The sequence below is a fragment of the Bubalus kerabau genome, chromosome 1 (assembly GCF_029407905.1).
Source record: "Bubalus kerabau isolate K-KA32 ecotype Philippines breed swamp buffalo chromosome 1, PCC_UOA_SB_1v2, whole genome shotgun sequence".
Classification (NCBI taxonomy): Eukaryota; Metazoa; Chordata; class Mammalia; order Artiodactyla; family Bovidae; genus Bubalus; species Bubalus kerabau.
In genome coordinates, this window is record NC_073624.1 from 1,257,705 (window position 1) to 1,323,052 (window position 65,348).

General features: G+C 52.3%; 3 long non-coding RNA genes across 6 annotated transcripts; 2 read left to right on the plus strand and 1 right to left on the minus strand.

Moving 5' to 3' along the window:
• The first annotated feature begins 44,475 nt into the window (after positions 1–44,475).
• On the plus strand, positions 44,476–55,975 carry LOC129637326 (uncharacterized). Its single transcript, XR_008707439.1, has 6 exons — positions 44,476–45,406; positions 46,777–48,464; positions 51,376–51,511; positions 51,647–52,353; positions 55,033–55,126; positions 55,787–55,975. It is a non-coding gene; the product is annotated as an uncharacterized LOC129637326 (long non-coding RNA).
• LOC129637234 (uncharacterized) lies at positions 46,754–51,511 on the minus strand. Of its 4 annotated transcripts, XR_008707428.1 has the most exons (5): positions 50,737–51,159; positions 50,050–50,179; positions 48,452–48,692; positions 48,256–48,355; positions 46,754–48,109 (listed from the first exon to the last, which is right to left on the minus strand). It is a non-coding gene; the product is annotated as an uncharacterized LOC129637234 (long non-coding RNA). The 4 variants fall into 4 exon arrangements; XR_008707413.1 differs by lacking the exon at positions 50,737–51,159 and adding an exon at positions 51,170–51,511 and having other exon boundaries at positions 46,754–48,355; XR_008707420.1 differs by having other exon boundaries at positions 46,754–48,355; positions 48,608–48,692; positions 50,737–51,158.
• A 6,302-nt stretch (positions 55,976–62,277) lies between the features above and the next one.
• LOC129641281 (uncharacterized) lies at positions 62,278–64,255 on the plus strand. Its single transcript, XR_008709286.1, has 2 exons — positions 62,278–62,646; positions 63,774–64,255. It is a non-coding gene; the product is annotated as an uncharacterized LOC129641281 (long non-coding RNA).
• The last annotated feature ends 1,093 nt before the right edge of the window (positions 64,256–65,348 follow it).

Below are 65,348 nucleotides of genomic sequence, written 5' to 3' on the forward strand. Positions count from 1 at the left end.
CCCAGGTGGGTGCTCTTATTGGCCACACAGCTGCTCGATTGGGAGGCTCATGGGCCCCCAGGTTCAGTACAAACCCGACTGCATTTCTTCGTTTCAAAGGTTGCCTCTTGTCATGTACAGCCAGCATGAGAGTACACTGGAGACAAGGCAGACACAGTCCCTGAGCTCATGAACTTACAGCCCAAGGAGAAGCAGTCACCTTCCCATGAAATCAGCAGCTCTTTCTGTCCCCCATTCCTGCTGAGGGCCCACGTCCTCTGTTCTTCCAAGTTCAGTGCCAGGGCCCTCCAGCATCCACTCACCTGGGCTCTGATGGGTCTCTGCACACCTCCCCCCCCCCCCCCCAATGCTGCCACCTGCTGCCAGACACCACCTCCTCTCCCAGACTTATTAACCCCTCGTCCCAGCAAACTCACTTCAGCACCTTGGAGAGCTCCGCAGCAGGGGCAGGAGTCGGGGAACCAGGCAGGGGCAGCAGAATGGCCTTTCTTCGTCCCCAAACCTTAGGTGGGGGCCCCCCAATGTGAGGTCTAGAGAAAATCAGGAGATCTGTAGCATCCCAAACCACAAGGTCCTTGGATTGCTGGAGGCTGACAGTGAGGACGCCTCAGGGCGGGAGGGAGAGAGGGAGGAAGAGAGGATTGGGTGTGTGTGTGTATGTGTGCATGGGTGGGTGGATGGATGGATGGATGGATGGGTGGATGGGTGGATGAATGGATGGATGGATGGGTGGATGGATGGGTGGGTGAATGGATGGATTTATGGGTGGATGGATGGGTGGATGGATGGTAGATGGATGGGTGGGTGGATGGATGGGTGGATGGGTGGATGGATGGATGGGTGGATGGGTGGGTGGATGGATGGGTGGATGATTGGATGGATGGATGGGTGGTTGATTGGATGGATGGGTGGATGGATGGGTGAATGGGTGGATGGATGGATGGATGGGTGGGTGAATGGATGGGTGGATGGGTGGATGAATGGATGGGTGGATGGGTGGATGAATGGATGGATTTATGGGTGGATGGATGGGTGGATGGATGGATGGGTGGATGGATGGATGGGTGGATGGGTGGATGGATGGATGGGTGGATGGGTGGGTGGATGGATGGGTGGATGGATGGGGGATGATTGGATGGATGGATGGGTGGTTGATTGGATGGATGGATGGGTGGATGGATGAGTGGATGGATGGATGGATGGATGGGTGGGTGAATGGATGGGTGGATGGTTGGGTGGATGGATGGGTGGATGGATGGGGGATGATTGGATGGATGGATGGGTGGTTGATTGGATGGATGGATGGGTGGATGGATGAGTGGATGGATGGATGGATGGATGGGTGGGTGAATGGATGGGTGGATGGGTGGATGAATGGATGGGTGGATGGGTGGATGAATGGATGGATTTATGGGTGGATGGATGGGTGGATGGATGGGTGGGTGGATGGATGGATGGGTGGATGGATGGGTGAATGGGTGGGTGGATGGATGGATGGATGGATGGGTGAATGGATGGGTGGATGGGTGGGTGAATGGATGGGTGCATGGGTGGATGAATGGATGGATTTATGGGTGGATGGATGGGTGGATGGATGGGTAGATGGATGGGTGGGTGGATGGATGGGTGGATGGGTGGATGGATGGATGGGTGGATGGGTGGGTGGATGGATGGGTGGATGATTGGATGGATGGATGGGTGGTTGATTGGATGGATGGGTGGATGGATGGATGGGTGGGTGGATGGATGGGTAGATGGATGGAGGGACAGATGGACAGATAGATGAACAGGTAGATGGATGGATGAGCTAACAATAAAATTGGGGGGATGGATGAAGGCCACCCGCACAGCCCGCCTTTCCTATACTGACCTTCCACACCTTGGTATGTTTTGCCATGATCCAAGTTAAATGGGTTTCAATCAATCTCTCCTACTCTTTTGAACTTGGAAACAGCAGTTGATAAAAACATCTCAGTAAACAGATTCTTTTCCTTGGCTTTTCCTGGAACTTTTGATTCTGTGAATGGGCAGAGGTCTTGGGCACCCGGCACTGAGCCTGCCTGCCTTCTGGATCCTGAGGGTGAGGACCCAAGCACACTTTGCTTTCTTCACTGCCTGCAAAGCACTTCATGTTGGGGCTCCTCTCCTGGTGCCACTGGGTGACTCTGAAGACCTGAGGGTGTGTCTCATTTGGGAAGAAGCAGCTTGTCCAGGCCATGGGCACAGTGGGGGCAGCTGGAGCCTCAGGCTTCACTGAGACCCAAATGATGAGGGGCTGGCTTCAAGGGATGGGGGGGGGACACTGGCCAGCCGTGAGCCAGCTCCCCAGCCAGCCGCCTCCTCCTCAGCTTGCGCTCATTTACTCGAAAACTACCCACAATGAAAACGGGAACTTTAAGTCAGAGCCGAAGCAGGTAGCTGGGTTTGGACGCAGGCCAGAGCTCTAGGCAGCAGCTGGGAACAAAGGGCTGGGTGTGAGACGCCACCACAGCCGCCCCGGCAGGGACTCAGCGGGAGACGCGTGCTGATGGCAGGGAGAATTAGTTGTTTACGGCCATTTAGGCTGGGAATGATTCTTTAAAAAATCTGCCCTTGTTTCGTTTGTCTGTGAATAGACGTGGGTGAGACGGTGGACAACTTTCTCCAGGTGCACCAAACGAATCCTTTTATTGGAAAGGGCCTGCGGGAGATGGAGATGATTAATGGTTGGCAAACACAAACTTGGAAGGGTTAGGACTGGGACCTGCTTAGCATGGAGCTAACAGGACGGAGAAATAAATTAATGTCCTCAATTACAAAGGGGCTTGTGATATAGAAAACTTGTCAACAGACCTCCCTGGAGGAGGAGGACGACGGAGCTTTACAAAGTCATCCATCACTCCAAGGGCATCCTGGACATGGGGAAGGGCTGTGGGTGACCTCGGCCTCAGAGCTGAGGCTGTGGAGGGTGTGGGCACACGCCCGGCCAAGTGGAAAGGGCAGCAGGGTGCCCCCCTTCAGAGCTGCTCTTGACCCCCTTGCAGGGCATCATGGCTGAGAACCTTGGAGGCAGGGGCCTCCCCGGAGGGGCCTGGACATCCCCACTGCCATGCTGGTTCTCCCCTGGGGTTTGGACAGGAGGCCAGTCATGGCCAGAGAGAGGGTGGCCGTGTGGACCCCACACCTGCCTGGCTCTGCTCCTGTGGCGTACCTGCCCTGGGACCCCCTAGACTACCCTTCATGCCCCTCGGGGCTTCAAGAACCTCAGTTGGTGGAGAGTTGGAGCCCTATTAGCCTGCGCCTCCCCCTACCCACTCCCATTCCTCTGGAATCAGAGATTGGATTTCTTAATGACAGAAGAATTAAGTAATAGGCCTGAGCAGGGCTGTGGGCAGCCGTGTGAAGCCATGTGCAAAATTGATATTTCAACAAGCCTGATAACGTATTAGGGCACTGGCCGGCCCGCGCTGCAGCGTCCCACGATAAATCTCCCGTCAAACGCCCGCGGTGCACGTCAGCCACGCTCACACGTGCGCTGGCCTTTGGAGCAGGCTGTCGGTCTGTCCCCGACGTGTCTTGGGAGCTAGACATCGGTGTGCAGAGGGCTCAGTCGCCCCAAGGGCCCCGCTGCCCCACCGGGCCGCACAGACCATGGTGGCGTCGCCGGATGCGGCTTCTCGAGGGGACCCTGCTGACGACCTGGGGAGCGGCCGCCCCAGGCTCCGGACACAAGGTCATCGGCAGCCCGTCTCCCTCTTTGATTTGCAGCCTCCGGTGAAGTGCGGGGCCCAAGACAAGATGCTCGGCGACAATTTTATGAAGATCAATGTTATTAGGGACTGAATTCTTGTCCGAAATAATTTGTATAAAATATAGTCACATTAGATGAGAATCTGCGCTGAATTATCGGCTAATGGGGGTGTTGAGTTGAGAGGCGCCTCTGGCCTCGTTTCACGGGATAATTGAGGATGACGTCTTCTGCCTTGGCCTGCGAGGCTCCGAGTACAGGGGGTGTCTCAGGCTCTGTCCAGGGCGTCCGAGAGGCAGGGGGTCCCACTCTGCCCCCCATGAGTGCTCAGGACCCCACCAAGGTCATGAGCCCCCCACCTCCATTGACCCTCCCCTGCCAGAAAGCACCTGAGCCTCCTGCTTCCAGAGGCTGCCAAGACCCCCAGCAGTGACCCGGCCCCTCGCTGGAGCTTCCCACCAGCTAAATTGCGGTGACAATGTCCCTTTAGTCCTGAGCTGCTCCCCTTTCCACGGCAGACACCTCCTGAGAAGTGAGCCCCTTTGGGAGGTGCCCCCTTGGTGGCACAGCCCTCTGGTTCTGCAAAGGGCAGAGAAGCGGGAGGGGCAGAAGGCCAAGGATGGTGAGCTTGCTGTGGCCCCTCCTGCCTTTCTGGGGGGCTCGGGCTCCTGCCCCCTGGGGTCCTCCTGGGCCACAGGGTCCCCCGGGGGCAGTAAACAGGCAGGGTCAGTGGGGGTGGTGTCCACCTGAGTGTTCCCTGAGATCCCGACCCCAATGCTGAGCCCACCCCCTTCCTGGCATCCAGGGAAGGGGGTCCCTGGGATCCACCCAGCCAGCGGGGACGGGGCACCTAGAAGCCCAGTGAGTGGACACGGGCAGTCCTGGGGGCCAGGCCATGCCTTGGCCGTGTCCCCTTTGCAGGCAGGCTCCTCCTGAATGCTGGGGGCCCTGCTCTGGGCCTGGCTCCCTGCTCACAGCTGCTGTCCCAGCACCCAGAATCTGAGGCTGGGGGTCAGGGTGGGGCCGGGGGCAGAGGACGCCACCTCCACGCCGTCTGGGCAGCCCCTGACCCCGGGCTCCTGGCTTGTGCCTGGGCTCACCCTGGGGCAGCTGAGCTGAGCTCGCTTGGGGCTAAAGTTTCAGGATGAGCAGCACCTCCCACCCCGCAAACGCCCCCTATTCCCAGGAGCTTGGCCATCATCCTGTCAAGGCCGAGGGCTGCATGTAGGTCCAGGGTTCAGGGGTGAGGCCCTGTAGGTGGAGCTGAGGCCATTGGCCGGCTGACTTGAGGCTTGTGGGCAGTGGGTGGCCCTTCCCCAGTGGAGGCCTTGAGGGCTGAGTCTCCCCGATGGAACCCAGGGAGAGAAACTGGCCAGGCCCTGGGACGTAAGGTCACGGGGATACAAAACCACCCGTAGCTGAGGGCAGAGCTGCCCAGGGTGGGGGTGGGCGTGCAGACACAATCCCCTCCCCTGGAGCCCACAGTGGGGGCTGAGGGGCTTGGTGCCGGCTCCCTGGTCAGCACCTGTCAAGACCCCCTCCTGCCCAACAGGAGGGCCCAGCCAGGGGGCTCCTGAGGCCGAAGGGCCCTGTGTCTGCACCCCAGACCCTTGACTTAACAGCAGTTGCTCTGAAAGCAGTCAGCGGAGGAGAAACAAGGCTGTGAATAAAGCTTTATTGACAAAGAGCCCCAACAGAGGCGTGGGGCCACTCACGAGATGTAAACCGTGAGCAGCACTCGGCCCGGGGCAGGGGCGGCTGAGTTACACGGAGCCCTGTCTGCTGTTCGCTGCTTGGCCTCACGCGTACACGACTTTGATGCATCTCTTATTATGAGAAAGAACCCAGGACACGGCGCTCGCGCTCTGCTCCGAGGCGCCCAGTTTGCGGGCACTGAGTCCCCTATGGTACTGACCACCCTTCCCACCATCGTCTCCGGAGCTCCTTCCTCGAGTCACACAGAACCTCGGATCAATTTTAAAGGAGAAATGAGAGTTGCCATGAAAGAGAAGAGCAGCCCTTGGCCCCTGAAACCGGCAGGCGTTGGCACTCCCAGGAGACGCAGGGGCCCCGTGGACCGAAGGGCTCCTCTGGGCCCCCTTCACGCTCAGCCAGGCGGCTTCGGCGGGAGCACCTCACCCCGGTGTTTGCTTACACACGGGCTCGTGACCCGAGGCGGCTGGTGAGGCCGTGGTCCCTGCAGGCGGCCTCCCCCTCCCTACATGAGCTTGACTTTAGGGGGAGCCCGCCTGTCTGGGCTTGGCGACTGAGTCTCAGGCTGGCTTGGCCTGTGTGTGGTGCTCTTCCATAGGACAGTCAGCATGCAGACAGCAGGCCTCAGGGGCCAGGGGTGAGCTTCCTGGGGCTGCCAGTAAATTACTGTGGGCTGTAAAGGAGATCAGTCTTGAGTGTTTGTTGGAAGGACAGATGCTGAAGCTGAAGCTCTAATACTTTGACCACCTGATGCGAAGAACTGACTCATTGGAAAGACCCTGATGCTGGGAAAGATTGAAGGTGGGAGGAGAAGGGGACGACAGAGGATGAGACAGTTGGATGGTGTCACCGATTCAATGGACATGGGTTTGGGTGAACTCCAGGAATTGGTCATGGACAGGGAGGCCTGGTATGCTGTAGTCCATGGGGTCTCAAAGAGTTGGACACGACTGACCAATGAACTGAACTGAACTGGGGGCTTAGGACGGCAGACACTCATCCTCTCACTGACAGGAGCCTGGAAGCCTGAAGCTGGGGCAGAGGGGAAGGCACTCCCGGTGGGCCCTGGCTCCTGGGCTCCTGGTGCCCCTGGGCTCCTGGTCTCGAGGCCGTGTCACCCGTCTCTGCCCTGCCTCCTCTGGGCCACCCCCTCTGAGCCTGAGTCTCCCCTCTGTCCCTAGCCCGGCCCCATGCGGCCTCCATCCACAGCTCTGTCCTGGCAGTAGCTGGGGGAGGAGATGACCGCTGAGCCCGAGACTCTGCCCCTCTGCCCATGGTCCAGGGCAGCCTCTCTGCTGGGACCTGCCTGTCCCTTCTGGGTGGAGCCTGGGCCCGGGGAACATCCAGGAGGCAGCGGTCCCTCGGTGCCCAGGGGCCGGGCAGCTGGATGCAGGTGAGGCAGGTGTTTCTGGGGGCAGAAGCCCACAGCTCAGAAGGTCCGGTGGTACCAGGCTCTGCAGCGGCCTGTGGCCACCCCCTGCAATGACCTTTCTAGTCTTCCGGCCTCCGCTGCCGCCACCCCTGATTAATGAAGCCGTAGATCACCCTGCTCCCCACATAATGGGATGTGAGCACTGTCTAATTTCCAAATTAAAACTCAGACGGATGGCTCTGCCCCTGACGACATGAGTGGGTGGGGGTGTGCTGACCCGCGGAGGGCTCAGTCGAGGAGCTCAGCCTGGGGTCAGCCTCGCGGGGCCTATGACCCTTCCTTCCTCCAGGCTTTGACCACAGTTTCCAGATATGTGAGAGCGGATGCCGAGGGCAGGAGGCGGAGGCCGCCCCCACGAGCCACGGACCCAGTGCCTGTGTCCCTGGCCTGGTCCCCCCTCCATGCTCCAGAGTGTGCTGGGCTCTGCACTTGGGAACCGGTCCTCCTGGGGTCAGGGCAGGGCCCAGCCGCCCACTCCCGAGCACCCTGAACCCCAATGGCCTCCCCCACTACCTGACCCTCCCTGAGAGAGGAGGGGTCGGGGGGCCGGCAGCACATGGTCAGCTTCACCCGGACAGCAGCGCACACGTGAGCAGGGCCTTCGGGGGGGTGAGGCCACGGAACGCCGGCGCAGCCTCTGGGGCCGGAGGCCCCTGGGGTGACGAGCTGGAGCTGGACCGGGAGGAGGTGTGTGCCCAGAGCGGGAGTCCAGGGAGCCCGGTGGCCCCTGGGGCGATGAGCCAGAGCTGGACCAGGGAGGAGAGTCCAGGGAGCCCGCGTCCCGCCCAGCCCCCAGCTGCCCACGCTGGATGTGTGTGGAGAGCTGCGGAGGAAGCTGGCCGCGTTGCGTTGCCCTGGTCATTCCCTGCTGCTCTCCGCCCCGTGTCCCCTCTGGTGGCCGACGGTCAGGCAGCAGGGCTGAGCCGGGCAGATGGGCCCTCTGTCCCCCAGGGCACGGGGTCCAGGCCGTGCCGCACCAGTGGGCTTCGTGTCAGGCCCTAGCGTTCTTCAGGACCCCAGGGTCCTCCTCCTCCAGGCCGCCTTCCGCCCTCTGCTTTCTGGACTCTCCCCCAGCCCCGGGGCCCTTCAGGCCTGCTCCCCACACCCCCCGGCTCCCCTAGTTCCACACCAAAGCCTCTTCTGCCAGAGGCCGTGATGACACTCCATGAGGCACCCACGGTCCCGTCTGACGGGCGCCGCTCGGCCAGGTCCCCACCGCCCACCCGTTCCCTGAGTGCCCCACACCTGGCTCCCTGGAGACCCACAGGAAGGGCTGGTCTCATGCTTCAGGGTTGACAGGGCACAGTCACTTCAGCCGTGTCTGAGTCTGTGACCCCATGGATTGCTTCCCGTCAGGCTCCTCTGTCCACAGGAGAGGCTGCCATTTCCTCCTCCAGGGGATCCTCCTGACCCAGGGATCAAACCTGTATCTCTTATGTCTCCTGCCTTGGCAGGTGGATTCTTTAAACCTAGTGCCACCTGGGAAGCCCAGGGTTAAAGGTCTCTGTGTATTGATCTGTGGCTGTGTATTGATCCTGGACGGTGACAAGCAGCTGCTGCTGACCCGCTGTGTGCAGGCACGGGGCCAGCGGAAGGACGGGGGACCGGCGGCCCCCATCGTCACCATGGCTACATCCCAGTCGAGGCCTCTCTGCTCTGCGTTTCTGCTTCCAGCCTCACAATCCGGGAGGGTCAGAGAAGGACGGCCAGATGGAGGCGGCACAGGCTGTGTGCTCCCTGAGCCCCGGGCCGGACCCGGCTGCTGACGGTGCTGGGGAGCCAGGCCCCCGAGGGCCCAGGACTGCGGGCCGCTGCTCCGGACTCCCAGGCTCAGCGGGAGGACGTGCCAGGCCCCCTGCAGTGTGGTGTCCCTGGTGGGGCTCTGCAGGCCCAATCCATCATCTCCAGGCCGAGTTTGTAACAGGAAATAAAGCTGTAAATTGTGCTGAGCTACTGATGTCAGCAGGGGCCCGCGCCCGGAATGCTAAGGAATGCTAACGGGTCCTGCAGGCTCTCACACCCCCGCAGAGGGCGGGGCCAGGGGAAGTGCCGGGCTCCAGGGCTCCATGGTGGGACGAGACCTCAGGGGCTGGAGGTGAGATTGTGGGTCCCTCGGGTGGCACAGCGGGACCGCCTGTGGGTGAAGCAGTGTCTGCACCCGGCAGGCCATGGGCAGGGTTCTGTGTGCCCCCAGGGGAAGCGGGTTCAGGGGCTGGAGGTAGAGGGGGACACACGCAAGGCCCCCGAGACCAAGAGGTCACAGCGACGCCCCGGACATCCGCACCCGACACCAGGAGCCTGGGTGGGAGCCAGCGAGGGGGAGCCTGGGGGGAAAGGGCCTAATCACAGCCAGCCCTGGGGCGTGCGGGGCTCCCCGCGGTGCAGGTGGGGGTCCTGACTCCCCGCCTCGGGAGGCTCAGGGGACAGTTCTCCGTGCACTTTCTCCCCGGCCAGCCAGGCGGCTCCTCGGCAGGAGGGGCCCTCTGGGATCCTCTCTCCACGTCCCAGCTGGAGGCTCAGCAGTGCGCGTGGGAGACTTTCACATCTGTGTCCAGCATCACATGGCTGGACGGAGAGCGGGGATGGGCTGGAGGGGGTCTTCCCAGAGGCATGGTCCTCTTCATTCAGCACTCAGAGCATAACACTGTGGGGGGTCTCCCCCCACGTCAGTAAAGGGGCTCGGCTTCTCCCCTGGACAGAGCTGGGCCCTGGGAGACTCCGGGGGGGCCTGGACACCGATGGTTTATTGTGTACCGAGTGGCTTCCCTCAGTGCTGCACGGCCGTCTGAGGTTAAACAGGATTCGTCACAGCCTCCTCCTTAAAACGGTCCCCATGGCCACACACATGGGGAGATGGATGCAATTATCCACCTGCCCTCTGTCTGCTCGCCCCGAGGCACCAGGCGGTGGGGAGGCAGGGAGGCAGGTGCGACTCTGCATGCCAAGCACGTACCCCTCCGCCCCGCACCCAAATCACTGTTGGTGTAAACAAAAAATGTGGGGATTTATTAAATCCATCATTTCTCAATTTGCTCCTGCACGTTGCCTGTAATTAGCTGCATGCTGCCTGACATCTGCATTTGCTGCCAGGAGCATCCCTGCCGCCTGCCGCGGTCCCCGGCGAGCTGGAAGAGCGCTCGGGTGGGGCAGGACAGGGCCGTGGGCACCTTGCCATCCAGGCACCTCAGGGAGGTCGGTCCTGCCCCTGAAGCTAAAGGACAAGCCAGGAAGAGCTGGGCTGGAGAAAGATGGCCCTCGGGCTGGACGTGGCTTTCTCCACCTGCCGTGGGAAAGTGACCTGGCCCCGCCGACGCCAGCCTGGGAGGCGACCCTGTCCCCCATGTCGGCCGCCCGATTCTGCACAGATTGCTGTAAGAACTGCCCAGGGGCCTGGAGTTTTGAACTTTAATGATGGGGTGGCCAGGCCAGAGCCAGCCCAGCAGAGGCGGACCCGCCTCTCCAGCTGCGGTCGTTCTCAGGAGAGCTGGGGGAAGCGCTCTGCTGCTCCCACTCCTGACCTCCCTCCTCCCCGGAGGGACGCTGCATCCTGAAATCATGTCACGTGGTCATGTGCCCCCCGGGGCCAGGCGCCTCTGTCCTCCTGCGCCCAGGCCTCAGGCTCTGCCCCTCCTGCTGGGACTTGGACCTGGCCCAGCCTGGGCACAGGGTGCCTGTGGGAGTCACTCCAGCAGCCCCACTCGACCCCCAGCCCCATGGCGGGGCTGGATCTACGAGGGGGGCTCAGCCTGTGCCTCCCTGGGGAGGATTGTCCAGGGCCCGTGTGGGCACAGGGTCTCCCACTCCCTCTCCTGCTGCTGGTGGGGTGGGGGTGGCACGGCCCTGGCCTTGGGATGGTTTCCCATCTTCAGCTGCGACCTCCTGGTAGAGACACGGTGTCTGTCACCAAGACCTGGACATCCGGGGGCTCACTGCCAGAGCGCATCTCAGATGCTCTGACTCACGGGAGGACCTGGGGCGCCCTGACACCCGAGTCCTGTTTGAGCCCCAAAGCTACCAGCTCTCCTCCGATTTCCTTTTCTTCTTTTTAAAATGCTTATTTTTTTGCATATGTGTTTGAAGGGCCCGTCTTTTGTACTATGCCTCTCTGGCCAGCACTTATTTGGGTGTGTTCTTAGGCCTTGAATCTGGGTCTCCTGCATTGCAGGCAGGCGCTTTACCATCTGAGCCACCAGGGAAACTCCGGCTCTATAGCTTAGGCCTCTGCGTCTGGGCCACAAAGTGTGTGTACGTGTCAGGGTAGCAGAGAAGCCTGAGAGTCGCCCCAAGTGCTGGCTCTGGTTCCTGCCCACCCAGCAGAGTGGAGAGACCCCGCGCCCCCACACCCTGCGCCCCCACACCCCGCACCCGGACCCTGCTTCCCGGTGGGCACATGAGGCCCTGGGCCTGGCCAATGAGCTCTCTCCCCGAGGTGCCAGCTCCGCCCGCCCCGCGGTCTGGGTGCCGCGTCTGCCGCGCACGCCCTGGCTGACCCCACCTCACCTTCAGATGCCGTCCCTGACCCTTCCAGGAGGGCCCCCGGCTCGACCCTGAGGTCACTGTTCACAGAGCTGACTGCCCCCCTGCCTGGAAGCTGGTTTTTCCTTGGGGCCTGGGGCCCTGGGCGCCCGTGCTGTGGCTGGTGGATGGTTTTGCAACCTGATCAGAGTGTGGATCTCCCTGTAAAAAGGAGCTTCCCTCTGGTCCCCCGGGGGCTTTGGGACGCCCGACCCCTGACGTGACCCTTGCATGACCGGGAGGGACACGGAGCAGTTCTCATGCAGGGGTCCGTGGGGAGGAGGATCCCCGGCACCTGCCCCCAAGTCAGGGATGTGGACGGGGTTCACCTGCTGGGCCAAAGGGGCCGGCATGGCGGGGGCAGAGCTAGATGCCCGCGCAGCCTAGGAGGGGCCTGGCAGAGGGACTCGGATGGGCTGGACTGTTACAGGCTGGCCTGGGGGGACGTGCTCAGAGGATGCTCAGAGCCACCCTGCCCCATCCAGCCAGACAGGGGTGGGTGAAAACCGTCGGCAGAAGCTCTGGGGTCTTGGGAGATAAGACGCAGACTGCAGGTAATTGCCTCCAGCCTCGGACTCTCCTCGTGGCCCCCCTCCCTCTGCCCCCATCTTTGTTACTATGGCAGCAGGAAGGGCTCATTTTCTCCCGCTTCTTGAGGTCTGCTTTCCATTTCTAAATCAAGTCCCCGTCTCGCCGTGAGCTCCTGTCCATGAGGACGTGCTTCTGACCTGCTTGGGTTCCTGGACATCCAGGCACGGTCAGGATGACCCCCTACAGCCAGCCCCCCAGCCTTGTTCCCCCTGAGGCCCTCCCCTCCTCAGGCTTCAGCTTCTGGGGGCTGAAGGGACAAGGTGGGTCAGGAACGGGGACTTCTCCAGCTCCCCAGGCTAGGACCTGGGCCAGAGACACCAGGCCCGCCCCGTGTCCCCAGCTCTGGGGTCCGTCCGGGATCCTGTTTGCCGAGCATGTGGTGTCTGAGCTTCACGATGCTGAGGATACACCCGGCCCCTCACTCACCTTTCCCTGGACGGGGCTCAGCGTGTCCTGCTCAGACGCCCCTCACCCCCCAGCCATGCTTGTGTCCCCAGAAGGCCTGCTCTATGGTTCCCCTCTGCCAGGGGCCACCTCTGCCCCCAGGCCCTCATCCCAGGGGACCTGCCCAAACCACAGACATCAGCCCCTGCCCTCCCCACCTCTGTATCCCTCACCTGCTCTCCACCAGGACTCTTGGGAGCCCAGACCTGGGTCCAGCATCCTTCCTATGGGCGACCTCTCCCTGCTTGAATGGGAGGCAGCTGCCCTCAGGCACCCAGTGTGGACCCCAGGCCAGCTCCTGGGGGGACTAGGATGACGATGGTTAAGTCAGCAGACGGACAAGGTCCCTAGAGTTCTGAGCCTGTTGTACAAGGATCACAGCAGAGACTGTCAGCTGTGACTACCCGAGACCCTGGTTTCTGAAGCAGGTGTTTTGCAGAAGCTTTGATACTTTGCAAGTGTGTAGGTGGGAAAGCAGCAGATCTTAGCATAATGGCTACTCCAGGCAAAGTTCCAGATGAGGCCCAAGGTCCCGTCCCTGCCAGTGTACAGCGTTTGAATCAGCTCTTCCGTGTGTGTGTGTGTGTGTGTGTGAGTGTGTGTGTGTGAGTGTGTGTGTGTGTGTGTGTGAGTGTGTGTGTGTGTGTGAGTGTGTGAGGGGAGGGCCGCAATACCATGGGAGCCCCCCCCAGTGATTGGCTTCTGACAAGCTGACTTGAATTGATCAAAGGGAGGTGACCTGGGTTGGCCTGATCAGGTGGCCCCTTAAAAGACAGTGAAACCGCAGATGCTCAGCAGGCCCGTGAAGGAAGGGAGGCGTACGGCCAGGCCCTGAGCAAACCTGGGCCCACAGCCAGCAACAGAGAAGGGACCGAGCTCTATATTCACAAGGAACTGAGCTCTGCAGTCCCTGATGGGACCTGGAAGCAGATCCCAGGATCCAGGTGGACCACAGCTGGCTGACACGTCGCCTTCAGCCTCTTGAGACCCCAGCAGAGACCCCGGCCTTGTGACCTAGGAAGTCGTGGGTAGTAAGTGTGCTAATAAAGTCACTGTGTTTGTGGAGGTTCCTTATACAGCATACAGTCTGTTTAACAAGCTGACCTGCTTTGAAAATACATGTTTAGGAGACACGTGCACACCCGAATCACACTTATCTTCACTGAATTTGATTTTTCAAAACATAAATATAAAAATAGTTCTTGACTACAAGATATCAACTCATATAAACATATGCATATCTATATATACCCACTGGTATGCAGGTCAAGAAGCAACAGTTAGAACTGGACATGGAACAACAGACTGGTTCCAAATAGGAAAAGGAGGACGTCAAGGCTGTATATTGTCACCCTGCTTATTTAACTTATATGCAGAGTACATTATGAGAAATGCTGGGCTGGATGAAGCACAAGCTGGAATCAAGATTGCCGGGAGAAATATCAATAACCTCAGATATGCAGATGACACCACCCTTATGGCAGAAAGTGAAGAAGAACTAAAGAGCCTCTTGATGAAAGTGAAAGAGCAGAGGGAAAAAGTTGGCTTAAAGCTCAACATTCAGAAAATGAAGATCACGGCATCTGGTCCCATCACTTCATGGCAAATGGATGAGGAAATAATGGAAACAGTGACAGACTTTATTTTCTTGGGCTCCAAAATCACTGAAGATGGTGGCTGCAGCCATGAAATTAAAAGACACTTACTCCTTGGAAGAAAAGCTATGACCGACCTAGACAGCATATTTAAAAGCAGAGACATTACTTTGCAAACAAAGGTCCATCTAGTCAAAGCTATGGTTTTTTCCAGTAGTCATGTATGGATGTGAAAGTTGGACTATAAAGAAAGCTGAGCACCAAAGAATTGACATTTTTGAACTGTGGTGTTGGCGAAGACTCTTGAGAGTCCCTTGGACTGCAAGGAGATCCAACCAGTCCATCCTAAAGGAAATCAGTAATGAATGTTCATTGGAAGGATTGATGCTGAAGCTGAAACTCCAATACTTCGGCCACCTGATGTGAAGAACTGACCCATTTGAAAAGATCCTGATGCTGGGAAAGATTGAAGGTGGGAGGAGAAAGGGACGATAGAGGATGAGATGGTTGGATAGCATTACCGACTGGATGGACATGAGTTTGAGTAAATTCTGGGAGTTGTTGATGGACAGGGAGGCCTGGCGTGCTGCAGTCCATGGAATTGCAAAGAGTTGGACACAACTGAGGGACTGAACTGAACTCTTTTTTCTTAATTTCAAAAGTTAAGGGGATTTTTTGAAAGGCAGGGGAGTTTTCACTGCAAACTGAAATCATGAAAGGAAAATTGGGAAAAAAAAGAAAATTGGAAGATAGAGATAAATAGAAAGAAGACAACATTTCCCTAATTCAACTAATGTTACAATTAACATTTGAGCCATGTTTGACATTTACCTTCTGCATAAAGAAAACAACAATACTTTGGTCCAATTACAGCCTACTATCTCTTTTTAAAATAGAAGTATGTTTTTGCACCACATGTTCTTTGCAGCACTATTTACAATATCCAGGACATGGAAGCAATGCAAATGTCCATCAACAGATGAATGGATACAGAAGATGTGGTGCATATGTGCAATGGAATATTACTCAGCCATGAAAAAGAACAAAATAATGCCGTTTGCAGTGACGTGGATGGATCTGAAGACTGTCACATGGCATCTGATAGCAGCTGCACCCCCGTTTGAGCAGGGAAGTAAGTTAAAGACATACTGCCTGGGAAATCTGAAAAATGAACTTGTTTACAAAGCAGAAATAGACCCACAGACATAGAAAACAAATGCATGATTACCAAAAGGGAAAGGGGAGGAGGGATCCCAGCTCTCCCACAACTTTGTGAGCACTTGGTATTCCCTGTCCTTGTTGTCGAGCCATTCTCGTGAGTGACTCATGATTTTAAGCTTCAGATAGAACAGATCAGCTGCTCAGTCATGTCCGACTCTTTGCGACCCCATGAATCACAGCACTCCAGGCCTCCCTGTCCATCACCAACTCCCGGAGTTCACTCAGACTCACGTCCATCGAGTCAGTGATGCCATCCAGCCATGTCATCCTCTGTTGTCCACTTCTCCTCTTGCCCCCAGTCCCTCCCAGCATCAGAGTCTTTTCCAATGAGTCCACTCTTCTAATGAGGTGGCCAAAGTACTGGAGTTTCAGCTTCAGCATCATTCCTTCCAAAGAAATCCCAGGGCTGATCTCCTTCAGAATGGACTGGTTGGATCTCCTTGCAGTCCAAGGGACTCTCAAGAGTCTTCTCCAACACCACAGTTCAAAAGCATCAATTCTTCAGCGCTCAGCCTTCTTCACAGTTCAACTCTCACATCCATGCATGACCACAGGAAAAACCATAGCCTTGACTAGACGGACCTTTGTTGGCAAAGTAATGTCTCTACTTTTGAATATGCTATCTAGGTTAGTCATAACTTTCCTTCCAATGAGTAAGCATCTTTTAATTTCATGGCTACAATCACCATCTGCAGTGATTTTGGAGCCCCCAAAAATAAAGTCTGACACTGTTTCCACTGTTTCCCCATCTATTTCCCATGAAGTGATGGGACCGGATGGCATGATCTTCGTTTTCTGAATGTTGAGCTTTAAGCCAACTTTTTCACTCTCCACTTTCAATTTCATCAAGAGGCTTTTGAGTTCCTCTTCACTTCCTGCCATAAGGGTGGTGTCATCTGCATATCTGAGGTTATTGATATTTCTCCTGGCAATCTTGACTCCAGCCTGTGTTTCTTCCAGTCCAGCGTTTCTCATCATGTACTCTGCATATAAGTTAAATAAACAGGGTGACAATATACAGCCTTGACGAACTCCTTTTCCTATTTGGAACCAGTCTGTTGTTCCATGTTCAGTTCTAACTGTTGCTTCCTGACCTGCATATAGGTTTCTCAAGAGGCAAGTCAGGTGGTCTGGTATTCTCATCTCTTTCAGAATTTTCCACAGTTTATTGTGATCCACACAGTCAAAGGCAATAAAGCAGAAATAGATGTTTTTCTGGAACTCTCTTGCTTTTTCCATGATCCAGTGGATGTTGGCAATTTGATCTCTGGTTACTCTGCCTTTTCTAAAACCAGCTTGAACATCAGGAAGTTCACGGTTCACGTATTGCTGAAGCCTGGCTTGGAGAATTTTGAGCATTACTTTACTAGCATGTGAGATGAGTGCAATTGTGCGGTAATTTGAGCATTCTTTGGCATTGCCTTTCTTTGGGATTGGAATGAAAACTGACCTTTTGCAGTCCTGTGGCCACTGCTGAGTTTTCCAAATTTGCTGGCATATTGAGTGCAGCACTTTCACAGCATCATCTTTCAGGACTTGGAATAGCTCAACTGGAATTCCATCACCTCCACTAGCTTTGTTCGTAGTGATGCTTTCTAAGGCCTACTTGACTTCACATTCCAGGATGTCTGGCTGTAGATGAGTGATCACACCTTCGTGATTATCTGGGTCATGAAGACCTTTTTTGTACAGTTCTTCTGTGTATTCTTGCCACCTCTTCTTAATATCTTCTGCTCCTGTTAGGTCCATACCATTTCTGTCCTTTATTGAGCCCATCTTTGCATGAAATGTTCCTTTGGCATCTCTGATTTTCTTGAAGAGATCTCTAGTCTTTCCCATTCTGTTGTTTTCCTCTATTTTTTTGCATTGATCACTGAAGAAGGCTTTCTTATCTCTCCTTGCTATTCTTTGGAACTCCGCATTCAGATGTTTATGTTTTTCCTTTTCTCCTTTGCTTTTTGCTTCTCTTCTTTTCACAGCTATTTGTAAGGCCTCCTCAGACAGCCATTTTGCTTTTTTGCATTTCTTTTCCATGGGGATGGTCTTGATCCCTGTCTCCTGTACAATGTCATGAACCTCATTCCATAGCTCATCAGGCACTCTATCTATCAGATCTAGGCCCTTAAATCTATTTCTCACTTCCACTGTATAATCATAAGGGATTTGATTTAGGTCATGCCTGAATGGTCTAGTGGTTTTCCCTACTTTCTTCAATTTCAGCCTGAATTTGGCAATAAGGAGTTCATGGTCTGAGCCACAGTCAGCTCCCAGTCTTGTTTTTGCTGACTGTATAGAGCTCCTCCATCTTTGGCTGCAAAGAATATAACCAATCTGATTTTGGTGTTGACCATCTGGTGATGTCCATGTGTAGAGTCTTCTCTTGTGTTGTTGGAAGAGGGTGTTTGTTATGACCAGTGCCTTTTCTTGGCAAAACTCTATTAGTCTTTGCCCTGCTTCATTCCATATTCCAAGGCCAAATTTGCCTGTTACTCCAGGTGTTTCTTGACTTCGTACTTTTGCTTTCCAGTCCCCTATAATGAAAGGGACATCTTTTTCAGGTGTTAGTTCTAAAAGGTCTTGTAGGTCTTCATAGAACCATTCAACTTCAGCTTCTTCAGCATTACTGGTTGGGGCATAGACTTGGATTACTGTGATATTGAATGGTTTGCCTTGGAAACGAACAGAGATCATTCTGTCATTTTTGAGATTGCTTCCAAGTACTGCATTTCAGAATCTTTTGTTGACCATGATGGCTACTCCATTTCTTCTGAGGGATTCCTGCCCACAGTAGTAGATATAATGGTCATCTGTGTTAAATTCCCCCATTCCAGTCCATTTGAGTTCGCTGATTCCTAGAATGTCAACATTCACTCTTGCCATCTCCTGTTTGACCACTTCCAATTTGCCTTGATTCATGGACCTGACATTCCAGGTTCCTATGCAATATTGGTGTTTACAGCATCAGACCTTGCTTCTATCACCAGTCACATCCACAGCTGGGTATTGTTTTTGCTTTGGCTCCATCCCTTCATCCTTTCTGGAGTTATTTCTCCACTGATCTCCAGTAGCATATTGGGCACCTATCAACCTGGGGAGTTCCTCTTTCAGTATCCTATCATTTTGCCTTTTCATACTGTTCATGGGGTTCTCAAGGCAAGAATACTGAAGTGGTTTGCCATTCCCTTCTCCAGTGGACCACATTCTGTCAGATCTCTCCACCATCACCTGCCCATCTTGGGTTGCCCCACAGGCATGGCTTAGTTTCATTGAGTTAGACATGGCTGTGGTCCTAGTGTGATTAGATTGACTAGTTTTCTGTGATTATGGTTTCAGTGTGTTTGCCCTCTGATGCCTTCTTGCAACACCTACCGTCTTACTTGGGTTTCTCTTACCTTGGGCGTGGGGTATCTCTTCACGGCTGCTCCAGCAAAGCGCAGCCATTGCTCCTTACCTTGGACGAGGGGTATCTCCTCACCACCTCCCTTCCTGACCTTCAATGTGGGATTGCTCCTAATTTTTCTAATTGGTATTAATTCTGAGCACCCAGCTGTATGCTCCTCAACTATGTGGGTATCTTCCTTTGTGAAGAGCTTGTAGGGCCTTGTCTGTAATTTCAAATGGACTGTCTTTTCCCAGAGATGTGCAGGCTTCCTTCGCATGGTGAGAGTGTGTTCCCTTCATCCAGAGTAGACTGAAAATCTGTCCAGAGCTTGTGGGAGATGGCTCACATTTTTAATGAGAGGAACAGAGTTCTTTAAAAAAAATAATAAAGTCCAATATATCAACTACAAAGAAACTTGCATGATCACGTTACCTACAAATAAGGATATTTTCACTTCCTTAATTTCAATTTCTATGTATCTTTTTCTTTTCTTTCTCTGTTGAGGATTTCCAGGACACAGGATTTTAGTGTTCTGCTTAATAAACTGTTGCCTACCCAAGTTCATAACAATATCCTGTAAGTTTTCTTTGGAAAGATGGATAGATTTTGCTTTTATGTTTAGGAAATCGGTCCTTTACCTTAACGCTGTGAGGTAGAAACAAGACTCGTCGTCTTCAAAGGGATCAAATGCTATAAAACAAGGGCGTTCGCCCTCCGTGGTGCCCCTGCTGTCCGTCAGTGTCGGGCGGCCCGCCTCAGTCCCCTCGTTGGCCACATTGCCAGGAGCCCAGGACACAGCCGTTTCACAAAAAGTCCTAGAGTCTGGGGGTCTGCCCCTCAGAGGTGGTCTTTGCAGCTCTGTATTCTTTGATCTTCTCTATCAATTTTAACAACAGTTTGTATATTTTGATAAGAAATGACAATAGAAGGTGAGATGGACTTGGGATGAATCTATGGTTCAATGCGAGGGGACCTGGCAATACTGAGTCTTCACTTCTGGAGTGCAATTCATCCCCGTGTTTACAATAGACCCTCTTTAATTCTTCTCAGCCACGTGTCGTGGTTTTCAGCTCAGATGTCACGTACATCTGTCATTAAGTATTCAATTTGCTGGTGCAGTTATAAATGGTATTTTAAAAATTCACTGTTTAATTGTTACTAGCTTATGGAAATATTATATGCACTTTGCTAAATTCACTAGTTAACTCTACAGATTTGTTTGTGGATTCCTTTAGTTTCTTTTTGTTCGCAATCATGTTCTTGACAAAGATGTTTACATTTCCTTACTTTCAGTTTCTATGTATTTTTTCTCTTACTTGCACTGTTGAGGATCTCCAGGACAATGTTTATGATTATTATGATGTTATTTTAGATTTATTTTATTGAAGTATAGTTGATTTGCAATGTTGTGCTAATCTCTACTATAAAGCAATGACTTGTAGAAACTTATGACTCAGTTATACGTAAACACACATTCTTTTTCATATGCTTTTCCATTATGCTTTATCACAGGACGTTGAATATATTAATAGTGCTCTGTGCTCCACAGCAGCACCTAATCCTTTATCTAGCCTGTACACGACAGGGCAGCATCTACGTATAAGTGGTGATGGTGGGACATTGACTCTCATGCCTGATTTTAGGGGGAAATCGTTCAGGTTTGACCAGTAAGTGGCCTTCCCTGGTGGCTCAGTTGGTAAAGAATCCTCCTGCAATGCAGGAGACCTGGCTTCGATCTCTAGGTTGAGAAGATTCCCCTGGAGAAGGGAACGAGCGGCTGAGAGGAGCTACTGCATGCCCGAGGTCAGGGGCAGCAGCCAAGATGAGCTACCTGACACCCAAGGTCAGGGGCGGACGCTGAGAGGAGCTACCCCATGCCCAAGGAGCAGTGGCTGCGCAGGCGCAGGAGGGCCTAGAGGAGCTATTCATGTTCAAGGTAAGGAGGGGCGGCAGTGAGGAGATACCCCTCGTCCAAGGTAAGGAGCAGCGGCTGCGCTTTGCTGGAGCAGCTGTGAAGAGATACCCCACGCCCAAGGTAAGAGAAACCCAAGTAAGACGGTAGGTGTTGCAAGATAGCATCAGAGGACAGACACACTGAAACCATACCCACAGAAAACTAGCCAATCTAATCACACTAGGACCACAGCCATGTCTAACTCAATGAAACTAAGCCATGCCTGTGGGCAACCCAAGATGAGCGGGTCATGGTGGAGAGATCTGACAGAATGTGGTCCACTGGAGAAGGGAATGGCAAACCACTTCAGTATTCTTGCCTTGAGAACCCCAGGAACAGTATGAAAAGACAAAATGATAGGATACTGAAAGAGGAACTCCCCAGGTTGATAGGTGCCCAATATGCTACTGGAGATCAGTGGAGAAATAACTCCAGAAAGAATGAAGGGATGGAGCCAAAGCAAAAACAATACCCAGCTGTGGATGTGACTGGTGATAGAAGCAAGGTCTGATGCTGTAAACACCAATATTGCATAGGAACCTGGAATGTCAGGTCCATGAATCAAGGCAAATTGGAAGTGGTCAAACAGGAGATGGCAAGAGTGAATGTTGACATTCTAGGAATCAGCAAACTCAAATGGACTGGAATGGGGGAATTTAACGCAGATGACCATTATATCTACTACTGTGGGCAGGAATCCCTCAGAAGAAATGGAGTAGCCATCATGGTCAACAAAAGATTCTGAAATGCAGTACTTGGAAGCAATCTCAAAAATGACAGAATGATCTCTGTTCGTTTCCAAGGCAAACCATTCAATATCACAGTAATCCAAGTCTATGCCCCAACCAGTAATGCTGAAGAAGCTGAAGTTGAATGGTTCTATGAAGACCTACAAGACCTTTTAGAACTAACACCTGAAAAAGATGTCCCTTTCATTATAGGGGACTGGAATGCAAAAGTAGGAAGTCAAGAAACACCTGGAGTAACAGGCAAATTTGGCCTTGGAATATGGAATGAAGCAGGGCAAAGGCTAATAGAGTTTTGCCAAGAGAACGCACTGGTCATAGCAAACACCCTCTTCCAACAACACAGGAGAAGACTGTACACATGGACATCACTAGATGGTCAACACCAAAATCAGATTGATTATATTCTTTGCAGCCAAAGATGGAGAAGCTCTATACAGTCAACAAAAACAAGACTGGGAGCTGACTGTGGCTCAGACCATGAACTCCTTATTGCCAAATTCAGACTGAAATTGAAGAAAGTAGGCAAAGCCGCTAGACCATTCAGGTATGACCTAAATCAAATCCCTTATGATTATACAGTGGAAGTGAGAAATAGATTTAAGGGCCTAGATCTGATAGACAGAGTGCCTGATGAACTATGGATGGAGGTTCGTGACATTGTACAGGAGACAGGGATCAAGACCATCCCCATGGAAAAGAAATGCAAAAAAGCAAAATGGCTGTCTGAGGAGGCCTTACAAATAGCTGTGAAAAAAGAGAAGTGAAAAGCAAAGGAGAAAAGGAAAGATATAAGCATCTGAATGCAGAGTTCCAAAGAATAGCAAGGAGAGATAAGAAAGCCTTCCTCAGCGATCAGTGAAAAGAAATAGAGGAAAACAACAGAATGGGAAAGACTAGAGATCTCTTCAAGAAAATTAGAGATTCCAAGGGAACATTTCATGCAAAGATGGGCTCTATAAAGGACAGAAATGGTATGGACCTAAAATAGAAGCAGAAGATATTATGAAGAGATGGCAAGAATACACAGAAGAACTGTACAAAAAAGATCTTCATGACCCAGATAATCACAATGGTGTGATCACTCATCTACAGCCAGACATCCTGGAATGTGAAGTCAAGTGGGCCTTAGAAAGCATCACTATGGACAAAGCTAGTGGAGGTGATGGAATTCCAGTTGAGCTATTTCAAATCCTGAAAGATGATGCTGTGAAAGTGCTGCACTCAATATGCCAGCAAATTTGGAAAACTCAGCAGTGGCCACAGGACTGGAAAAGGTCAGTTTTCATTCCAATCCCAAAGAAAGGCAATGCCAAAAATGCTCAAACTACCGCACAATTGCACTCATTTCACATGCTAGTAAAGAAATGCTCAAAATTCTCCAGGCCAGGCTTCAGCAATATGTGAACTCTGAACTTCCTGATGTTCAAGCTGGTTTTAGAAAAGGTAGAGGAGCCAGAGATCAAATTGCCAACATCCACTGGATCATGGAAAAAGCAAGAGAGTTCCAGAAAAACATCTATTTCTGCTTTATTGACTATGCCAAAGCCTTTGACTGTTCAGATCACAACAAACTGTGAAAAATTCTGAAAGAGATGGGAATACCAGACCACCTGACCTGCCTCTTGACAAACCTGTATGCAGGTCAGGAAGCAACAGTTAGAACTGGACATGGAACAACAGACTGGTTCCAAATAGGAAAAGGAGTTCGTCAAGGCTGTATACTGTCACCCTGCTTATTTAACTTCTATGCAGAGTACATCATGAGAAATGCTGGGCTGGAAGAAGCACAAGCTGGAATCAAGATTGCAGGGAGAAACATCAATAACCTCAGATATGCAGATGACACCACCCTTATGGCAGAAAGTGAAGAGGAACTAAAAAGCCTCTTGATGAAAGTGAAAGTGGAGAGTGAACAAGTTGGCTTAAAGCTCCACATTCAGAAAACGAAGATCATGGCATTTGGTCCCATCACTTCATGGGAAATAGATGGGGAAACAGTGGAAACAGTGTCAGACTTTATTTTTCTGGGCTCCAAAATCACTGCAGATGGTGACTGCAGCCATGAAATTAAAAGACGCTTACTCCTTGGAAGGAAAGTTATGACCAACCTAGATAGCATATTCAAAAGCAGAGACATTACTTTGCCAACAAAGGTCCGTCTAGTCAAGGCTATGGTTTTTCCTGTGGTCATGTACGGATGTGAGAGTTGGACTGTGAAGAAGGCTGAGCACCGAAGAATTGATGCTTTTGAACTGTGGTGTTGGAGAAGACTCTTGAGAGTCCCTTGGACTGCAAGGAGATCCAACCAGTCCATTCTGAAGCAGATCAGCCCTGGGTGTTCATTGGAAGGAATGATTCTAAAGCTGAAACTCTAGTACTTTGGCCACCTCATGTGAAGAATTGACTCATTGGAAAAGACTCTGATGCTGGGAGGGATTGGGGGCAGGAGGAGAAGGGGACGACAGAGGATGAGATGGCTGGATGGCATCCCTGACTCGATGGACGAGAGTCTGGGTGAACTCCGGGAGTTGGTGATGGACAGGGAGGCCTGGCGTGCTGCGATTCATGGGGTCACAGAGTTGGACACGACTGAGTGACTGAACTGAACTGAACTGAACCACTCCAGTATTTTGGCCTGAAGGATTCCATGGACTGTATAATCCATGAGGTCACAAAGAGTCGGGCACGACTGAGTGACTTTCACTTTCACTTTCATCATCTCTGCAGTTGATTTTTAGTAGCTGCCATGTGTGATATTAAGGAGGCTCTATTTCTAGTTTGTTCCTACTTTTTGTCATATATAGACTGAATTTTATTGAGCAAGTTTTTATGAAATACTAGTACAATCATTGGTTTTCTTTTTTATTCTGTTAAGGTGGTGAATTACATGGGTCGATTTTTTGAAATATTAAACCAATCTTTCATTCCTGGGATAAACTTAACTTGGTTGAAATATATGATCCTTTCAACATGTCCCTGATCTTGAGAACTTTGTCTCTCTCTGCACTGCTCTCCACAGGCGTGAGCCACAGCCTTGTCCAGCTGCAAGGATGGGCAATGGGGTTCTCCCTTCTGCACGATGCAGGGAAGAGGAGGACTTTGTCCCACCAAGAACCACAGGAGAGAATCCCATGAGAGTTACAGATATTGGAAGCAAAAGTCAAATAAAAGATAAGTGTCCTCTCCCTGAGAAATAGAGTCAAGTGTTTACACAAGTTCACCTTTTTATATTTTGTGGATATTTAGGTTATTTCAATTTTTGTACTTTAATAGAGCTTTGAATAAAGATTAAGCTGGCCCTAGAGTTATAACCTCAGTATTTATTATTGGGGTAAAATGACTCAGGCAAATGGTATACATGTTGTAGAACCTCACCCCAAAGCCTCCCCACCAGGCATGATGTGAAGATGGCCAGCTGACTGTCATCAGACGTGCACGGGGTGTTCATGCACGTGAACACCTGCGCCCACAGGCCTCACGCAAAGAAGGAGAGCCCCCTCTCTGCCCTGAGGCCATGTTTCCTGTCCAAGTGACCACTGCCACAAGCGGGTTGACGCGTTGCCTTTTTTCTGGACGATGCTCTCATCCACATGTGATTATTAACCCCTGTCCAGATTCTCCATGGATGAAATACTTGGCTTATCTTTTGGTTTTTACTGGCGATCTTCATTTCAGATACAGATTGCGTTTTACATTTTTGTGTCTTCTGATGATTTCTTCAATTCTCATTTCCTTGATCCCAACTCAGTGGAGGAAACAACGCATGAATGTTATGAATGTGGGGTCGCCCAGTAGTGCCCTGGGAGCACGCATGAAGACGCCCAGGTCGGGGAGGTCTTCCTGAAGGAGTGGGTGGGGCTGAGGCTGGATGGCCAGGCACCTGGGCGTGAAGACAGGAGGAGCCAGGCCATCGGCAGGCGAGCAGCACCTGAGCAAAGGCGCAAAGGCCAGGACGGGGTGTTCGGTGTCTCACACCCGTGGGCAGTGGTGGCTGGAGGGGTCACGGCGGGTTCCCCAGGGACGATGAATTACACGTTTCCATGTTAGACAGTTACTGAGGAGGCGAGACGCGAGGGAAGGAGACCAGTGGGGCGCTGGTGTGTGCAGTCACTGTGGATCACGATCACCACCAGGGAGGGATGACAGTCAAGGAGCAGTTGGAAGGCAAAATCAGCAGGACTGGGGGGAAGGGAGCCTGTATGATTGGCTTCTGGTCTGAGCAGCAGGAAGACGGTGGTTCTGTCCTCCAAGGCGGACTGACTGCAAAGGGTCAAACAGATGGAGCTTTGCTCTGTCCCAGAGGAGAGAAGAAGGCGGCTTGCCAGCACTAAGCGAGGAGATGGAGGGGAATCACTGCTATTGGGAGGCTTGAAGGAGGTGAAACAGAGAAGATTCACTGATGTATGGGGTTGGGGAGAGATGCAGGGTCAGGATGCTGACACGGTTGCCAGACTGAGGGATGGATGACAACACGGAAACACCTGTAAGACAGAAGCACCCCCCAAGCTCCCTCATGTTGTCTTAGATGATGGTTTTGGTTCTTGGCTCATGACCTATAGTGAGCATCATGACAGGGACAGTCCCACAGCCCACGAGCAGGTCCTGAGTGCCACCGAGACTTGGGGGTAGGGTCCACATCCCTGAGGGCCACCCCCGGGGCTCAGATCCTCTGTGAGCATGCGCTGGCATGTTCCGGCATCAGAGCATGGACAGCGGATTCTGCAAACATCCACCCATTCTCTGCGTCTGCCGTTCATGATTCCAGAGGCGAGGCTGCCATACCAGAGCAGCTGGAGAGGGTCTGCGCTGATGGGAAGGCACGCGCATCCATCAGCAAACAGCAAATTCAGATGGCTCTTCCCACCGTGTCCCTGCAAACAATTTTTTCAAGAGGACAGAAGCACCCAAGCCGGCACAGTAGGCTCTCCTCTTGCGGAGACGACTTGTGTCTGACAAACACTTGAGATGAGAAGTGTCTTCATCTCCATCTGAGAAGCACCAGCGCGGCTGGATGGGCTGCAGTGGGGGGTGGGGGCAGGGCATCTGCGCCAAGAAAATGGTTCAGGGTAATTCGAGGCATAACAGGGGTATGGATGATACATCTTCTCTTGTCAAGACACGGTCTCGGTGCTATTTTTGAAGGAAGCTGAGGAATTAGAGAAAAACCTGAGAGGAAATTCTGAAACAACAAAATTGGACTCAAATCAAAGCCTCTCTGAGGCTGGGAAGTTAATTATATCATCTGAGTTGTGTCGTCGGCAGAGACTGAGAAGGTAAAGTCTGTTTTTCCTTCCAGAGCCAATCTCAGGCAGCCAACTCAGCCGGGACTACTGGTACAGGATAATAGTTCTTTTTTTAATTGACAAAATTGTGCAAATTAAACAAAAAAATGTATTGAATCACATGACTCCTTGCAGACACTGCTTGCTGCCAAGATGAGTCTGATCATGGCCCCCACCCTCAGGGATCACGCGTCCCTGAGATTGAGACATGAGGTCAAGGCCGTCCACTGTCAGGGGCTCTGAGACATAGCGGCCCAGAATCAGAGACACCAAAGGGCAGGGGAGTCCGGGGGGCTTCCTGAAGGAGGTGTCCCCAGAGTCAGCATGGGGACAGAGGACACAGGAGGGCCCAGAGGGAGGTAAGGCCGAGTGGAGACCACACAACACGATGAAGTGGCCCCTTGTCTGCTCCCTGCAGGGCATCACAGAGACAGGGGAAGCTGTTCTGGGTCCACGATGGGGAACTGGGTCAGCATCCAGGCATGTGCGTCCAGGTTCTGGAAGCTGCGCTGTGGCCCCAGGCCTGAGTGGTGCCAGTGGTCCACTGGTCAAGTCCCTGACTGCCCTTCCCCAGGGGCAGTCCACTCGTCCACTGAGAGGCTGCAGGAGACCCTCATCAGCCCTGAGGCTGGTCACTGCCTCCGGACCTGCGTCCTGGGGGCTGGACTAGACAGCGCCTCGGGGGATGGGGTGAGAGGCGGGGTCTGGGCCGAGGGCTCTGCAGGCCTCCCTGAAGCCCAGCCTGGGGGGCGCCCCCCGCCGCGGGGAGTTCTGGGGCCCCGTGCTGCCCGGGGCTTCAGCCAGCAAGGGTTTGTCGGCTATCTGCTTCCTGCTCATTTATACCTGTGTGCTCACATGTGAACGCACATGTCTACACACACACACCTAACACAGACACATGTATACACACACCCAATACACACATGTACACACATGTACACACAACACACATATACACTTACATAAATACATACATATACATAACACACACATACACATGTAACACATACACATATAACACGTACAGACAAACACATAGATACACATAGATACACACACAACACACACATAAACCCAAACATGCATGAACACACAAACAACACACACATAAACACACACAGTACACGTACATATACACACATGTAGATACATAGATTAACATAAATACACACAGCACATATATAAACACATACAAATGCATAAACACACAAATATACACGGACATAACACACTACATACACACACGTATATAGATACACATGTACACACGTAAACACAGATACATAAGATACACACATATATACACACACAAACACACACATAATACACACATAAGCACACGCACATAACACACATAAATGCTACACAAACGGCACACACATACACACTAAACACACATGTACACACACACACACACACACACACACACACACACACACACACTGAGCTTCCAGGTTGCACGCAGACTGTCAGCGTAAACGCTCGTATGCGCGTCTCTCTCCTCGACGCGCTCACGCTATCCACCCTCCGTTCTTCTTGCCTCCCATCCAGCCTCTGTCCTCGCGCTCGCCCGCCGTCCGCGCCTCTGTCTGCGTAGCTGTGGTCCTGCTGCAGCTGGGAAAGACAGCGGGAGACGCGCGGGACCTGGGGTCTCCCCCGAGCCCCCCAGGCCTCGGGCCCTCGGTGCACGTCTCACCCGCTGGCTCTTCTCTCTCTCTCGCTCTCTCTGCCCTGTGGTCACAGGTCGCACCCGCCGACTGGTCCACAGCTGACCCGGGAGGGCCTGGCCCCTGCGCTGATGCAGCGCCGGCCGCAAGGGCTGCGGGCGGGGGGGCGGGCGCTCGGACAGGCCCGCCGGGTGCACGGACGGGTGCACGGACGTGTGCGGGTGCCCTCGCACACGGCGCGGGACACGCGGCCGCGGAGGCCCCTCCTGCCTCCTCCTTCCGCCGCCCGCCGCCCGCCGAGGCTCAGCATCCCAGCGGTGCCAGAGCTCTGGGCCAGCGCGCCCAGGCACGACCCCCAGCCCCTCGTCCTGGGGAGCCCGAGGAGCAGAGGCTGAGGACGGGTTTCTGTGTGTCCACTGGAGCCGTCTGGACAGGAGGGAGGAGTTTATAAGAAACAATGGGGCTGAAGGGCCCCCACTGTGAACAGACTTGTCGTCATGGGTAAAACTTAGATTCGAAGGTTCTCAGAGCTTTAAGTGGCTTTGGACTTAATCGCCACACGGGCTCACTGTGCCCACTAAAGGCAGCGGTCCCTGGATCGGAGGGGAGAGCGGGGCCGTGAGGCGCTCCCGACACTGATGCTTTGGCCCACGCGCCTCATGCTCCCTGCTGGCTCCTCGGCGACAGTGTGGACACGCGGCCCTGAGACACGGTCCTCAGTGCCCCGTGAGGCCCGCAGAGACAGGGACGGGCCCAGGGAGGCGTCGTCCTGCCCTGTGGTTGGGAAGGGGCACGTTCCACCTGCAATGTCCCTCCCGGGGGAGCCGCGGGGGCTCACTCTCGGCCCCAGGAAGCGGGGAGATGGGGGTAACTGGGGTCCAGCCTGCCTTCCTCATCTCCCTCTGGACTCCAGCTCCTTCTGGGCTCACCCAGAACCTCCTCCAGGACGTGTCCCTCCACCATGAGGGGCTGCAGGGCAGGGTCGTGGGTCCCAGGTGAGCCCGCCTTGGGCTCAGGGTCTTCAGGTCGCTGGGGAGAGGACAGCCGCAGGAGGGCTGGTGGTGGGGACACTGTGGAGACCAGATCACCTGTCCAGGTGGGCCTGAGCGCAGAGACATCACTCGCCCGGGAGGCTGCCCACTCCCCGCGCCCCGGCCCCAGACTGGGACCCCGCAGTAGGCAGAGCCCTGGAACCTTCTCTCCCTGGAAGGAGGGTGAGTCTGTGTCCCCCCCACCCCGCCCCCGCCAGATCACCAACACCTGCCTCGAGAGAGCTTGGGGGAATGGTTTCCACAGGTCATCCCCTGTGCCAGACCCAGCGTCACCTCACGGCCAGCTCACGCACTCACTGATTCATTCATTCTGCTGAGTCTGCCTTCAGTCAACGCAGAAGGTATTGGTGGGGGTGGGGTGGGAGCAGAGTGTTAGGGTGAGAGCAAGGGTGGGCAGTCCTGGCAGGAAGGCAGTGAGGCGGGAGGGGCAACGGGACCGTTTGTGCAGGGTGGGCTCGGCCTGGGGGCTGCAGGCCGGGAAGATGCTGGAGACCAGGAGCAGGGTTCTGGGGCAGGGCACGCATGGCCGCCTGATGAGATGCTCGTGGCCCGCTCCTCGCCCCTGCCTCCTGCCCATCCGCTCGCCCCCTCGGCCAAGACGGCCCCTTCCGCTGCTCCAGGACGTCAGGGTGGAAGGCTTCCCAGGGCTGAGCACCCCCTCCCAGACAGCTTCTGCAGGTGGGTAGCCAGACCCTCCATCGGCTCTGAGGGGATGGGAGAGCTGGGAAGATGTATGGAACTGGAACAAAAAGACAGTGAGAGCACTCAGTGGTCAAGTGCGCTAGGAAAGCACCTTCCTAGAGACGCAGAGCAAGGTTTTCTCACTAACAGCCCCTCAGACAGGCAGCAGGGCACTGCGGAGCCTCGGGGGTTGTCCTAGGAGACACCATGAAGGAAACAGTGGAAAAGCTAGGAAGAAAGTCTCAGGTGAAAAATCTGACTCCGATTTAGGAGACCGAACAGTCAGATGGTAAGAGGTTCCAGGAGAGGAGCAGAGTCAGTAATTAAATAAGAGGCAATACCTCCGCCGACAAGGACCCGGGCTGGCTGGCTCATTCTCACTGAGTCCCAGGTGAAACTCTGAAGAAAGGGTAAACACTTGTGAGTGTTCTGGAACAGTTCCTGGAATCCGAGGATAAATGGAGCATCTCGGAGGCTCAGAGAACCGGGGGTGGGTGGGGGTGGGGGGCTGCAGAGTCATAGCTGGGGGGAACAGCTGACTGGCAGGGAGTGATGCCTGCACCCAGAGCCCCAGGAACCAATGAGTACTCCATGCAGAGGGGGTACGGAGGAGGGGAAATGAGAGAAAGGACTCTGGCCCGCAGCACTGAGCTGGGATGAAGGCCCCCACGGAGATAATAATTACAAGTAAAGTAATTACAAGATAATAACTACAAGCTCAGTCATGTCCGACTCTTTACGACCCCATGGACTGCAGCATGCCAGGCCTCCCTGTCCATCACCAGCTCCCGCAGCTCGCTCAAACTCACGTCCATTGAGTCAGTGATGCCATCCAACCATCTCGTCCTCTGTCACCTCTTCTCCTCCTGCCTTCAATCTTTCCCAGCATCAGGGTCTTTTCCAAGTTGGCTCTTGGCATCAGGTGGGCAAAGTATTGGAGTTTCAGCTTCAGCATCAGTCCTTCTATTGAACATTCAGGACTCATTTCCTTTAGGATGGACTGGTTTGATATCCTTGCAGTCCAAGGGACTCTCAAGAGTCTGCTCCAAGACCACAGTTTGAAAGCATCAGTTACAAGCATAAAAATTATAATTTTCATTTTATTCAATTATTGTATTACTTACAAATATCATTATTTAATTACAACAATTAGGAAAAGCACAGAAGAAATCCAGATTGTCAATACAGATGAAGAAAGGTGGAAAATCAAGTCTGTCCTCTGTTTATGTTAAATGTTAGCAGACTGAACTCTCCTCTGAAACAAGTCAGGGGAGAACAGCAACTCAAACTGAAAACTAGTGACCTGCAGTTTGCATGAAACATATTCAAGAAAAATCAATGCTGAACAGAAAATCCTGGTAAATACAAATGTAAAAAAATAAAAAATCAGACATCCATGTTAATATCCATGTGCTGTGTGGAATTTTTAGAATTTGAGATAAAAAGTAGTAAATAGTCACAGACATATTATGTGATTTAATTATAAGAAGCCCAATTTCTGAATAAATTTTAAGTTTCAAACTTGTATGTATCAAAAACTCTGTAGCGGCATAATAAACAAATACAGCAGAAAATGGTTACAGATAAGAGATCTGAATAAAGGAGCCTGTGAGAAATTCCATCTTTCCAAAACTGAGCACATATCTTGGATGAAAACCAAAACAGACCAGAAATTGAATTACACCATAAATTAGCTGAATTCAGCAGATATATACTGAAGCTTTATTAATAGCCTGCTTTTTCACGTTGGGGGATTACCTGTAAAATCAATCATATATTTCACAACCGATGTCAGTAAGTGTACAAGTTGTGATATCACAGGCCTTTTGTCCAATCCTAAACCAAGTAAGACGGTAGCTGTTGAGGGCAGACACACTGAAACCGTACTCACAGAAAACTAGTCAATCTAATCACACTAGGACCACACCTTGTCTAACTCAATGAAACTAAGCCATGCCTGTGGGCAACCTAAGATGAGTGGGTCATGGTGGAGAGATCTGACAGAATGTGGTCCACTGGAGAAGGGAATGGCAAACCACTTCAGTATTCTTGCCTTGAGAACCCCAGGAACAGTATGAAAAGGCAAAATGATAGGATACTGAAAGAGAAACTCCCTAGGTCAGTAGGTGCCCAATATGCTACTGGAGATCAGTGGAGAAATAACTCAAGAAAGAATGAAGGGATGGAGCCAAAGCAAAAACAATACCCATCTGTGGGTGTGACTGGTGATAGAAGCAAGGTCTGATGCTGTAAACACCAATATTGCATAGGAACCTGGAATGTCAGGTCCATGAATCAAGGCAAATTGGAAGTGGTCAAACAAGAGATGGCAAGAGTGAATGTCGACATTCTAGGAATCAGCAAACTGAAATGGACTGGAATGGGTGAATTTAACTCAGATGACCATTATATCTACTACTGTGGGCAGGAATCGCTCAGAAGAAATGGAGTAGCCATCATGGTCAACAAAAGAGTCCGAAATGCAATACTTGGATGCAATCTCAAAAACGGCAGAATGATCTCTGTTCGCTTCCAAGGCAAACCATTCAATATCACAGTAATCCAAGTCTATACCCCAACCAGTAATGCTGAAGAAGCTGAAGTTGAACGGTTCTATGAAGACCTACAAGACCTTTTAGAACTAACACCCAAAAAAGATGTCCCTTTCATTATAGGGGACTGGAATGCAAAAGTAGGAAGGCAAGAAACACCTGGGGTAACAGGCAAATTTGGCCTTGGAATACGGAATGAAGCAGGGCAAAGACTAATAGATTTTGCCAAGAAAAGGCACTGGTCATAACAAACACCCTTTTCCAACAACACAAGAGAAGACTCTATACATGGACACCACCAGATGGTCAACACCGAAATCAGATTGATTATATTCTTTGTAGCCAAAGACAGAGAAGCTCTATACAGTCAACAAAAACAAGACCAGGAGCTGACTGGCTCAGACCATGAACTCCTTATTGCCAAATTCAGACTGAAATTGAAGAAAGTAGGGAAAGCCGCTAGACCATTCAGGCATGACCTAAATCAAATCCCTTATGATTATACAGTGGAAGTGAGAAATAGATTTAAGTGCCTAGATCTGATAGATAGAGTGCCTGATGAACTATGGAATGAGGTTCCTGACATTGTACGTGAGACAAGGATCAAGACCATCCCCATGGAAAAGAAATGCAAAAAAAGCAAAATGGCTGTCTGGGGAGGCCTTACATTTAAATAGCTGTGAAAAGAAGAGAAGCGAAAAGCAAAGGAGAAAAGGAAAGATATAAACATCTGAAAGCAGAGTTCCAAAGAAGAGCAAGAAGAGATAAAATAGCTTTCTTCAGCGATCAATGCAAAGAAATAGAGGAAAACAACAGAATGGGAAACACTGGAGATCTCTTCAAGAAAATTAGAGATACCAAGGGAACATTTCATGCAAAGATGGGCTCGATGAAGGACAGAAATGGTATAACAGAAGCAGAAGATATTAAAAGAGATGGCAAGAATACACAGAAGAACTGTACAAAAAAGATCGTCATGACCCAGATAATCACGATGGTGTGATCACTGACCTAGAGCCAGACATCCTGGAATGTGAAGTCAAGTAGGCCTTAGAAAGCATCACTACGAACAAAGCTAGTGGAGGTGATGGAATTCCAGTTGAGCTATTTCAAATCCTGAAAGATGATGCTGTGAAAGTGCTGCACTCAATATGCCAGCAAATTTGGAAAACTCAGCAGTGGCCACAGGACTGGAAAAGATCAGTTTTCATTCCAATCCCAAAGAAAGGCAATGCCAAAGAATGCTCAAACTACCACACAATTGCACTCATCTCACATGCTAGTAAAGTAATGCTCAAAATTCTCCAAGCCAGGCTTCAGCAATATGTGAACCGTGAGCTTCCTGATGTTCAAGCTGATTTTAGAAAAGGCAGAGTAACCAGAGATCAAATTGCCAACATCCACTGGATCATGGAAAAAGCAAGAGAGTTCCAGAAAAACATCTATTTCTGCTTTATTGACTATGCCAAAGCCCTTGACTGTGTGGATCACAATAAACTGTGGAAAATTCTGAAAGAGATGGGAATACCAGACCGCCTGATCTGCCTCTTGAGAACTCTGTATGCAGGTCAGGAAGCAACAGTTAGAATTGTACATGGAACAACAGACTGGCTCCAAATAGGAAAAGGAATACATCAAGGCTGTATATTGTCACCCTGTTTATTTAACTTATATGCAGAGTACATCATGAGAAATGCTGGGCTGGAAGAAGCACAATTGGAATCAAGATTGCTGGGAGAAATATCAATAACCTCAGATATGCAGATCAGATCAGATCAGTTCAGTCGCTCAGTCGTGTCCAACTCTTTGCGACCCCATGAATCACAGCACGCCAGGCCTCCCTGTCCATCACCAACTCCTGGAGTTCACTCAGACTCACGTCATCGAGTCAGTGATGCCATCCAGCCATCTCATCCTCTGTCATCCCCTTCTCCTCCTGCCCCCAATCCCTCCCAGCATCAGAGTCTTCCAATGAGTCTACTCTTCCCATGAGGTGGCCAAAGTACTAGAGTTTCAGCTTTAGCATCATTCCTTCCAAAGAGATCCCAGGGCTGATCTCCTTCAGAATGGACTGGTTGGATCTCCTTGCAATCCAAGGGACTCTCAAGAGTCTTCTCCAACACCTCAGTTCAAAAGCATCAATTCTTCGGCGCTCAGGTTTCTTCACAGTCCAACTCTCACATCCATACATGACCACAGGAAAAACCATAGCCTTGACTAGACGAATGTTTGTTGGCAAAGTAATGTCTCTGGTTTTGAATATGCTATCTAGGTTGGTCATAACTTTCCTTCCAAGGAATAAGCGTCTTTTAATTTCATGGCTGCAGTCACCATTTGCAGTGATTTTGGAGCCCCCCAAAATAAAGTCTGACACTGTTTCCACTGTTTCCCCATCTATTTCCCATGAAGTGATGGGACTGGATGCCATGATCTTAGTTTTCTGAATGTTGAGCTTTAAGCCAACTTGTTCACTCTCCACTTTCACTTTCATCAAGAGGCTTTTTAGTTCCTCTTCGCTTTCTGCCATAAAGGTGGTGTCATCTGCATATCTGAGGTTATTGATGTTTCTCCCTGCAATCTTGATTCCAGCTTGTGTTTCTTCCAGCCCAGTGTTTCTCATGATGTACTCTGCATATAAGTTAAACAAGCAGGGTGACAATATACAGCCTTGACGTACTCCTTTTCCTATTTGGAACCAGTCTGTTGTTCCATGTCCAGTTCTAAATGTTGCTTCCTGACCTGCATACAAATTTCTCAAGAGACAGATCAGGTGGTCTGGTATTCCCATCTCTTTCAGAATTTTCCACAGTTTATTGTGATCCACACAGTCAAAGGCTTTGGCATAGTCAATAAAGCAGAAATAGATATGCAGATGACTCCACCCTTATGGCAGAAAGCGAAGAGGAACTAAAAAGCCTCTTGATGAAAGTGAAAGAGGAGAGTGAAAAAGTTGGCTTAAAGCTCAATATTCAGAAAACTAAGATCATGGCATCTGGTCCCATCACTTCACGGGAAATAGATGGGGAAACAGTGTCAGACTTTATTTTTTGCGGCTCCAAAATCACTGCAAATGGTGACTGCAGCCATGAAATTAAAAGACAGTTACTCCTTGGAAGGAAAGTTATGACCAACCTAGATAATATATTGAAAAGCAGAGACATTACTTTGCCAACAAAGGTCTGTCTAGTCAAGGCTATGGTTTCTCCTGTGGTCATGTATGGATGTGAGAGTTGGACTGTGAAGAAAGCTGAGTGCCGAAGAATTGATGCTTTTGAACTGTGGTGTTGGAGAAGACTCTTGAGAGTCCCTTGGACTGCAAGTATCCAACCAGTCCATTGTGAAGGGGATCAGCCCTGGGATTTCTTTGGAAGGAATGATGCTAAAGCTGAAACTCCAGTACTTTGCCACCTCATGGGAAGAGTTGACTCATTGGAAAAGACTCTGATGCTGGGAGGGATTGGGGGCAGGAGGAGAAGGGGACGACAGAGGATGAGATGGCTGGATGACATCACCAACTCGATGGATGTGAGTCTGGGTGAACTCTGGGAGTTGGTGATGGACAGGGAGGCCTGTCGTGCTGCAGTTCATGGGGTCGCAAAGAGTCAGACACCACTGAGTGACTGAACTGAACTGAAATCAGTGGGATGAAAATTAGGTAATGAGGGGTTTCCCAGGTGGCGCTGGTGGTAAAGAACCCACCTGCCAATGCAGGAGACACATGAGATGTGGGTTTGATTCCTGGGTCAGGAAGATCCCCTGGAAGAGGGCATGGCAACCCACTCCAGTATTCTTGCCTGGGGAATCCCATGGATAGAGGAGCCTGGCGGGCCACAGTCCATGGGGTTGCAAAGAGTCAGGCACGACTGAGAGAGTAACACACACACACACACACGCGCGTGTGCACACACACTATGTAGTTCAATATTCTGAGGGAATAAACCAAGTGAACAGACCACAGAACACAATCCTATCCCCCCTCAACAAGACCCCTTCCCACCAACTAGAACAGGCTCAGCTCAGGTGCCCGAGAGCCTCCAGTGCTTCCAATGCATGGCGGGGCAGCCAGTGGGCACTCTGCTTCCGTCCAGACACTCTGTCCTGCTCCAAGGGCTCTGCCAGATACTGCTGGAACTCCAGGGGCTGAGGCCCAGGTCTCTGCAGCCTGCAAGTGGCTGCCCTCTGACCATGCAATGGCTCAGGGTGGGGCGTCTGTGTATCTCAGCCCATCCTCTGGAGAAGTCCACCAAAGACCACCAAGACCCGGAAGTGGGACATTTGCTGGGGACCCTGGGGGCCTGGGCACCTGGAGAGGACCTCCCCACCTCCTCCATGCACACAAAGATTGAAGACAGGAGGAGGAGGGGAGGTGGGGGACGCCACAGTCCTGGATGGACAGGTGCTGTGACCTGGGGTCCCTGGGCATGGGAGGAGCCATAGTGGGCAGGAGTGGTGTGGGGGAGGAGGGTGCTGGGGTCAGGGCAGTGTGAGATAAAATGTGAGCCACCAAGGAAACACTTGCCTTTGAGAATCCTGAAATCCTGAAGTGGGTTTATTAACTCTGCCAGCAGTCTAATGAGCCCTGTGCAATACAGGAATGCAAACAGATGTGAACCATCAACCTCAGCCCACAAAGCAAGCAGAGACCCTGGAAACTTGCTCAAAAATACCACTTTCAGTAAGGCCCTGGGGTCAAATGGCTTTGCAGCTGAAATCTACTGAATCACTGGTTATGAATCACTGCCATGTCATGGAAAACAGTAAGAAATGCCAGATTACACGTTTAGAAACCAGTGTAATGCCCACGCCTTAAAAAATAATACACTAATTGTGATATTGATGTCAAAGATTCTAAGCGATGGGTTAGCAAATAGAATATGGAACTGCATCGAAAGACTAGAACAGTGTAACAATGTAGGGTTTATTGTAGAAACTAAATATCATTTAATGTCAGGCTACTCGTCACATTCACCCATTCTATAGAGAAATTAGATGAAAAATAAAATTTTATCCAAAAGGCTTGTAAAGAATTTTAGTAGATCTGAAAGCATCCTTAATAATTGCTATATAATATACAAATTCAAAGAAAATTTTGAATGCAATTGAAAGTACTTACCAAAAGCAACAGCAAATATGATTTTAACAGAAAAAAACCTTAAAATCGCTTCAATAAATGCCAGGAACCAGTTATTAATCCTGGTAGTCACATTGCTCTGTGTGTTTATCGTGAGTGAGCTTAGTATGAACACATTAAGAGAAGTACGTTTTGTGTGTATGCTCAGTTGCTAAGTCATGGTCTACTCTTTGCCACCCCGTGGACTATATCCCACGAGCTCCTCTGTCCGTGGGAGTCTCCAGGCGAGAATACTGGAGTCGGTGGCCATTCCCTTCTCCAGGGGATTTTCCCAACCCAGGGATCAAACCCACATCTCCTCTGTCTCCTGCTTTGGCAGGCAGATTCTTTACCACTGAGCCACCTGGGAAGCTCAGAAGTACATTTCAGGAGTACTTTAAACAATAGGAAAGGAAAATTCTTAATAGCAACAACAAAAATGCTTGCTCATTTTACAACTGCCTACTTAGAAAACCAAGAAAATAGAAAAATATCTTCTAGAATTAAGGTAAGCTAATGAATTGATTCTACACGCAGGCCCCTACAAATGGATAATGTATCTAATTCAGAATTTGATAGAAAATAAAAACTCCTCAGGAATCTATTCAGAAACATTATCACGGGGCCAGCAGGAATGAAGTTTGAAATTTTGTGGAAAGACAGAGAAGATGTGGTGCTTCTGGTCCTGGGTCTGGGGGAGTGATCATCTACACCCCATCTATCCCTCTAAGCACTATTCTGAAACCCCGACCCAGTGCCTGGGGCACCACCTGAAGACTCTGAAAGTCTGTGTCTGCAGGCAGATTGGGGAGGAAAACCAGAACTCAGAGGGTGGCCAAGACACTGGTGAGTCCTCTCCCTGACTCTGCGTACCCTTCAGCGTCTCCAGGCCTGAACCCAGTGCAGGTGGGAACCCAGACAAGGGTCGGGTGCTGATGCAGGGCCCAGGAGAGCCTGTGATCCTTCTTCAAGGATAGACAAGATGGGGACGAGGCTTCCTCCCACTTTGGTTCTGAAGGTGGTACAGCCGGGGGGCGTGTGCAGCCTCAGGCCTCAGGGCTGAGCACACAAGGGAGCCTCCGGGAACCAGAAAGGGCTGGAGACCCTGCAGAAAGAGATGGAATTGAAATGGTTCAAATAACTCCAAGCAAGGAGGAAAGGACAAACAGAGGAAAGAAAGATAGTTGGAACAAAAAGAAAACCAATAATAAAACAGTAGCTATACATCTACAAACATACATACTGTTTTGAATGGCAAATTGTTTAAATAGCCTGACAGACGTTACTGAAATGGATGGGAAAGTTTGACCCAACTATACAGGATCCACAAGAAACTCCTTTCAAACAAATGCCACATTCAGTTCTGAAGCGAAAGGACAGAGAACGCATAACATGGAAACAAACCAAAAGAAAGCTGAACGGAGTGGCTCCATTAACGTCAAACAAGGTGAACCTCAAAGGAAGCAGAAACAAGACTGGAGTGAAGGGTGCCTGTCGTGAGGACAGAGGTCAACTCACCAAGAAGTGCCAGTGGCACGAAACGTGTGTGCGCCGAAAACGCGCTGCAAGATAAACAGAACCAAGAGGTAAGTGGACTCATTCACAGCTTTAACTGAAGGCTTCAGCATCCTCTTCTCGGGAGGGTGTTGACAGGCCTTGTACGCAGAGCTGCAGAGACTGAAGGAGACCTGAGTCACAGCACCAGCCAACTGGGCTCAGCTGACGGCTGGAGGACAGACCCCTTCCCCCAGCAGAACACACTCCTTCCCGTGTACACGGAACGTTCACCACGACAGACCACGTCCAGGCTTATGAAACAAGCCTTTAGTTCAGTTCAGTTCAGTCGCTCAGTCATGTCCGACTCTCTTCGACCCCATGAACTGCAGCACGCCAGGCCTCCCTGTCCATCACCAACTCCCGGAGTTCACTGAGACTCACGTCCATCGAGTCAGGGATGCCGTCCAGCCATCTCATCCTCTGTTGTCCCCTTCTCCTCCTGCCCCCAATCCCTCCCAGCATCAGAGTCTTTTCCAATGAGTCAACTCTTCGCATGAGGTGGCCAAAGTACTGGAGTTTCAGCTTTAGCTTAACGCCATGTAAATAGAGACAAACATACCAAGTATGCCCTCTGACCATAAAGGAATTAAATTTTCAGTAGCAGAAAAGTAATAGGAATGTGTCTAAATGTTTGGAAACTGAATAACCCACTTCTAAATAATCTGTAGGTCAGGAGACAGCCCCAGTGGGAGTTTGAAGATATTTGAACTAAACAAATGTGAAAATGCGCCATATCACAATTTGTAGAATACAGCAGAAGGAGCTCTTACGAGGAGATTTACAGAATTAATCACTTACACTGAGAAGCTAATGAGTCTAATGTTAATGTTTTTACTTTAAGAAATTAGAAAAAATGAGCAAGGGAATCAAAAGCAATAAAATGAAAAAAATAATAAGGATAAGTGATATTTCAGTATTCTGGCAATAAACAACCGATATCCAAAATTAATAAAACAATGCCATTTACAATAGCTTAAAAATGAGATACTTAGGGGAAAAGCTAACAAAACATGTATAGAATCTTTGTGCAGAAAATTGCAAAATGCTGATGATAGTAATCAAAGAAGATCTAGCAGAGAGACATATCAAGTCAACAGAGTGAAAGTTTCAGAAAAGTGCCAGAGTTCCCCGAATTTATTTATGAATTTAAATTAAGTTAAAACTCCAGCACAGTTGTTTTGTAGACATAGAGAAGCTGATTGTAAAATTTACTTAGAAAGACAAAGGAACTTGAACTAGCCCAAACAAAAAAAATAAACTTGGCATTAAACTAACATATTGTTAAGACCAGCTTCAAGCCACAGTAATCAGGACCTTATATTCATGGAGAGATAAATACATGGATCAATGGGCCACCTGATATGAAGAGCCCACTCATTGGAAAAAGACTCTCATGCAGGAAGTGATTGAGGGCGAAAGGAGGAGGGGGTGGCAGAGGATGAAACGTTAGCTGGCATCACCAACTTAGGGGACATGAATTTGAACAGACTCTGAGAGACAGTGACGGACAGGAAAGCCCGGCACACTGGAGACCACAGGGTCACAGAGAGCAGGACACAGCTTAGCCACTGAACAACGAGACAGAGGCTCAGAACACAGAGCCCAGAAGGGCTTACCAGAGGGGGCCAGGTGATTTTTAACACGGTCACCAAGACAAGTCAGCGGAAGAGAATAGTCTTTCCAGAAAAGATGTTGGAAAATTGGATCTCCATTTACCAAAAAAGTCACCTTTGGCTTAAATCTCACTCTTATGCAAACGCTGACCCCAAATGAGCCTCAGTTCTAAATGTAATGTGTAAGCTACACACTTTTTGAAAGAAAGCATTGCAGAAAATCTTGTGACCTGGCTCCAAGAGCACAATACATAAATGGAAAAAAAAAAAAAAACCACTAAAAATTAGAAATGGTCAACTTAATATTTGTACTTACAGGAAGGAAAGTTATGACCAACCTAGAGAGCATATTGAAAAGCAGAGACATTACTTTGCCAACAAAGGTCCATCTAGTCAAGGCTATGTTTTTCCAGTGGTCATGTATGGATGTGAGAGTTCGACTATAAAGAAAGCTGAGTGGTGAAGAATTGATGCTTTTGAGTTGTGGTGCTGGAGAAGACTCTTGAGAGCCCCTTGGACTGCAAGGAGATCCAACCTGTGCATCCTAAGGGAAATCAGTCCTGGGTGTTCATTGGAAGGACTGACGTTGAAGCTGAAACTCCAATACTTTAGCCACCAGATGCAAAGAGCTGACTCATTTGGAAAGACCCAGATGCTGGGAAAGACTGAGGGTGGGAGGAGAAGGGGACGAAGGAGGATGAGATGGTTGGATGGCATCACCGAATCAATGGACATGGTTTGGGTGGACTCCGGGAGGTGGTGATGGACAGGGAGGCCTGGCGTGCTGTGATTCATGGGGTTGCAAAGAGTCGGACACGACTGAGCGACTGAACTGAACTGAACAAGTATTCACCCCAGAGAGACGGAACTCACCGTCTGTGTAAAGAGTGTGCACCAATGTTAAGGGCGACCCTATTCATAACCAAACACGGGAAAGGATGCAAACGTCTTTTGGCAGGAGCACCAGGATCCACACTGGATACAGCTGAGCGATAGGATAGCAGAGTGGAATATGACAGAATCCGGGCCATGGAATTGCCCTGTAGGAGAGGACTCGGTGTGAACAAACGGAACACAGACACACACACCAGGAGGTGGGGTCTCCGAGGGACCGTGTGGGTGAAAGGAACTACCTCGACAGGCCCCCCAAGCAGTGACTCTCTCTTCATGACATCCGGGTGGCAGACCCACGGGGCTGCAGGAGAGAGCAGGGCTGCCTCTTCAGGAGCCAGACGGGGTGTGACTGACCAGGGAATCCCGGGAGGGACACGGTGGGACGGAATTCCCTCCCGGTAGATGATTGGATCCAGACACGTGCTGAAACTCATGAGTGTCCACATGTGCCCTCTAAAGTCCATTGTACCATATGGGAACTTTAAAAAGAATAAAATAAAACAGAAGCACCAGCCCACAAACTGTTCTTAAAAAGTCTAAACGAATCGAAAGAGACAGCAAGCTCTCCATAGAATAGCTCAATATCATCTCATCATATAAATTATTAACTTAATTAAAATGTCAGTAAACCAAAACATGGGGCTTCCCAGGTAGCTCAGCAGTGAAGAACCTGCCTGAGATGTGGATTTAGGTTCAATTCCTGAGTTGGGATGATATCCTGGAGGAGGGCATGGCAACCCACTCCAGTGTTCTTGCCTGGAGAATCCCATGGACAGAGGAGCCTGGCGGGCTGCAGTACATGGGGTCGCAAAGAGTCAGACAGGACTGAAGGGACTTAGCACACACTCAAGCCAAAAAGTCATGTCGAAACTGAGAAATTTAAAAATAGAATAATAACTGAAGGAGTTTGAAGGAAATAAGACACAGAAATTAATGAACTTGAAAATGAAAATTAACGGAATCAAATGGAAGTTCTTCGAGCAGCTCATCAGGACTGCACATTTCCTCAAGACGGATGAAGACGGAAGGGCTGAACCACAGTGTACATTTAGGAGGGAAAAGCGATCGTAACTTCAGGAAGCAGCCAGGATTAAAAAGATAACAGTATGGATAATTTAGCACCAATAAATTTTAAAAATTAGGTGAAATAGATAAATTACAAGAAAGACAACAGATCTAATTGAAGCAGAGGAAAGAAAAAAAACATTAATTCTCACATTGCCATTTAGGGACACAGATGAAAAATTCCTCCATCAAAGAAAGCACGACACCCAACTTTTTAAAAGGCAAATCCTACCAAATTTTTGTGGAACAAAACACACGTTTTCCATCCCATACACAGTGCGCATTCACTAAATCATTTTAAGAGGCTTGTATGATCTTAATAGTAGATAAACTCTGATCTGAAACAAAAACATCATGAGAAAAGTATGAATGCGTCAAAGTCACCCATAAATACAGACACAACGGTCTTAGGGAACAAGGAGAATGCAACAGCGCATGAAAGAGGAAATGTTACCTACTAAACTGGGCTTATCCAGGGGTGCAAGAGAATGTTAGCTGTAGAAATCAGCCTCTGTATCTCTTCACATGAATAAATTAAAGGAGCAAAATGATACCTTTTCTCAATTGATTCAGTTAAACTGTCTGATAAAGGTAAATGTTTAAATACCAAAAGCATCTAATAATATTCAAAATTAAAGTACCAGCAATAATCTAAGAAAACACATATAAGATATTCTTGGAGAAAATTATAAAATCTCTGAAAAAATAAATGAGAGATAAAAATTGGGAAAGATAAACCATATACATAGACTGTGGGATATTATTATAAAAATATTGATTTCCCTGGAATTAAATTATAAAATAGATTCAGTTCCAGTGAAAATTCTGGCAAATTTTTCTATTCTTTCTTTTTCTTTTCTTTCTAAGGAGAAGAGTCCTGATCAATTGCTTTTAAATAGAACCAAATAGAGTCTAGAAACAGAACCTGTGTGCATTTCTTAATAAAAGGAAGAAATAGAAATGTCAGATATTTCAACAAATAATCCTGGTTATTCTCATCCCCCAAAAAAGTGGAGTTTGATCCCAATTCATACCATGTACAAAAATGAATTCTGTTTGAATTAAAGACCAAAATATCAAAGATAAACTAGGGCATTTTAGAAGTCAATACAGAGGAATAATTTTATGCCCTTGGGGTAGGAAAGTATTTCTTAAAACAGAAAAAGCAACAATGAAGAAGCAAGAGACCTAAGATTTTAATGCTGATGAAACAAAGCAGCCTCCAGCAGCTGACACCACAAAGTCAGGGAGGGAACAAGCAGCAAGGTGGCAGAAATCATTGCGAAACGCGGGCCTGGCGGTGCATCGGGGAGCAGAACACGAGACCCTCCCCTTGTCAGGAAGGAGAGAATAAAGTGGGCCAAACAGAGGGCAGGGAGAGCCTGGAAGATGCGTGCTTGCCCGAGACGACACTCAGCATTCTACGTAAGTGGGACAGTGCAGAGTTAAGTGAGACCCAACACACACGTGCACACACCCACCGGCGCACACACGCGTGCACACAACGGCACGTGGCCACGCACACCAGGAAGGCACCTGTGCGTGGCGCTCCCTGAGGCTGTTGGGAAGAGGGAGGCGTCAGCTCCCCGAGCCGGCCTGGCTTCACCTTGCGCCGGGATCACACATCTCCTGCAGGCCGGCAGGTCCGCTTCTCAGACTGGAGCATCTAGACTGTGCAGTGTTCACACGTAGAGCTAGAGACGCGTGTGAGAACGCACACAGCTGTGCTGTCCACGGCACCGAAGTCCGAGAGGATTTCACTGCTGCTGGCAGGACGCGGATGTCTCGCATGGAGCACACCCATAAACGTAACATCACGTTGTGCTGAAAATGAGTGAATTTCAGCTGCACACATCGATGTGTGTGTGAGAACGGATGGTTCTCAAAAGCAAGCTCTTGGAACAACAACAAAATAAGGCATAGAGTACATTCAGTATCGTTCCTTTTATAGAGAGTTCAAAACAAGGTAAAGCTAAATTATATGTTATTTACAGACGTGAGTCATGTGTGTCAAACACTCTTATCTCAAAAGCGAGATGATGAAGGCAACACTTAAGTTATATTTTATTTTTGTAAAGAGGCAGCAGCAGCTACGACCACTGAGGGCTTCGGAAGGTGTAAAGTCCTGGGAATGGTCTCTTTTCTGGGCCCGGAGGTGGCTGCGGTGTAATCAGACATCATGATTGGTGCTTAGCTCAGAACGGCCCTGAGCAGAGGCGGAGTCTCAGAGGAGGGGCTGTTCTGAGTCCTTGGGCTGGAGGAGGAGCGGGAGGGTGGTGAGGCTGCAGGGAGGGCGTGGGGCCGTGGGAAGAGGAGGATCCAGGGCCTGGACCACCCCCTGCGTTAACACCTCCACCGTGGTGGTCGTCCCAGCGCAAATGTAGCAAGACCCAGGTTTCCTGAGTTAAAACCGTGATGGTTTATTTAGACGCGCGAGGCGGGGTCAGATCAAGCCCCGTGGTCTGGCTGTCCTGGCGGGTGTGGAGCCTGGTCACTGCCTCGGCTGGACAGGCAGAGCCCCGGCCATCAGAGCTCCTGCGAGGGGCCCGGGGCAGGCGGGGTGCGGACGGCTGCAGGCCAGCGCCGAGTGCCGTGTCTGGAGCTTGGCAGGTACTTGTTGTCCTCACTGCCAGGGGAGAGGTGGGGGGCTGCTCCGGGTGGTGGGGGGTGGCCTCCCACACCCAGTCTCCCTCCGCAGCCCCTCCTGGAATCGCGTCTTGACAAGCGCGTGACAGCAGAGCTGCGCTGAGGGAGCTGCCCCGTGGGTCTCGCCAGGGGTGTGGGCCATTCTCCCATTCCCCGAGGTCTCTGGAGGCGGCAGGGAGATGGTCAGGAGGGTTCCCGGGGTCGCCTGGCTGGACCTGGCCGCAGAGGCAGAGCAGCGGGAGCAGGCTGGTCTAAGGACGGCCCGCTGGCTGCGCCTCAAGACGGAGGGGCCCAGGAGGCCCAGGGTGGGGGCCACAGGCCACCTGGGGGACGAGGGCTGCAGGTCTCATCCACGTGCCCGCGTCCTGGTCACTGGGGACTCGCGGGAGGGGCTGCAGAGCGGGTGTGCGCAGTCAGGAAGCCCAGGCGTGTGCATGCACACCTGTGTGGGCCTGTGCCCTGCCTGGACCCCCGCCTGCAGACGTGGGCTGGAGAGGCAGATACATCCTAAAAGTAAGAGTTGCAGTACCCGCACCCCGAGTGCTCACAGCCCTGTGAGACTCACCTCCCACAGCTCAGGACCTGGCCCCTGGTTCCACGAAATGTAGCCTCCAGGGGCCTGGGCCCCACCCAGGTCCCTGTGGGAAACCATTTTGGCAGATGTCTCACTCCAGTTCACCAAGTTATCTCGAAGCTGAGGAGCCCACCTCACCCTGATCACTCAGGACTGACTGGGACGAGGGGACAGAGACCCTGTCACCGGCCACTGGCTGTTTTCTCAGACGTGGATGGAGTGAGCATCTCTGGGTGGCCGAGGAGGGTCTCCCTGCAACAGGTGGCCTGAGACGCCTGGCAATCCTGGTTTAGTGCTTATGCAAGGGCAAACCTGCTTCCTTTCTCTAGAACCGATTTGGAGAGGTTTTCTGGGTTGGGGGAAGATTCTGATTTTTTAAAAAATAATATTTCCCCAACAAGCTGAGTGCCTGTGTGTGTGCCCGTGTGTAAGTGAGCGTGCATGTGAGGGCAGGTTAGGGGCACAGCAGCCACGCTGGCCCCGCACACCCTCCCTGGCCTTGAGCTTTGGTCACAGGAGGAGGGCGGCAGTTAAAGACTCAGGGCCTACGTGGGGAGCAGGTTTGCAGGGGAGGCCCAGCATGCCCAGAAGCTCCCAGAAGGTGAGCCAGGGAGAGACTCCAGCACCCTGATGCCTGTGCCAACCCTGGGCCTGCCCTGGCGCTCTCAGCAGTGAGTATTATTTAATGAACTCTTGAGAGCGTGCCCTCAAACAGTGCGTTTTATTGTGAACATCTCAGTGTTTGCTTATATTCATTCAGCTTCGAGTATTCAGTGCTTCAAGAAAAGCAATTTCAAAATAGATTGGAAAAAAAAAAAAGAGAGCCCTGATCCTGGGCCTGAGAGGATAAAAGGGAAGAAGGCCAAGGAAAGCAAGAATAAAGACCTCAGAAGCGGCTCTGAATTCACGGCTCTGTTTGTAGCAGCACTCAGGCTTTCGGGAGAAATTACCGCCTATTTCAAGCACACAAGAAGGAATCAAGAAAAACGCAACAGGTACGTCGGTGCTCACTGCCACGGGACGCCTTTGGTCATATTTGCTTCTGGTTCTCAGGAAGAGAGCTGTTTTTAGAGGAAACAAACTCCTGTGAAGCTGACTCGTGTTCTTTTGCTCTGAGCTTTATACTCCACCCCGTCTCTACAACTTTTATTATCTTTTAATGCTTCACTTTTTAAAATGGCTTCTTTGGGACTTCCTCTTGCGTTAGACGCCGCATGTGAGATCGGTCGCTTTAACCCTGTGCGCTGCGTCTCGCGCATCAGTAAGCAGTCCTTCGCTCACCCTTTCTTGCGTTGGTTCCCAGCTAATCTTGGTTGTCGTTGCTCAGTCGCTCAGTCGCGTCCGACTCTTTGCGACCCCAGGGACTGCAGCACGCCAGGCTCACTGTCTTTCATTATCTCCCAGAGTTTCTGCAGACTCATGATCGTTGAGCCGGTGATGCCATCCAACCATCTCATCCTCTGTCTCCCCTTCTCCTCCTGCCCTCAATCCCTCCCAGCATCAGGGTCTCTCCAATGAGTCAGCTCTTTGCATCAGGTGGCCAACGTACTGGGGCTTCAGCTTCAGCATCAGTCCTTCCAGTGAATATTCAGGGTTGATTTCCTTTAGGATGGACTGGTATTTTTGGCAGAAGCAATCCTGTTTGTGTGTCCGTGTGACTGTACTTTTAGATTAGTGGTCTTTAAATTTTTAGTTCTTCTTCCTCCGGAATGACTTCAAAAATCTATGAAATGTCTCCAAAGTTTTCAAGTCGAAATCCAGATTTGTTACTGTATGTCTAATGACGTAGAATGTAAACTATGATGCTGGATTTTGTTCACAGGCCACCTCAGAGACACTATGGTTTTGGTTCCAGACTGTTGCAATTAAGTGAATATTAAAATGAAGGGAGTCACATGAATTCTTTTGCTTCCCAGTGTATATAAAAGTTACATTTACACTATACTGTAGCCTATTAGGAATTTTGTAATAGCATTAAGGCTAAAAAAACCCTGTATATTCCTTAATTAAAAATACTTTGTTGCTGAAAAATTTAAGCGTCGTCTCACAGTGCAGGGTGGCCACAGGCCTTCAACTTATTAAAAAAGCAATATCTGTGAAGCACAAGAAAGCAAAGCCCAGTATAAAGAGGCGTGCCTGTGTGTACTCTGCGTGTGCTTTCTGAGAGCTGCGTCTGTCATTTGTGGGGTTTAAGGAAAACATCATAATTGGCGAGGGCAGTCATCATTCTCCAACTTACCTGGCAAATCAAACTAAGCTTATGTCAGAAGAATCTGACTTCAAGTCAGACTTTCAAGGCAAACTTTCTCCGTATGCATTCTGATTCTAAGACAGGTCGTCTGAAAGAGAGAAAGAAAGAGACGGAGACAGAACTTGGGGATGAAGATGGACACGGAGATGGAGGGGAGGAGACTGAAGTCTGCCATCTTTGTCACCTGGGGGACGTGGGTGAGTAAAGTGTTGGCACTTGAAAGATTTCTTCCCACCACTCTCAGAGGAATCCACCACAGCGAGGCTGGATGGTGCTTCCGTTCTGCTTCGTGAGGAAGCAGCTGCGGCAGGAAAGGAGGAGAGGAGGAGGGCGTCCTCACCAGGTGGCAGCTCGGCATCAGCGGGGACGGCAGATGCACGCACGGACGGCCAGGACCCCACGGACAGTGTGCTGAGGATCTGAGGCTGGAAGATGCATACGAAGGAAAAGTAAATAAGAAATGCAGAGGCCGGGAGGGAAGGGAGACCACTGTTCACATGACTGACTATCTAACAACCTTTAACGCAAGTGTTATCAAAACCCCAGCAAGATTTTTAATAGATATAAAGAATGTTATTTCAAAATGGATAAGAAAAGCCAAGGGACAACTAAAATAGCTAAAAACACTTGAAAAAGAAGAGGGAAGTGGAAGGAGTGAGGTGATCCGGCTTCAAGGCTGCACTCACAGTCATGAGACCGTGGTCCCCGCAGACAGACAGACGCGTAGTTAAGGGGACTGGACAGAAAACCTGGGAAGAGACCCATGAAGTGCACCCAGCTGATTCTTGACCAAGGCACAAAAGCAGTTCAAGAGGAAGGTTTATCTTTTAACAAGTGGTGCTGAAGCAGTGAATGACGGCTGCTGCTGCTAAGTCGCTTCCGTCGTGCCCAACTCTGTGTGACCCCAGAGACGGCAGCCCACCAGGCTCCCCCGTCCCTGGGATTCTCCAGGCAAGAGCACTGGACTGGGTTGCCATTTCCTTCTCCAATGCATGAAAGTGAAAAATGAAAGTGAAGTCACTCAGTCGTGTCCGACTCATAGTGACCCCATGGACTGCAGCCTACCAGGCTCCTCCATCCATGGGATTTTCCAGTCAAGAGTACTGGAGTGGGGTGCCATTCCCTTCTCTAAGTGAATGACTGCATACCCAAAATGAACTTGACCCAAACCACACGTTTTGTACAAAATTAACCTCGAATGAATGGCAACCCATTCCAGTGTTCTTGCCTGGAGAATCTCCATGAACAGAGGAGCCCGGTGGGCTATGGTCCATGGGAGTCACAAAGAGTCAAACACAAGTGAGAGCCTAAGCACACAGCAACCCAAAACGCATCATGGATTTACCAGTAAAGTATAAAACCGCAAAACTTTTGGGAAAAAGAAGATAAAGTATCTGGAACCTAGGACTAGCTTCCCAGGCAAACAAATTCTTTGATTGACACCAAAAATACAATCTATTAAAAAAAAATGACAAATCGGATGTCTTCAAGATTTACAATTTCACAACTTGAAACACCCTGTTAAGAGGATGAAACCATTAGTTACAGACTGGGAGAAAACATTTGTAAATCACATGCCTAACGAAGTACAAGCATCTAGAATATAAACAAACTCTTAAAGCTCAACACTAAGACACAAACACACCAATCATGTTAGAACACTGGCAAAGACATGAAGAGCCCTTTCACCAGAAAGGACGTACAGATGCCGAGTAAGTGCACGAAAGGGTTTCAACATCATGAACCAGAAGGGAAATGCAAGTTAAAACCACATTGAGATACCGGATCGGTCAGAATGGCCGAAGACTTCCAACGTGCTGTGCGGACGCCGAGAATCCCGGGCACGTGGCTGGTGTTAATTTAGGATGGTGCAGCCCCTCTGGGAAGCGGCGTGGCGGTCTCTGTTTCTTTCCTATTGAGGTTCAGTTGGTTTACAATATATTAATTTCAGGTGTACAGCATCACGATTCAAATATTTTATTGCTTATACTCCAGCCCCAGTGTCCACGCAGTTGAAGGAGCTCCCAAGCAGGGTTCCCACCAGTCTCCATGTCCCCCGGGGGAGCTGTCGCTGGCCCTGCCCTGGCCGCTCCGGGAGGCCCTGCAGGACCAGCAGGTGGGTCTGGGCCCCAGGTCTCATCAAATTACTGCTTCTGCCCTGGGTCCTGGAATGTGTAAGATTTGTGTGCATCCTTCAAGCATGGGGTCTCTATTTCCTACAACCTCAAGACTTTCTTGAAAGTAAACTCTGCTGGCTTCAGAGATAAACAGTCTGGAGGCTCAACTTCCCAGTGCGGGACCCCAGGGCCGAGGAGCCCAACGTGGATCTGAGACCCCTTGGTCAGAGGGGAGAACCTCTGTAATCGTGATTATTCTCGGGATTTGGGGTCGCTCACCCAGGGCTCTGGGATTTGACTCTACCCTGACTCCACCCCTCCTACCCGCCTTGGTGTGGTTCCTTCTTTATACCTTTAGTTATAGAAGATCAGTCCTGGTAGGTTCCAGTCTTTTTCATCAACAGTTGTTCTGTAAATAGTGTATTTGTGTGTGCCCATGAGAGGAGGTGAATTCAGCGTCTTTCTACTCCACCATCTTGGAAACTCAGCTTCATTAAAGAACTGAATGTACAATTATCCTAGGACCTCAAGATTGCATCCCTGGACATTTATCCCAGAGAAATAAAGACTTCACACCCAAACCTATGCACAAATGGTCACAGAAGCTCTATTTATATTTGCCAAAAGCTGAAGGCCACCCAAATGCCTCTCTATGCTTGTTGAGGTCACGAGCAAAGCTGAAGGTCTTTTGGGATCAAGCTGGAAGAGCAATCCAGACTTCCCTCACTCAGCCACTTCCCTGAACTCATCAAGATGGAAGTGAGAACACTTGGGTCCCATCTCACCTTGATAACACTGGCCACGAGCATTTGAGGGCGTCATAACCCCTCTGGGATCAGCTTCCTCGTCTGTAAAATGGTGTTGTGTGTGCGCTCAGCTGCTCAGGCACGTGTGACTCTGTGCAACCCACGGACTGTAGCCCACCAGGCTCCTCTGTCCATGGGATCTCCTGGGCAGAAATACTGGAGTGTGTTGTCATTTCCTCCTCCAGGGGATCTTCCGGAGCCAGGGATCAAACCTGCGTCTCATTCGCCTCCTGCTTTGGCAGTGAGCTTCTTTACTGCTGAGCCATCGGGAAGCCCCAGGTGGTGCTAATATGGCTTAAGTCTCAGAAGCGAAGATAACCGGTAAGCAAGGCTTTCGTGAACTTAGAAGGGCCCCGTGTCTGTAGCTTCCTTCCTCAGGGTGAGGACGATGCAATGGCTTGCAGGCCGGGTCACTGGACACGGTATGTGTCGCGTGAGGCTTCCTTGTCGTTTCAGAGCTTCTCTCCGCTCGTGCTCCTGACCCTCCGCTGGGCCGGAACTGTCACCATGTCAGACCTGCCAGCCCAGCTGCTGCTTGACCTTTGTTAAAAATCTTCAGAGCCTACCTTGACCTTCTCTCAGCTGTCGTCCGCCCATCTAATCTATCGGAAAATTCAGGTCAACTCTGCCTTCAACATACATCAAGGTCCGGGCTGTTTCTCACTCTTTCTGTCACTGCACGCCACCTGGAGCCCCGTCGTTCTTGTCTGGAGTGTCGTGGGCCTCCTGACTGCTGTCCACAGCCCCTCCCTTGAGACCGTGTGACCCTCAGCGTTTTGCTCCCTGTAACAGCAGAAACAGTCCCCCTTCCAGGTCCCAAAGCTCCCCACCTGCCCACAGGAGGTACCCTGGCTCTGTTGAGTGGAGCCCTGGGGGGTGTCAGCTGGCCTCTGTGAATAGAACATTCCGGGTGGACCAGCCTCTTTTCAGAACAAGCAACATCTGTGTTCCTTGAGGCCAGATTGATGGTCTAACTTCACCCCGCCTCATTCCCATGTCCGGGCTGTTAGTCTGGATTTACAGAGCGGTGAGGAGGTGTCCAGAGACGTTTGCAGGTGGCAGCCGGGAGGGTGGAGACGTCCCACCCCCATGTCTCACCCACAGCGTGGTGGGGCTGAGGGTGCCCTGGGGTGGACCAAGGATGGACCGGCGTGGACGCCCGGGTGAGCGCAGACCGGAGGGGCGGGGGGCTCAGTTAGCTCGTCTGCTCCATTGTGTCCAACTCTGCATCCCCAAACCTGAGGGGCAGGGGGGTGGACCGGGATAACGGCCGTCTTCCTGCAGCTGCCAGCCTGGGGCCTGCCTGGGTGGGGAGCAGCCGGACTCCAGCAGGAAGCAGGGGCCAGGAAGGGTCACCGGAGTGACTTCGTGATTCAGCCGGAGCCTCACCGCAGGCGCTCCAACCTGGCCTGAACTGACTCTTCAGGGGACTGAGCAGCAGGGCCCTCTAGACCCAGGTCAGGGGGCGGCTGCACCATCTCCTGGGGCGGTCCTCAGCCTGGCCCTGCCCAGCAGCTGCCCTGTGTCCCTCCATGGGCAGCTCTCTCTGCTGTCAGAGCCAGGCTTCCCACAGACGAGTCACAACATGACGGGTCATCCCCCTGAAGTCACACTGGGGCCAGGCCTCAGGGGTGCTGGCTGAGCTGCAGCTGGGCCCCCTGATCCCGTGTTCCTACAGCCAGAATGCATGGTCCCAGGGCACCTGCCGAGTCTTAGCAGGGCTTCCCCGCCAGCCGGGCTCGCTCTTCACAGGTGGCACGTCTGCCTGGAGCTCCCAGGGCCGAGAGGATGGGCAGGTGCCGCCCGCCACCTGCGTCTCACCTGAGATGCTGAGGCTCTAAAGCGCCCAGCTGATGACACCCCATTTCTGATGCTGATGACATGTCCTGCTGGGGTGCGGTGTGGAGGCAGGCAGGACAGACCCCCAAACTGCCCGAGGCAAATGGGGCTCAGCGTGTGGCAGGTTAGAGAAGCTTGGTCACCTGGATCCCAGCCTGTCCATGTGTGTGCGTGCACACACATGTCACACACACACATGTGAGCACTCCCAGACATTCACACTACAGGCACTCAGCCGTGTGCAGGCAGACTCACACTCACAGGGCACAAAGCTTGCATTCCGAAGAAGGCGGCGCCAGATGGAGGAGGGAGAGGAAAGGAGGTGGGTCCCCGAGAGGCCCCAGGACACCGGACACTAGAGGACAGAGGGACTGAAGTCAAGGAAACTACTTGGGCCCAGACTCACAGAAAACAGAGCTGTGAGGCAGATGCGTTCCTGCAGGGGCCGGAGCCCCAGGACATGGCGAGGAGGGGCCTAATCACTCCACGCAGGGAGCACCTCCTAATGGTCACTGTCCCAAGCGGCCGGTGTCCTGCCACTGGACTTGGGGGTGCCGGACATGGGGGGCCCTGGACTCAGGGAGAGTGCGAGCTGGATGCTGGGGGTGGGCTGCAGTCTCTGTGTTTGGTCCAGACGGCAGGTGCCGGGGGTTAAGGGGGCTGCAGCTCACATCGCCCACCAGCAGTCTTGCAGCAGGCCAGGGAGGACGCGCGGCGCTCTGTCCCCGGTGATTGTCCTTGTCCTGCGCTCATGCAGTATGCATGCGGCTCGGGCCCGCCACTTAGCAGGCATTTGAGAAGCCGATTGAAAAATCCACTTGTGCGGCTTTTCTGTGAATCTTCATTTTCCCCTTTGCTCGTGGGGGCCCCTGGGGGCAGAGAGTCTGCATTGATTATGGGCGTCTGGGCTCGGGGGACGGTTTCAAGGTCAGGCGAGCCTGCCCACCGCCCATCTCCCCGGGATCGTCACGAGAGTCAATCTCCGGCCTCAGATCCCCACTTGGGAGCTCTCTCAAGCATGAACTATCAAATTATTGTCAATTCCGGCTGATTTTCTAACAGACAATGGGAAAAATTTGCCATCGACTTCATATGTGACTTTTACCCACTTTCTTATTTATTCAGAAATAACAGGGAAAGGTCACGAGCCTGGCACATGCAGTTAGCTCTTTGCTGTTTATTGAGTTTTTATGCTTCGTTTAAAACTGAATTACTGGGGCATCAAGTGAAAATGCATTTATGCCCTTCAGAAAACTCTGTACACAAAAATTAAATTGTATTCTGAGAAGCAGAGAGGGCTGTCTGGGAAGCTCAGAGCGGTAGATTAGGAGATCAGCGTCTGGGAGGGCACGTTCTAATTGTCCACCTGGTCACCATGCCTTTGCAGTCATCTCCTCCTCTTTACCCCCTTCCGGCGGCCTGTCCCCCAGGAGCCCCACTTAGAGGGGTTGCGAGGCTGGACACTAATTAAGGGTTAGGCGGGAAGGCCACAGCAGAGCCCCAGAGCAGTTCTCAGGTTCACTGGACGCTGGACTGTCAGCCCGGGCCCGCCCACGAGTCCCCTTCTGTGGGCTGACAAGTGGGTGTCTCTGGGAGCAGGCAGCCCAGAGGCGACCCTGGTGATGCCAGCTGAACCGGGAAACCTGGGGTGAAGACGGGCTCCCAGGGGAACCTGGCTCTGGGCAAGGGGTCAGCCAGGGCTGATCTGCAGGGAGGCCAAGGAAAGAGATTTCCCCCCAAGCTGGTGTTTGGGAGGAGAGATCAACTTCTGACAGCCTCTGAAAGTGAGAGAGGAGACAGTCCCTCCCACCGAGGGGGTCAGGGTGTAGACTGTGTGTGTGTCTCCGCCCCGCCCCGGCCCCCAGCCCCGGGCAGCCAGCTCCCTCTGGCCCTGATAGGGAGGGGCCAGCAGGAGCCCCGGGGTGTCCTGGCTGCCTCAGCCTGGCTGGAAGGATGCTGACTCAGGCTCGTCATCACATCGTCAACTCTGCTTCTGTTTCCAGAGCCCCGAATGCAGACACCCGAGCTCCTGGAGACCAGAGCCCATCTCCAGAGTGGACGAGTCCCCTCTATGGGTGACTGGGCCCCACTGTCCTGGTGCGTGTTTGCAGCACCATCCCTGGTTCTTTGTGCGAAACGTTAAGAAATGTGAGGAAAGTTAACGCCCAAACAGGTCCACCCCATCTGCATGCCTCGTCCTCCTCGGTCAGCTAGAAGGGACCTCAAAGACACACCCGGCCAGACGGTGCGACTTTAGTTTTCCTTCCAGGAAAGCTTACTCTCTCCCAATAATAGGGTGCCTCTGAAGCTGAAGCACTTTTCCAGCCAGGGCGAGGCTATAGCTCCAAGGTTATAAGGGTGTTGCGCGTAAGGGCGGGAAGCGACCTGCTGCTAATGAACCGTTTCGGCTCTGAGACGCTGGCTCCCTCTCGGGCTTCAGTCCATGGAGCACGCTCTGTCCCTGGCTGGGGAATAACAGGTCCCAGTCTGGCCTTTCCAAGGAGCTGTGACTCGAGGTGGTTGGGCCATGTCTGCCCTGCGCTCATGCCCTGGAGCAGAGACTGGCTTGTGTGAGATGCTTGGTCCCCGGCTCCTCAGAGGCTGATGGGGTGACGAGTTATCCCCCTTCACTGCGGGCAGAATCCCATTTAATCCTGGGATCGTGATAGCTAACTAGACATTCAAGACAGCCAGCCCCCTTTCAGACAGGGAAGCAGTTATTCACACACATATAACTCTGGTTCATGCTGTGCACAGAGCAAGTTCATCAGGAAAATGTAGGACAATTGTGGATGTTGCTGCTGGCGACGATGGGGACGAAGGTGATGTTGACGAGGAGGAGGAGGACTTCATTTCTGCCATCTTGGATTCCACTGGTGGGAAGATGAGTCCCTGAGTCCATCACTTCATGCCCATTCAGACATTATTAAAACCGGCTTTGCTTCTCTTGGGCTTCCCTGGTGGCTCAGCACGTTAAGAATCCACCTGCAACGTGGGAGACCTGGGTTCTCTCCCTGGGTCGGGAAGATCCCCTGGAGAAGGGAACGGCTTCTCACTCCAGTATTCTGGCCTGGAGAATTCCATGGACTGTGTAGTCCATGGGGTCACAAAGAGTCAGATACGACTGAGCGGCTTCACTCGCTTCCCCTGAGAACATTCAGATACACTAGGCTGTGGCCTTGACACTCATCTAGTTTGTTTAGATTGAAAAATGAGTCCATATCATCTGATGTCAAACCAGACAAAGATAGTACAAAAAATAAGAAAGAATACTAAAGACCAATGTGTCTCGTGAACTTGGGTGTAAGTCTCCCACAAACACCAGCAAATTGAATCCAGTGGTTTCTAAGGAGCATGATGCACTCTGACCAAGCAGGCTTTATTCCCGGGATGCAAGGCTGGTTCGATATTCAAAAATCAATCCGTGTAATCCCCACAAGGCAGACTGAAGAAGAAAAATCATAGGAGCACATCAATTGCTACATAATTGCATTTGACAAAATGTAACACCTGCTCAACTCATTCACCTTCTTCCTTTTCCTCCCCTTCCCCTCCCCTCTTCTCCCCCACCCCTCCCCCTCTCCCCACCCCTCCTCTCCCCCGCCCCCTACCCCCTCCTCTCCCCCGCCCCCTCCCTCGTCCCCCAGCCCCCCAGCCTCTGGCGCCCTGACACCATCCGCACCTCCTGGGAGCCACAGGTGCCCTCCCCACCCTCTCCAAGTCCCATGGGCTCTTCCCCTCTCCCGGTGGAGGCTGTAAACCTCCCCTCTGCTCAGTCTTCCTGGGGGACTTCCTGCCATCCTGTAGTCAGGATAGCTTTCATCAGACATTTTCTGTCTTTCCTCTAGAATCTTACGTCCTTGAGGGCAGAGTCTGGGGGGGTTTTTGCTATGCATTCCCAGTGCTAGGAAGGTGCTGCACAGAGTGAGTGCCTCCTGCATACTTGAGGTCCGCAGGGATGGTCGCTGGCTTGTTTCCTTGATTTAGTCCACCCCACACGCCCAAAGAGCTTTCTCTTCTCTCTAAAGGTGTCAGAGCTTCAAAGCAGAAACGCTCCACCCTGCCGAGACTGTTGCTAGTGTATCTTAAGAGCGTCCTCCCATCAGGAGACGGCTTCTCCTGGAGGAGCTGGGCGTTCACTCCCTTGCGCTGTGCTGTGGATTTTAATTATGCGGCTTTAATTCGTGTGTCAGGGAGGAGAGGATGGGAGGGACTGGCAGGCACCGTTCTTCCGTCCTTTCAAAGAGCAGGAAACCTCCTCGCAGCCGACACTGCTCAACAGGGGTGAAGCTGGCAGGTACAGACTTGAAGCGGGAGGGGCTGCGGCTCCAGCCTGTTGATCCCCTTTGGCTCCTTGTCAGGCAGACGTGGCTGGAGCAAGATCAGGGCAGCGGCGACAGGGGCCTGGCCACCGCTTCGGGGACGGGGGACAGGCTGTGGACCCTGGGTGTCAGCGGGCCCTGCAGGCGGGATGCAGGCTGGCGGCCCCTCTTTGAACCCGCCCTCAGCAGACAGATGCCGGGGTGGAGGCGCCCGCATACCCCACCCTCCACCTTCTTGCCCTTCGTAGCCTGCCCAGCACTGACCCTCCGCACGCACCCAGGGTCCTGTCACCTTGCCGGGGTCCTCCCTGCAGTCATCCTCCTCACACAGGCCCGGGGATCTGCCCCATGTGTGTGGGGTCTGGGACCCCACTTGGCAGGAATGGGGAGGAACAAAGTTGGGGGACTCCTGCCCGCAGAGGATGGAGAGAAGTGAGGAGGCCGCTCACCCCACCTTGTGTGAAGCGCAGGGGGACTTGTGAGCGGGTCTGAACTGGGCTCCCATCACAGACTGCGGTGGGCACGTGGTGGCCTCGATACCAGGCCCCCTTCCCACTGCCCACCAGCTCGTCTGTGAGAGACCTCGCTGGTCGGGCCTCACCTGTGTGACCTCCTCACCGTGGCAGGTTTGGGGACCAAGTTCTTGCTCTCTCTCTGGGTGTAGGTCAAGAACTGTTATGTTATCCCAGAGCTGCTGCCAGAGAAGAAGAACCACGTACAGTGTTTTATGAAACGACTGAGCTGCTGGATCAAACCGATCCTGAAGCTCTTCACTTGGAATGTTTTGCTCTTCTTGGATGACACCTTCCTGATTGTTTCATTGGGATTTCAGTAACTTGGAAAGTCAAGTGCCCTTCTCATTAACACCAGGTTCTGGCCAGGAACCCGTGTTCCCTCCATGGCTGCCGTGGCCTCATCCTGGGATTCTACCACGATTGAGGAGAAGACCAATCTTCTACCAAGATTGAGTGTGTGAATTTCTCAGTCAGGTCCCAGCTCGCTGCACTGGAACCGTGTTTATTGATTCAAGGGTCACTTTACTGCAGGGCTAGGCTTCTGAGATGTTTCTTGTATATCTTGGTTTGTTGTTATTGTTTTTATTGGGTGATTAGATTTTATTAGCACTGCCCAAAGGAAACTGCTCCTTTCTGTCTTGTGAAGTGAGTGTCTCGTGAACATGTCCAGAGGCCGGGCTCTGGACGGGCCTCTCTTCTCAAATACTCCCTTGTCCAGGGTCAACTTTGACCCCCAGCACATGCAGGGCAATCAAGCTGATGTTTTCGCACATGTTTCAAGGGCTCCTGTTAAGGCAGGTTTTCTTCTTACATGTGTATTTTGCATTTGCTGTTTGGAGTCCGTTCTTTCCATCTCTGTGAGCAGCGCTGACCTTGAAGTCTGCCCCGGGCCCTCCTGTGACACAGTCTCGCCTTGGACATGGCTCTCTGTCTGGCGCCTGGCCTCCTGCCCCGTGTGCAGAGTGGGCAGAGGCGCCGTGGCCCCCAGGCCTCGAGGCCACCCCCATGTCCCCCATCCTGTCCCCCGCCTGCTCATCATCACATCACCGGCCAGGCTCCTGGGACACCATGGGTGGGAGGGAGCTGTCAGAGGTGGGCTTCGGCCTGGCTGGGGGACAGCGGCCACCGCCCTTCCTGTTTCAGCCCTGAGGCCTGGGCACTGCTCACTGTGGGATGGGGCAGGTCCCAAGGGCCCCTGTAAATGAGGCCGTGGGGATGGCTGGGGAGGGTCCTTGGGGCAGAGAAGGCTCACGCCCGCCCTGGAGGGTAGCTTCCACAGCGGCACCCTTGAGGACACAGTCCTGGCGTTTTCTGAGCCTCCACTCTGTCCCCGCACGCCTCCCGGCTGAGGCCCTGCTGGACGGAGCTGGGCTCCAAGCGGGGAAGGGCCGACCATGTGATTGCATGTCCAAAGGCAACACAGGGTCTGGGGAGAAAAGTAAAGCAGGAGCAGAGGAGGGGCTCTCCGTGAAGGATGGCCAGCGCTGTTCTGATGAGATGACCGGAGAGGAGCTGGGCTGGGTGGGGAGATGCTGGGGGGTGAGGGAGAGCCAAGCCCAGGAGGACTTCACGTCGCTTGGAAGCCCTGGAGGAGCCGCGGGGGATGCAGGGCTCAGGGAGGTGGGGCTCAGGGGTAAGCGGGAGACAGAGGGGTCGGGGTCCTGGGGCTGGACTGGGGGCAGCGGCTGGACACGGGTCAGCACGTGGTAGGTAGAGCTGGGAGGAGCTGAGCTCCAGGGGGAGTGGGCATGGGGCAAGAAGAAAAAATGCTGAGTTTCACCTGGATGATAGTCTCAGGGGACAGAAGGCAGCAACGGGGGCCCTGGGGGCGGGACATGGGGACACGGGGGTGGGATGGGGGGACGGGACACAGGACGGAGGTCCCTTCAATGGCAGGAGAGACCCAGAGCCTGTACACCGGGAGCCCCACGGAGCTGCTGTGGGATGATGTTTCTCTTTGTGTTTTCTGAGGATGTACATGAGTCTACATGGTTAAGATATTTCAAACCTGTTAAACGCAAAATAATTAGAAGCAGAAAGAGCCTGTATAACCATATTCTGAATTGAGGAAAGTAAGTCAGTGAAATACAGAAGCAAAGACAATTCTTCCAGGACATTTTTCTGTCTAATTCCTGCACCTGGGATTCTCAATGACCCAGTTTCTTGGAAAGAGGGATATGCGTGCATCTTAAACTTGCAGCCAGCCTGATGGAGCGTCCCCAGTGTCCCCAGGACTGGGGAGGTCTCTCTCCCACCCTGATTCTAGGAGAGGCCAGGTGAGAAAGAAGTTTGGGCCACTGTTTCCAGCTGGACCCACCTTGTTCTCTTCTGGGGAGGGTTGTGTCCTGGGGCCCGGGACTGCTCAGCTGCAGTCCAGGCCTTGGCGAGGTTGGGGGCCCGGGGCCACAGGCAGGAGGGCCAAGCAGACACAGCAGCTGCCCTGGGCGACGAGGAGGTCTGCGGCCCTGGAAGTTTTTGGGCCCAGCTGTGGGCCTGCCCGGGCTGGAGACTTTGTCAAGAGATGACTCAGCACCATTGCATGAAGACCCGGGATGCCCAGCTGTGGCCGCCCCCGCCCTGCCGCCTCCTCCAGGGACCCCTCCTGGCCTCTCCGGATTCCTGCACCCACCAGGTGGGTCAGACCGAGCCCTCAGCCCGGTGTGGCTTTGTGGTCAGGGCCGGGCTAGTGGCCAGCGCTCTCCCACCTGCGCTCAACTCCAAGGGGCAGCGGGGAAGGGGCTGCAGTCCCCTGTTGCACCCTCCCGTCCACGGCCGGGGCCCCTCTGCTGTGCTCTGCCCTCGGCTGCCCGCACTGCCCTCGGGACAGTCAGCTCCCCTCAGGGAGAAGCACTCCTGAGCACATGTGTGTGTCTTCTCTGCACCTGCACCCATGGAGCCCCGAGGACTCCGTCCTTCTGCACCTGTCCAGGGAGGCTGCCCCTCAGAGTCCTGGGTTGGGCAGGGGCTTGTCATCCTGACCCACCCGCCTCTTTCCACAGCTGTCCCCAACACACAGTGGCCAGAACGTGGTCACCTCCCTGGAATGGACCCCAGTTAGTCAGTCTTCACGCACATGAATTTCTAGAAGCTACTATTTCCCCACTTGCCAGAAACGAAACAACAAAAAGCAAACTAAATGGAAGCGATCACATGGGCTTCAGTCAGGCCATGTTTTCCAAGCCCGAAGCTCGGGGATGGTCCGGATGCTGGTCAGTGGCCGCTCAGGCGCCGGCTCCTCCCCCCAGGGCACGGGTTCCTCCCCTCGGGGCTCCAGCTTCTCCCCGTGGGGTGCGTCCTCGTCCATCTCACCTACAGGCCCTCCCCATCGGTGTCCTGGCCTTTCTCTGGGGGGACGGTGCCAAGACCACGGAGCCAGCTCCCGGATGGAAGGAGACAGACGTCCATCATGACTCAGGGTTGGGGCAGGGGGCTCGCAGTCCACCCGGCCTGCAGTGCCCACGTGTCCTCTGTACAAGGCTGCAAACTGGAGGTGCTGGCCTTGCAGGGTCCCCAGGCACCTCTGTACCTGGCCAGTTACAGACTTGGGCACAGTAGGGGCTGACTCCCGGACCCCCAAGCTATCTCCTCCAGGTGTGAGGGTGACTCCGGGACCCCCAAGGCCATGTCCTCCAGGTGGGGGTCCTGACTCCTGGACCCCACAGGCCATCTTCTTCAGGTGAGGGGGTGACTCCTGGACCCCCAGGTGGGGATCCTGACTCCTGGACCCCCAGGCCATCTCCTCTGGGTGGGGGGGCTGATTCCCTGGATCCCCCCAGGCCATGTCCTCCAGGTGCAGGGAGGGGTGACTCCTGGACCCCCAGGCCGTCTCCTCCAGGTTGGGGGGAGCTGTAGATGCAGGCAGATCCCAGAGCTGCTCCCCTGAGTTCTGCTGCCCCTCTCGAGGGCGCTGGATGACCAGAGGCTGCGGCGAGGCTGAGGCCAGGCCAGGGGCAGGAGGGCCTCTGGGGCTGGACCCGGCACCTGCGGGCCTGGCCCTCTCCGTTCAGTAGTAGGATGCCCGGCCAGCCTCACAGACGCAGGCGGAGGCGGTGCCCCACGAGTCTGCTGTCAGCTCTGCTGTGTGAGTGTGAGTGCCCGAGAGAAGTGGCGGAAGAAAGCTCTCTGGGCCCCGGCCGTCAGCTTATCTGTCAGAGGCTCAGCCCCCATGCCCGTGGTCCCTCGGCGTCTGCGGAACAAGGAGCAGAGCTGCCCGTGAGTCTGCCGGGGACGGGGCAGGGCTGTGTGTCCACGGAGTTCATTAGCACTGGGCCCTGTCTGCTCTGCCCAGCACGCCTCCTGCTCCACCAGGGTCGTGAGGGGCGGTCAGGGAGCAGAGATGATGACCACCTGGGCTCTCCGCCTCCCAGGCCTCTGCCAGCTGTCAGGCCATTAGCGAGACCTCCCTGGAGGTCAGGAGGCGGGGGCTCCGGGCAGGGCTGAGGGCCCCAGGGAGGGCGCAGGGTCTGCACAGAGGCCATGAGCAACCCTGCTGAGGCTCATCTCAGGACTGTGTGCGCAGAGCCCTGAGAGCCTGCGCATGGGCCGGACGTGGTGCAGCACCATTTAACAAGTGCTAATTAAGTGTCTCTCTGCAGACACCCAACTAATCACGGGGTTAAGAGGATGGGAAGATGCTGCCACCGTGAGCGACCACAATTTGTCATTGGCCGTCTGCCACCGTGTGTGAATGGTCATCTGGAAGAGCTGTCCAAACCGGGAGACCCTCATGGCGGTTCCTGGGGGAGGCAGCTGGGAAGGTTGGGGTGTCCTTTCTAAATTGGTGAGACCCCCCATAGTGGTTCCTGGGGGAGGCGGATGGGGGGGTTGGGGTATCCTGTCCAAACCGGGAGACCCCCACAGCGGTTCCTGGAGGAGGCAGCTGGGGAGGGTTGGGGTGTCCTGTCTAAACTGGAGAGACCCCCATGGCAGTTCCTGGGGGAGGCAGCTCGGAGCATTGGGGTGTCTGGTCTAAACTGGCGAGACCCCCATGGTGGTTCCTGGGGGAGGCAGCTGGGAGGGTTGGGGTATCCTGTCCAAACCAGGAGACCCCCACAGCGGTTCCTGGAGGAGGCAGCTGGGGAGGGTTGGGGTGTCCTGTCTAAACTGGAGAGACCCCCATGGCAGTTCCTGGGGGAGGCAGCTCAAAGCATTGGGGTGTCTGGTCTAAACTGGCGAGACCCCCATGGCAGTTCCTGGGGGAGGCAGCTGGGAGGGTTGGGGTGTCCTGTCTAAATTGGTGAGACCCCCCCATGGCGGTTCCTGGGGGAGGCGGCTGGGGAGGGTTGGGGTATCCTGTCCAAACCGGGAGACCCCCACAGTGGTTCCTGGAGAAGGCAGCTGGGGAGGGTTGGGGTGTCCTGTCTAAACTGGAGAGACCCCCATGGCAGTTCCTGGGGGAGGCAGCTCAGAGCATTGGGGTGTCCGGTCTAAACTGGCAAGACCCCCATGGCGGTTCCTGGGGAAGGTGGCTGGGAGGGTTGGGGTGTCCTGTCTAAATGGGAGAGACCCCCATGGCAGTTCCTGGGGGATGCGGCTGGGAGGGTTGGGTGTCCCTGTGTCTTTGCATGTGGGTGGCATGGCTCCTGTTTCTCCTGGTCAGGCCCCCTCGCCCTGGCCAGCCGCAGGGAGGGGTGCCTCTGGTGCACCTGAGCATCCTGGTCCCTGTCGGTTGTGTTTGACCATCACCTGCCCCCACCCCTGCAGTCCGTCCCAGGGAGCCTCCTGCAGACCCCTCCTGGGGGCTCAGCCTGTGGCCTGTGTGAAGATTAAATTCTGAAACAACGGGACACCACTCACGAGGGAGCACACGCAGGGCCCCCGAGAGGCTCGATATTATTTATGAAAGATTTTTCTCACTTTGTGTTCCCTAAATACTGTTTCCTAAGCAATCTGCTAATTTTTCACTAGGGTCTTACACGTTCCCTGCCTCTCGCCATATTGACTCATCAGATTTTTCAACTGAGTAACTGATGAATTAATAATTCCAAATAATGGATGGTGTTACAGAATGTTAATGCATCTCTGCGGGGTACATGAAAGCCAGTGCGTCGTCGGAGAAGAGGAGCGGCCTCCACGCTTATTAATTTAGCCATCTAAATGAGAGTCAGAATTTCAGCCTGAATAAATATCGGGAGTTTGTTTAGGTCCCAGAGGTCTTTCAAAAAGTCAGTTATTGAAAGGCTTGCTTGGAAAGCTTTTAACCTCTGCGTAATTACCATGGCGCTTGGCACCATTTGACTTCCATTAATACAGAATGGGGGCGATTCTCCTGCTGTCATTAGCCTAGGTTAAGTGAGTTTGTTTTTTATAATTGTGTCCTGGTGTGGTGCACGCAGATAAAGGCAGTGCCATGTCGGCCGGGAGCCCTCCTGCTACGGGCAGGCTTCCTCCAGGGCCTCGTCCTTCAGGGTCCCTGGCCATCACTCCACCGTCTTCTCAGTGAAAAGCAAAGTGTTGACACAGAGCTAAACAAACACCACCCCACCCCACCCCCACACACACAGGTGAATGTGGGGGCGTCTGAATGAAGTTGGTGAGTTGTATCAGTATTAACGCCCTGGATGTGATATGAGATTACAGTTTGGGGGAAATGGGTAAAGTTACATGGGATTTCCCCATGGCATTATTCCTTATAATTGTGTGCCTATTCACAATGATCTCAATAGAAAAATCTAATTACAAACGTTGGTTCCTACCACCCTCATTGGGATTCTGATGGACCCATTGCATTACAGACTTCCCTCGAAATCCTTCCAAAAGTAACTTTAATGGGCCCGTTGAAACACAAAGCATTTAAGAGACATAAGTAAAACAAACCAAAGCCTTGTGTTGGGGTGTTTGCTCTCTTATTTCCACTTGACTTTGTGTAAAATTAACCAAACAGAAGTCTGTTTTTGAGACATTCCAGATGTTGCTAGGAAATGACATTGAACTCTTGCCTCATATGCACAGTCTGTGTGCAAAGCCGTCCGTGACTTCCTACCCGAGCTCAGGTTGGCATTCAGAGTCAGATGCACGAGGGCAGGCCTTGGGAGACCACGTCTCTCAGCTGGAGTCAGATCCTGCCTGCTTTGTCAGTGAGATTCCCTGGAGTGTGGACATGCACACTCGTGGGATCTAAGTAGTGGCTACAGAGACCCTCATGGACCACGAAGCAGAAAATATTTACTATCTAGTCATTTGCAAAAACGGTTTGATGACCCTGCATTGGGCCACCTGCTCTCAGCAGCCCTCCCACAATGAGATTGCCCAGTTGGCCCACTGTTCTGGGCGGACGAGACTTTAGCCCTGGCAGTGCCCCAAGGAATGAGGGTGAGGGGCTGGGATCCCCTGCCCACAGGGAACTCACCATCTGCCGCCAGCACCACCTGGGCCGGGTGTGGAGCCCAGCTGGCCATCTCGGCCGTTGCGTCTCGCCCCCTCCCAGGAAGGCCCTCCCAGGCGGGACCACTGCTCTTCCTTGGGAGACCTGGATCTGGGTCA